This window comes from Camelina sativa, chromosome 12, assembly GCF_030686135.1.
Source record: "Camelina sativa cultivar CO46 ecotype springtype chromosome 12, ASM3068613v1".
NCBI classification, from domain to species: Eukaryota; Viridiplantae; Streptophyta; class Magnoliopsida; order Brassicales; family Brassicaceae; genus Camelina; species Camelina sativa.
Genome location: NC_141891.1, coordinates 18,880,375 through 18,952,463, shown reverse-complemented (window position 1 = coordinate 18,952,463; position 72,089 = coordinate 18,880,375). Strand labels below are relative to the sequence as shown.

At 39.8% G+C, this 72,089-nt stretch overlaps 2 protein-coding genes, 3 long non-coding RNA genes, 2 other non-coding genes and 3 pseudogenes across 11 annotated transcripts; 5 read left to right on the top strand and 5 right to left on the bottom strand.

Annotated features, from left to right (window-relative positions):
- Window positions 1-7,545: 7,545 nt before the first annotated feature.
- On the bottom strand, window positions 7,546-8,672 carry LOC147930732 (uncharacterized). Its single transcript, XM_087477005.1, has 5 exons — window positions 8,538-8,672; window positions 8,178-8,448; window positions 7,992-8,103; window positions 7,786-7,910; window positions 7,546-7,676 (listed from the first exon to the last, which is right to left on the bottom strand). The coding sequence occupies exons 1-5, from the start codon at window positions 8,670-8,672 to the stop codon at window positions 7,546-7,548; spliced, it is 774 nt and encodes a 257-aa protein (XP_087333131.1).
- A 10,116-nt stretch (window positions 8,673-18,788) lies between these two features.
- On the top strand, window positions 18,789-20,094 carry LOC147930731 (F-box protein At2g21930 pseudogene; annotated as a pseudogene).
- Window positions 20,095-21,199: 1,105 nt separating this feature from the next.
- On the top strand, window positions 21,200-21,850 carry LOC147930730 (uncharacterized protein At4g04775 pseudogene; annotated as a pseudogene).
- A 10,202-nt stretch (window positions 21,851-32,052) lies between these two features.
- Window positions 32,053-36,808, top strand: LOC104723665 (putative F-box/LRR-repeat protein At4g15060). The gene is made up of 5 exons (XM_087477004.1): window positions 32,053-32,349; window positions 32,392-32,992; window positions 36,081-36,197; window positions 36,285-36,425; window positions 36,509-36,808. The coding sequence occupies exons 1-5, from the start codon at window positions 32,117-32,119 to the stop codon at window positions 36,806-36,808; spliced, it is 1,392 nt and encodes a 463-aa protein (XP_087333130.1). The 5' UTR covers window positions 32,053-32,116.
- A 6,724-nt stretch (window positions 36,809-43,532) lies between these two features.
- LOC147930728 (uncharacterized) lies at window positions 43,533-49,245 on the bottom strand (annotated as a pseudogene).
- On the top strand, window positions 48,551-48,657 carry LOC147930729 (small nucleolar RNA R71). The gene has a single exon (XR_015576881.1). It is a non-coding gene; the product is annotated as a small nucleolar RNA R71 (small nucleolar RNA).
- A 1,954-nt stretch (window positions 49,246-51,199) lies between the features above and the next one.
- LOC104723662 (uncharacterized) lies at window positions 51,200-52,459 on the top strand. The gene is made up of 3 exons (XR_002034280.2): window positions 51,200-51,609; window positions 51,770-51,934; window positions 52,170-52,459. It is a non-coding gene; the product is annotated as an uncharacterized LOC104723662 (long non-coding RNA).
- On the bottom strand, window positions 52,375-54,976 carry LOC104723663 (uncharacterized). Of its 4 annotated transcripts, none has more exons than XR_757401.3 (5): window positions 54,722-54,976; window positions 54,570-54,636; window positions 54,307-54,399; window positions 54,114-54,171; window positions 52,375-52,857 (listed from the first exon to the last, which is right to left on the bottom strand). It is a non-coding gene; the product is annotated as an uncharacterized LOC104723663 (long non-coding RNA). The 4 variants fall into 4 exon arrangements; XR_757400.3 differs by having other exon boundaries at window positions 54,570-54,601; window positions 54,722-54,972; XR_015573805.1 differs by having other exon boundaries at window positions 54,815-54,941.
- A 702-nt stretch (window positions 54,977-55,678) lies between these two features.
- Window positions 55,679-57,098, bottom strand: LOC109127715 (uncharacterized). 2 transcript variants are annotated; one of them, XR_015575416.1, is made up of 3 exons: window positions 56,702-57,098; window positions 56,000-56,167; window positions 55,679-55,905 (listed from the first exon to the last, which is right to left on the bottom strand). It is a non-coding gene; the product is annotated as an uncharacterized LOC109127715 (long non-coding RNA). The 2 variants fall into 2 exon arrangements; XR_015575417.1 differs by having other exon boundaries at window positions 55,679-55,896; window positions 56,702-57,089.
- Window positions 57,099-63,713: 6,615 nt separating this feature from the next.
- LOC147930727 (small nucleolar RNA R71) lies at window positions 63,714-63,820 on the bottom strand. Its single transcript, XR_015576794.1, has one exon. It is a non-coding gene; the product is annotated as a small nucleolar RNA R71 (small nucleolar RNA).
- Window positions 63,821-72,089: the final 8,269 nt, after the last annotated feature.

Below are 72,089 nucleotides of genomic sequence, written 5' to 3'. Positions count from 1 at the left end.
CACTATGGAGTCTAAGTTCAGGCCCTACTTTGAGCTTCTCCTCTACAGGGGCCACATCGTAGCGAACTATCTTGAGGGCGTCAGGCTAGCTTCAAACTCCCCCACCTTTGCTGAAGGTATGGCAAAGCTACGCTATTTTGCACCAACGGATCTGTATGCGAATTTTGCTTATGTGCTGTTCGCAACGTTTACCGGCCAAGTGATGGAGGCCGAGGCGTTTGGCAATATTTTCTGGTTCATGGTCCCTCACATGAACACCGCCGTTGAAGTCGCTGGCCTGGTTATGTTCCATGTTGCGAACCTCCATCTCCGTGGTCCCCTTTTTGAAGTGAGATCGTCGCCTTCTCTCCTCCACCACCGTAGGTGTACTTGCAGTAGCTACCTCACCGGGTGTAAGTCCTGTTTTTTCTACTGGTATGCACAGGAGTTGCGCTCGTTCTTTTAAGATCCTCTTTTCATGTTTTTATTTTTTTTGCGGCTTAACCTTAGTGACGACGTTTTCAACTAGGTTAATGTAGAAATATTATGTACTTGATGGTTGTTTTTTTCTTTTTGGAACCTCGAACCGTTATCCGGTGTATGCCGGAGTTTATTTTATAATCAACGTATGTATTCTATTTAGTGTTATCCCGCCATCGTACACGGTGCCACACCTATGTATTTGTGTACGTACAACGTAACAGGGCATCGTACATAAATACATAGTTGTACACGGTTCCAAACTAGTTCTATTGTGTGTGATGTGTACGTACACATGGACTAGTCCCGTTCATATCATTCTGTTTTATTTAATAACATACCCTACAAAATAATCGATGTACGTACCACCGCTCAGATAAGTTCACATGTACGTACCAGACGTATACAACAGCACATTAAAACAAAAAACTAAAAACTTTAAAGAGCAGCCATTGAAGATTATAGAACTAAAGGATTTCACATATAGATTTTGCCAACCACCAAAGTCCGCAATTTGTACACAAGATGTCGTAATCTCGAAAGTTTATAGAGAAGAAACCGGATTGGATACAACAGATGGCGGCACAGTCCGGGTTAGGGATCAGGTGAGTAGATGGATAGACTAGTTTATCTATGAACGTGTTTTGAAGGGCCACCTGGTATGTAAACAACAGGCGAAACACAGACTTGCCTACAAATCTGACCCCATGCGATTTGAGAGGAAAGTGATAAGTGAAGAAAATGAACCGCCATCTGTTCGCTTCCATATAACATAGAAAAGATACCACATGCCAGTGTTGCCTCAGCGTCTGCGGGAACGTTACGAGATAGAACAGAAATGCCTCGCTTGATGTCTCTCTCCTCCGCAACAATCCGGAGACCCTCGTAGTAGATTGCAACTTCGTTTCCAACTTTGAAGCATTTTTTGAATATACACCTATGAATCCCTTTTTCTTGAGGGCCACCATTTGGGTCGTTCGATGTTTGGATCAATAACGGATGCCAATAGATGTTGTAGATGTTTGCATCCTTTAGAACATAGGGGTCGAGCACCGTCTTCAGTCCTCGCCGACCCGACTTTAAAATTGGAGCAAGGTGCGACAGCCCATCTACTGCGAGAAGCCTAAAGATTTCGAGTAAAATATCATCAGGGAGATATGGGAGCTTATTGTGTGCTTTCGCCATTTTTTCTTTTTTGGAGATTTCGTTATCGGAGCTATTATATATGCTTCAACAACAGAGGAGGTAGGTTGTGAAATTTGTATATATACTGTACAATATAATTACTCTGCGTGTCCTTTTAGCACAATGCATAATGAAGAATAAGTTACACTGTATTAGTTGGGAAAAAGTGTACGTAATGCTTACGCAACATCATACTGGTTCACACGATAAAGGTTGTTCTCTCGTCGTCTCGGTAACCAAAAATATATTTCGTTCAGATAAAAAGTATATTGTACACGTTCGGCAAAGTTTATAATTATTACTTGCTTAAAAAGTGTTCAGTAAACACTATGATGAGATAATAGTCATTTCTAAATTTAAGTAAGAACGACTTTCCACAAAAGAAGATGTCAAATCCCTGCATGTACTTGTCGCATTTAATGCTATAGCTATTGGCTGTTCTGGACGTGAAATTGGAAAGTTGTGTAGTTCGTATATAATTCGACTCAAATCCGGTTTGTAGAAAAAGACACGTTTCCGTACTAGCATATTTTACAATGAGGGTGTTGAATAAATTTTTCAACTGTTTAATTCATGCAATGGACCTGTTGAATTTTAAAAAAATCATACGTGTATTAAACTGAGTTGAATAAATTCAACTAGTTGAATCTGGAAAAGCATGAAGTTCTCTTATCACTTTATAAATCAAATATGTGGCTGTTCAAGTGCAGATCAAGGGTGAAAAGCATCAAGTCCTCTTATCACTTTAAGGTGTCGGCTTAGCGATATCCTCTTTCCTTTTGGTCGGGATCTCGTTATTAATTAATGATTCCCCGTTAATTCTTAGTGTTGTAAATATACAAACTATACATATGTACGTATACTACATTGGGAACGTACATACATTTGGGGTCTTATTAAACGGAAACCATGGAAAGTCGAAAGGCCGCGTCGTTTCGAGGTGTCGTTCTCCGTAAATATTTAAATTGGTCCCAACCTTCGTCTTTCCTAACACGGTTTAAAGTAAGAGAGATCCAAAATCTGAGATCACCATGAGCTTCAGAACTGATCGTATTGTTGAACTGGACCGCGACAGAAGGAATTGGTGTTGGTGTATCCACGCCAAGGTGTTGAACGCTTGGTCGATTCGCGAATGCTTTGTCAACGGGTTCTCCTACTTGTGGATGAAGAGGTTAGTTAAACAAGTCTTTCTTATTTCGCTAAATCCAACAGTTTTTGATGTATAACAATTTATCTGTTATGAAGGGTTCCACAATCGAAGTGGCGTTTCTACAGGGTCAAAACTCAAATATCCCGCCAAACCCTGAAATCGGTACCTGGTACGATATTCGGAAGTTTAAATTAATCAATCCAACTCTCAAGGAGAGGAATACTCATCACCCATACCAAATCAAGTTTACGGATGAGTCAACCATGGATGTGATCCAACCTTTGAATCACAAAAATTACTTCCGCTTCGAGGATATCGATGATATAACTAGTGGCAGAGTTACTCATCTCGTATCTTCCGGTATGTTTTATCTATAATTTCTTTAATATGTATATATTAATGTCCGTTAAATTATGAACTTGCGATGGTTGCTGAGATTCATTTAGTGGTCGTTTGGTCAGTTTAGAACGTCGGTTTTAAGTGTATCATTTGCAAAAGTACAAAATAAACGTGACATCTAGAAATTTTGATTTTCCCGCGCTAGATGTTTGTGGGTGCATCGTAAATGTGGACGTCATAAGAAGACGCCTCGATGGCAGGTGTATTGAAGTTGTCTTCACTCTCCTCAATGGCAGGTTAAGGACCTATTATGCTATAAACATAGTAATATACAAATATATATTTGAACTGCATAGATTTAACTTTGATAGCAACTGTGCGTTAATGCAGGAATGAAAGTGTCAAATGTCGTCTCACAGACTTCTATGCCCATCAATTCATCTCTGATTGGGAATCACAGGGATGTCATGTTCTTTACAAAACCGAACCAGTGTTTTGTGTCTTCCGGTTCTTTAAGGTTGGGAGTTATGAAGGTACGTTAGAGTAAATTGATATTATGATAGAAGCAAGTACATGTAATTTGTCTAGCAACTCAATTACGTAAATGGGTGTAGGCGTACCATGTCTTGTACACACCAAAGCGTCTTCTAGAATCTTCATTCGAGCAGATTTCGATTGACTTGGACACCACAAGGATATGTAAGTTGATATTATATTAATATTTGGTTTGAAAGCGTATGTGTTCATATCTGTTCACAGTCTCACATGTACATTTTTTTTTTCTTATAGAAGTGAGTTTGCAGGACGTTACCACATTCAAAATGTGAGGGGACACGATGGGACAACAATTGAAACAATTGTCCAGGAAGGAGAAAGCTCCGGAACCCATACAGAAACAAGGCAGACGTTCGTCAGACTGTCCGGGGAATGAGGAATGAAAAAATGACGAGAAATAGAAATCAAATGTTGTTTTCTATTTCAAATATTGGTTTAATTTCCTTAGACTATGTACAATGGTTTATTTTTTAAAAACTTACTCTATCCTTTTTATTTTATATTCTAATATTTATTGAAATTGAGATAGAAAATAATATGTAGAATTTTGAATATTAAAGTAGTTTGGTTAGAATCTATTTCACAAAATTTTTTTATTTAAAGATATAAAATGACATTCTTTTTCTTCTTTTTATAATGTCCAAATAAAATGTACTAAGTTCCTATTTATAAAGTAAAATAAATGACGGAATGCTTGTACTATCTCCTAATAATAAGTAGAATCTTTAATGTTGTATTGTTTTATCAGAAGGATAATTTATTCCCCACACCATAGTTGACGTACGTTAGGAGTCATAATATATTGTGGTACTCGTCTACGTACAGAAGCTTAAATAATCGTACAATCAAAACAAGTGAATAGCAACCCTTTGGATTGATCTCGTTGAGAGGAAGTGATGATAATTACGTAACTGGATACACATCAAATAAACATAATGGTGAGAAAACTATCATATCTAAGCAACAATAAATACGACTCTCTTCGAAGTTATCACATCAGAGAACCTACAAATGTCATAGTCTAGGCTTAGGGTTAGCTGATGGTTGAGTTACAGCCGATATTTAACGAATTCGAATATAATGAATTTGAAATCCGATAACACGAAACTGACACGTGGTTCGCACTACTTATTTGTTTTAGTAATTCTAATCGAGTAGGCGTGCATGAGAGCTCATAAACCTAAAATGGGTTCCTTCGTAATTAAGTAGTTTACAATAGGCTAATTTAAAACGACGTCATATAGAAACTAGTATAAATTTCCAGGATTTTCGCCAAACTCCCCAACCACCTCTCACATTGTAGGTTTTATTAGTGGGCAGGCGGCAGTTTCCGTCTATTTGGTTCTGCACATATTGCTATTAGTTTACTTAACTCCCAAAAAATGGCGACCTTTAGCCGTAAGAAGACTGATCTGCCAGACGAGATCTTGATAAAAATAGCCAAGCATCTCGTAATTGATGGGTTCTGGCGCCTTGGCCCATTATTAAAGGCTGGTCGGCGAGGAGTGGATACGGTGCTTGCCCCAGAAGTTCTGAAGGTTGCCAGCATCTACCAAATCTGTGAACATCCTTCTTCATTCCAAACGACAAGGAAGCCAAATGGTGAACTCCAGGAAGAAGGGATTCACAGGCGTATTTTTGAAAAATGCTTGGACGCAGGGAACAGAATAGCAATCTACAACGAGGGGCTACGGATCGTTGCCGAGGAGCGAGACATTCAGTGCGGTATCGCACTACTAAAAACCAATGTTCCCGAAGATGCCGAATCCACTCTTGCATGTGGAAATTTCTCTATGTTATATGGGGACGAGCATATGGCGGTTCGTTTTCTTCACCAATTTGATGCACATCACTATCCACTCCAATCAGAGGGACTACGGCTTATCGGGAAGATCTGTTCCAACGGTTGAGTATGTTTAAGACGGCGCGTAAAAACACGTACAAAGATTCTTTTGTATATCCCTCCAGTTCGTTGATCCCTTTCCCGGACTGTGCCATGAGTAGTTGTTTGAGATGGGGCAGGTTATCGACCGACACACATTATTATGATATTATCTGTGTAAATTGTGGAGTGTGGTGGTGGCCAAATCTATATGTGAAATCCTCTAGGTTCCCTTCTGTGTTGCGTTTCACCTCGCCACGTATGTTTCATTAGATAATTAAATTACTAGGTAATGAAGATGTTAATAAACGTGTATGCCAATATCTGTCGTTTTGGTCGTTTTGCTCCTTTTGTTCCGAAAATGTGTACTAGATGTCGTATTGCTCCTTATATTCCGAAAAAGGTCTAAAATGGCAATTCCCTAGCTTCGAACCCACCGTATAGACGACGTGTACTTAGTTTCACCGGGCAAACACACAAAACTATCAACAGTGCCGACCCAACCAATTTTGCCCATTAACAAACATTAGAAAAAAAAAGTTCCTACTACAACTTTACAAGGGCTCGAACTCGTGACACTGAAGGACAGTCAAGGCCAATCCTACCACTGTACCACCGCACCTTTTTTGATATTGATTCCCCTAAAATCGCTAATATAATATGTAGCATAAAGCCCTTGATTTACAGGCTTTCTTAAGGACCGGCACTGTATCAAACTTACGACGCCGTTCGTATCTAGTGGAAAACGACACAACTTGGAAAAGTTCATGTTGTTTTAGAATACAAAAAACGGCACAAAACAGAATGTTCTATACAAGCTAACCGAATATAATCGATATCTTATAAAATTCAGGGAAATTAGGGTTCATTGAACTGATTTGGGGGAAACAGAGAGAGCCGATGCCATAGATGTTGGATTAGATTTAGAGAGTTGGATATTCGGTTAATAGTTTAACGTTCCTCTTTTCTATATTTTCCCTCCTTCAATTACGTTATCAGTTTCGTTCTTAATGTCTGTTTTGGCAAACACGAGTCCAGTCGAGTATGATGATGCGGAGTATGGGATCCCGGCTGTTTGTTACTGTGGTGAAAGGCCAAACCTACAACCTTCTTTTACAAGGACAAACCCAGGGAGGCTCCACTACACTTGTAGAAATAGAGAGGTAAGTAACGTACAGTTTTCCCGAGGTTGATTAAAGATCAGATTTATTTGCATAACTTGAGGTTTTCGTTTTAACAAACATTAGAAAAAAAAATGCAGGATGGGGACTATCACATTTTTAAATCGTGGGATGAAGCTATGATGGAGGAACTGAAAACAATGAAGGAAGATCTTCTAAAGTTAACTAGTTTGAATCAAATGCGTGCAGCGCTTCAGGGACAAAAAGAGGAGATTGCTAACATCTTAAATATGCACAAGGAAAATCAGATGGAGTTGGAAAGGATGACGGCGTTGATTGCGTACAAGAGTGATGGATTAACTATGGAATTAAAACTGACCAATGTGTTTGTTGCGACTTTGGTTATACTAGCAACAATGACCTATTTTTTAAAGTAGTTTTGTCGTTTTATTAGTAGTACTTTGGGTTGTGGTTTAATTGTTTAACATCAAGTTATAAACGTTATATTTGGTTTACTCACATTTTTTTATCGTCTAAAAAAAAGACTGTTTGAAACCTTGTCGTGTTATTATTATCAACCAAACCCTTGAAATTAAACATAAACATAAACATTTGTACACGTTTGTACACATACGTCTAACATTAAAGGTTGGCAGTATTAGGAAGATGCTTACCAAATAAAAATAAAAATATATAATTAACCATGCGTAATACACACAAACATTTTACATCAAATTATTCCTATCCACGTAAGATAGATTGTTGGGATGTAGGTAATGAAGATAATATAAAGAGTCCAGCAACGTGGTTTAGAAGTTTGGAATGTAAGCAACATTGACAAATGGAAACATAGGCTACGAATCGTCGTCACTCCGCTCGCGCTGGTCGAAGTATTCCAACCGGAGTTTGAAATCTCTAACCTCAGGGAAGGGTGGTTCAAATATCACTTTAGAGACACCCGGTTGACTAACCACTTCCATCCCTCCTGCGGTGTGGAAAAATAAGGAAAAAGGGTAACCAAAATTAGTTTTATGCAGTAATATTATATTTAAAAGGTGATTGAATTGTTTTAAATACGTTTGCCTAATCAGTACCTCCATCCTTAAACTTGGGCCTCCAGAATCGCAAGACTACAACTGGTTTGCCTCCGCATAGCCAAAAATTGCGGACGAAATCATCGACCATCTCATCATAAGCCACACATTGCAAGTGATGACCCCTACCCACAGAGACACCTTACGTTAATAGCCCGGTATATCTTTAAAGTGTGTGAAAGCTAATAATCGCGAAAACGACTCACTCAAGATTCATCAATGAAAACCGTATCAACCGGGTTCTCTCGGCAAAACGTGGAGCAGTTGGATGGTCCACCAATATTCTTCGTTCGACGTGAGTAACTTGCCCCATCGTGTCTATGGTGTCATGTCATTAGAATTATGGTACTGGATATGATATTAAAAACCGGAACAACACAATGCAACGTTACCTAAGCAGCAGTTCTGGGTCCAACGAGGCCATCGTTCGTAAATTTGGTCGAAGGGGACGTAATCGATGTAGTGATTGGTCAACAAGCAACGAATGTTGTCCACAACCGTGTCAGCAGTGAATTTGATCCGGTAGTTGGAAGCCACGACCTTCACAGCGGATGTGTCTTCAGTGACGACGAAATTAGAGAAGGTTTTCCGCAAACCCTCCTCAATCCCCGCACAGAATTGGGGCAACAGGTCCTCGCTGATTGTTGCCTGCATCTTATCTCCCTACGGTGGGGGAAAAAAGTTCAACCATGATGTACATGTATCATTTAATATTAAGTGCATATAATATGATGATGAGACGAGTCACTTACGAAAACATCTGAAACAACAATTTCAAAGGTGACGATGTTCGCTTCTCTCTTTCTCCACTTGCGGATGATCTTAACAGAAACCTTCCAATCAGAACGCCACGTCTGGAGATCGGATAGCCTGTCGAAATGCACCATGACTTTGTTGCACTTATGTTTACTTTGTGATGTGATATTTTGGTTTTTGAGAGACGAATACATACTTCACCGGGTGTGTATTTGTCTTCTTATATAAGCAGCGAACAAACACAAATGGATTATCCATATTGTGGCTTTTCAAACGTCGTGACTGCATTCCATACAGATTCATCGCATTTAGATATTTAACACGTGTAACTGCCGGTTAAGCGAAGACGATACATCTCATGCACTACTTAATTATGACCCTATAGTCGACGTTATATATTGGCGGAAAATATATTGGTTCATTTAACAAACCAATTCAATGTAAAACTTTATAAAACATCAAGGAATAGTGAATGATGGTTTAACCAGACGAATAAAGGCTGATATATAGTGTAAATGAACCAATAACGTTGTAGAACTGTATAATTTGAATAAAAATATTTAATGAAAAGCTCGGCCATTGCACTGTTTATAAATAAAAAATTATTTTAAAATAGTTTAGTAGTAGAGGCAAAATCTTTGTTCTTAGTAATAGACGGAAAACTGAGGCCTCAGCTGCGACGGCGCATTCGGATGTCCGATAGGGTTGTTTTACATCCCGATTTTTTGAATTAAGGTGTTTAGATCTGGGATAAGTACTACAAAACAACACTCCATAGAAGTCGGCGACGGAACATTCAAGGAAGAAGAGATTACAGAGGTCGGGTGAAATCAGAAAAGGCGACTAGTTTCGATCCCTCTTTCATCACCGGTGTTGAATCAGAAGGTAAGTGTTTCTCTTGGCTTCTTACTTTAAATTGGAAGAGAGATTGTACCCCTAAATTCTATATTAGGTTGGAAGAGTATATAGCAAATACATTTAAGAATCGCTTTGAGTAGCCCAGGATGTGAAATCGATGAATAGTAGTGTATCTGTGGCGGGCAGAGGATAAATAACCGTAATCGTCAACAGAATTAAACTTTGGTAGACATTGGTATTAGGGTTAATTGGTTTAGTGTACGTACATATTAATATGTACGTTACTTCATGGTGATAGGATGGATCCCGAGGCTGTAGAGATCGTTCCTCAATTGAGCTTGGATCTACCGAGGAGGTTATTTGCTCTTGACCATTACCCTCTCAAAACCAAGATAAATGCGTTTTCAAAACCGGAATATCTTTCTACAATATCGAGGGTGCTGAGTGGAACAAAAGAAATGGAAAACTTGTTAGAGTCTCCATTTGGGCAGCTTTTTCGTATCCCTGCTAACAAGATCTCGTTCTCCGGTAAACTAGTTCATGGATTTGTTTGCCGTCAATTGGTGACCAAAATGCGGCATGAGATGTGGATTGTGTTTGGTGGCAATCCAATCAAGTTTGGATTACAGGAATTTGCAGAGTTGACAGGTCTCGAATGTGGAAATTATCCAAAAAAGAGAGATGTGGAAAGAGCTACAAAAACGGATAAAGGATGTAAGACTGTTTGGGAAGTTTTATTCGGGGAAAACATAGAACCAACGATCTCCGAGTTGGCAAAAAGGTTGGAGACTGAGGAAATGGAAACGTGGCAGAAACTAGCTTTAGCGATGATAATAATAGTTGATGGAGTTCTAACATGCGCCACGAAACTAGTAAAACCAGATCCGAAGACAGTGGAGATGACCAAGAATATTGATTTTTTTTTCAAATATCCATGGGGAAGGTTGTCATTTTAACGGACGCTGGAGACTATTACAGGATTTAAATGTCCAGCAGACGTAGACAGCTTAGTAAAAACTTTCAAGCAACAATCAGTTGCTGTTCCTGGATTTCCTCTAGCACTCCAGCTGCTGGCTTTCCAATCTGTCCCAGCAATTGCAAGATTAGTACCATCTGACGTTCAAGATCAGGCGTTTAATCAAAGATCGATCCACAATCTGGCTAAACTGCGGCCAATCAAGACAGCAGACATCTTCGCATGCGAGGCTGCTAAAGAGGTATGTACTTGGTTGATATAATACGTTAACGACCTGAATCTATAAGTTTCGTAAAATGTATATATTTTTGTAATCATATTTTAGGTGGTTATTAGACGAATGGTTGGTAGTGGGGAGCATTGTGATAGTGGAGAATTGGCGTGGCGTGACGAAGAGGAAGACCATCAAGTTGACAAAATTGAAAATCTTATTAATGCTGGCCACAAATGGGATGAGGCAATATGGATGGGAGGTGATGATAGGTGTCCAAAACAGACACGTCCCGAAGAGAAAGGTATTAAAAACATTTATACATTACAAAGGGCTTCACTATAAATTTAATTTTTTTTTAAATTAATGGTTAATTGGTGATATATTTACAGTTGACTGTCGGAAGAGGAAAAGAGCAGACACCGCAACAATTGACAATAAGAAAGAGAAGAGCACGAGAACTGATGTGCGACCGGGGGGTACGCCCATTGTTGATGAACGTTTGGACGATGACCAATTTGAAAGGTATGCGGCAGAACTAAGCCGGTTCTACAAGAAACAAGAAGCACTGATGAAGGAAAATCAGGCAAACGTGGAGATTTTCGTACGTACAGAGATCCGCAAGGAGATAAGAGCTGCACTATTGGAGGTTAAAAGAAACGAACATGGGGAACCTTCTTACGCTTCGCATACAGTTTCAGAGAAGAAGTATTCGAAAAAAAGAAGAGGGAAAACTATAAAGTTTCGAAGAATGAGTTCAGTAATGGTTATGAAAAAAAAAAGGAGAGAAGGTCAGAAACAGGGGATGCGCTGACACTGCTAAGGTTGATATGACAAATAGCTTAAGGGTTGTAATTTTTTCACTACTTACATATATTAAATTATGTTGCTATCGTGGTGTGCACAGGGTGATCGGAATACTGATGGTTCGAAGGATGCCATAGATGGTCAATACTCTGTCAGTGGTGATTCTTTAGTTGGAAGCCAGGTAATGGACAACAAGATCCTCTTTAGAATGCGACTCAATCAACATAATGGGGGTGTTTTTGCTTATGCACCTATCATATACGCTTTATATATTTGACCGTAGGATACAACCCGTACTCATATTAATGAGTGGGTAACCGATAATAACGACTGTGGCATGAACGAACCATCCCCGGACAATGGAGTTAATGAGTGTCGCCAAGATTATGACGCGGGGGACATTGCTGTCGAGCTATCACCAACTAAAACCGTATCCGATGTAAGTATTTGACACGGAATGGAGATTACAACACTATATTCGTAATAAAGCATTGTCCACCTTTAATTGAACAGATATTGCTGCAGCTGAATACTAAAATGGAACCTGATCTGCATTGTAACAAAATGGTAGGTCAGGAAGTAACCATAAAAGGGATAACCATCTGTGGGTTTCATATATATTCGGTTATTTGTTTATCTCCTCTAATCTACACGTGTGAAAAATTGAGCTTGTACCAAGTTCCTACTACGAACACGCGTCTTAAAAGTTTCATTATTTTGAATAGTAGGATGGGGAAGAAATGCATCAAGAAGGCGGGAAAGTCGAGTGGTTTAACAGTAACGGAGGGGACATAAGATGTCAGGAAGGCGAGTCAGATGAGGGTTGTAACAAAACCGAAATACCTGTAGAAAATGAAACTGCAGTTGACGGGCAACAAGAGGCAAGAGTCTAACTTTGATGATTTCGAGTATTTGTGACATTAGTGTACGTAAGTATGAATCTATGTACGTACATCTTATTAGGCCGAAGTCCAAGCACTACAAAAGGAAAACGATGGCGAGGAGGGCTGTAACAAAACTGATGGACATGTACAAATAGAAACAACAGTTAACCTCCAATAGTGCAAACTTATTTTTTATTTCGAATATTTGCCATATTTATAGTGTCTACTTAGATGGTCCAGTGTACGTCACAACTAATCTATGTACGTGCATCTTGTTAGGCCGGAGACCAAGCAATACCCAATGAAAGCGATGTCGAAGAGGGCTGTAAAGACACTAGAGGTCAACCAGATCAAAGTCCCGGGGAGGAATGTATTCCCGGTGACTCAGACAATTTAGTGCCGCAGTCGGTTATTATTGTGGATGAAACAGGACGCGCAGAAGAAGTGATAATGGAGATACGTGCGAGTCAACCATCCGAAGCCATAGTGATAAAAGCAGGGTCGGTTTCATACGACCCTATGGAAGATGTTGCTGATGGGAAATTCGCCAACCGAGATGATAAAACAAGATAATGTGTAAGTGTAGTATATATTACTCCGATGACATATTGATATGCTCAATCATTGATATAGGAAATTCATAATTACAAAATTTCGCAGGGTACACACCTTTTTCGGATTCCGCAAGGCAGATATCCTATTCTTCTCTACTCTTATATCGTCCCAAAAATGGGTCCATAGTCAGGTACATATTTTAAACTTTAACTACACGATTTTGGTGTGTTCATGGTTTCTTGTTGGATTTAAATCCGACCGGTTTGCGTTTAACTGCATCTGCAGCACATGGAGATGATTGCCCTAACACTGTGGCACAAAAACGGAGAAGAAATGATAAAACAAAGGACCGTAATTTTGGACTCCGTTCTCTTTTACGAGTTGACAAGAAGGTTCCAAGCATTCAACATGAGCACGGCGAAACAGATTTTCAGATGGGACAAAGTACTCATTGACATCGTCAATGGGGAAAGGATGCACCACGAACCAAGGTTGAAGTGGGTTACAGATGTCGACGTTATATATGCTCCAATGAACTGGAAATCTAAGCATTGGTTAGGAGTGGGCATAAATCTTATAAAGAGACATGTTTCCATTTATGATCCTTTGATGACCTCCTCCAGAGAAACTCTTGCAATGTCCCGGATCAAGCCGGTGTGTGAGATGATACCGTACCTACTTCAGAGGGTTATCGATGTCAATTACCCTCTCGATCCATTTACCGCTGAAAGGGTTAGCCAAGTAGGACAAAACTTGAGGACGGGAGATTGTGGACCTTTTACTATGAAGTTTTTAGAACTATTGAGCATGGGCAAACCGATGACTGATTGCTTGAAGATCACCGACAACAATATTGACAATTTCCGAAAGAAGTTCGCGATGGACGTCTTTGAAGCTGCTATTGGTCCGATAAATTAAGTAGCGAATAAAAATTCTTCCTGGTTGTACTTATTACTTTCACGCAGGTGGTCCATATGATCCGTAACAGTCTGTTAGGATGATTATGGTTCGCTGAATTTGAATACAATTTAATTGCCTCGCTCATCATATCATAGGATTGCCAGTAGGGACAAGTTAGTGTGCTCAAAATGGATAGAAACTAAGCACCAACCATGCACCTAAAAATCAAGTCTATAACGTTAGAAAATCGATTGTACGTACACTGATGAATATACGTACGTGTGTACACAGACCATAAATATACGTACGTGTGTACACAGACCATAATAAGGCCGTTACTTAGTTGATGGTACGTACACATATGAATATATGTACGTGTGTACACAGACCATAATAAGGCCGTTACTTAGTTGATGGTACGTACACATCTGATAAAGGCCTAACATATACTAATACTGGTTAGAAAGACGTCATAATGATACATATCTAGACCCTCCAATATACAAAAAACACTACACCTGAAGAGGGTTTACAAAACAACCGATAGGAGCTATGTGAGTGACCAGACCTCGGAAAATCTAAGAACGACATCCTCAAATCCCACATGTTACCAAAAAAATGACCAAACACACATCTTCTATTAGCAACACGCGTAAAACCAATCTTCAATTTTGCAAAATCATACTGCTCCGGTAATGTACATGGAACCTCTTCAACTTTTTGATCCCGAGTTGAACTCAGCTTCCGGATAATCTACTGTCTCCGACGTACCATCTAGTTGGAGAAAGCAGTCTCGGTCTGGGACCTCATCAAACACGTCTGCAGCAAGTTTCATCCTAATAGAAGGCATGGCTGCATCACATAGGCCTGTGTAATTTACTCCAAGAGCTATACACTCTAAGCACTTCAACGTGTACACACCACAGTCACCTTGTTGATAGTTCTGTGGGAGTGTTTTCACCCGGTAGTAACTAAATGCCGCCGCCCCGATGTGCTCATCTTTGTACCTCCGGTTATATGCTTGTATCAAGCGTGGGATCATTTTTGTGAACGGTTTGCACTTCTTTTGTAGACTCTCGTCGGTTCTACCGCTTTTTATGCTATCGTAAACTCTTAGCCTCCGCTGGACTAAGTCAGCTTCAATGGCTACCCAATGGTTGTTATCGAGGTTGTATGGGAAGAGCAGGGTGTCTACATCGTCAACCCACACCTTGTTTGTCATTCCGTATTTTGGCAGCCTTCCCACGTACGTCTCAAAATAACCTTCTCCAAAAACCCATTGATTAGAGGCTTCCATTTTAGTGAATTCGAATGCCCACATACTAACAAACAAAGGATCGAGAAAAGCAATACGATCTGTTTTATATGGGGATGGCGTTTGCGTCCCCCTAATACGGAACATATGCATATATGTAACCATGTGCTGCAACACGAATGACATCTATCAGGCATTAGTATACCATAGTTAACTGCGTCAAATGTTATGCTACGAAGCTTACCGCATCCCATAACCAGCCGAATGTTGTAGTTGGCCACAATTGTTTAGGGGTCAGGAGGCGAAAATAAAATTCGGCATTTCCAGTGTAAGGTACTTTAGCCCTGAATACCAAAATTAACAAATCAGTTATAGATCGTAGTCCTCAAATACGAATATAGACACTAATTATATACAACTCTAAATGAAGACTTACAAATCATCAGTTAGGAAGGACATCAGCTTTGCAATTTTCTCAGGACTTGCCTCACTAAAAGGATCGTACACTGCGGGAGATAGGACTACAATGTGGCTTTCACGTCGGGACATTAATGCAGCTCGCATTGATTCGTCATTAGGGTTTATCCCTATGTTGGTGCCCACTGGATCTACTAATAGAAGATCAAGCTCTCTTGATGGAGGAAACACCTTTTGTAACAAATATGCAAAATACCTGGCTTTCTCCTTATCTTTCACTGTATGAGACGATGCAGGACTGCTGGTCCCCTTAGTTAAATCCACAACAGATTTGCACTTTCGATCCGACGAGCCAGGGTTACCACCACTTACCGGATGGATAACATTAATAGGAATGGGTTGAGCACCTGCTCCATCAACTTTGTCATTATACTTTGCTCTTTTATCACCTTCCTCTGTCTCCCAACTCTGTACTCTTTTGACACGCTGTACACTGTCTACCATCTGCTTTGGAATTCGCTCTACACTGTCCTCTGGTTCGATTTTAATACTCCCAGACCACATGACCTTATCCTTAATGGCTAACGGATTCCTAACACAACTAGCAACTTTATAACCATCCTTGTCCGAATGCTTTATCTGATATAGCCATGACTTGAAACAAAAGACATGTATTTGACGTTATATACAAGACATTTGAAATATAATATGACGCTGTTAAACTAGAGACAAAGTATACAAATTGCTAAATTGTGTGTACGAAAAAAATCACATATCAAAATAATTACAAAATTATACAACTTCACAAAACCGAAATTGATATTGTTTCCTCGAATAGATAAATACAAAGACTTCATACTGAACAATAGATATATAATAACAATTTTTTCAATACGGTACGCAGATCATACCTCCTCTATTTTTTGTTCGTCATTTCTTAATGTAAGAGGTCCTTGCGTATGCGCTCCTCCATCCGTTGTGTTGATAACAACTTTCTTCAATAGTTGAACGTCACTATCAAAGTTACCCATCCTACTCTCCATACCTTGAAGTTTGAACACAACTTCCACTATTGCTCTAGAAAACGATATCTGAATATTATCCATTTTCGCCCCTAGTGTTTCAACCATAGTAAATAACCTTCCACTACCATCTTTACCCTGCACACCTGAATGCTTATCTCCAGACGCCTTCTCTGCTGAACATTTGTCCCCAACACTTTCTTTCTGCTCCTTCGCATTATTGGGGACATTACGGATGCTGGTTGGGGCTGTTTCAAGGAAATAATCGTCACTTACCCCTGCAACATGTTGCCTCCTCTCCCTCTTCTTCGTATGTTCCCCCTTCCTTTTTTTTACACAATCTCATTCTCTTTCATCCACTTCGCCATTGATCACGTCTAACAGCAGATTATCCAGTTTCTTCTTCAAACCTTCTCCTACACCATACACACAATACTGTCCTGGCCAATCTGGATATATGAACTCCAAAGGTTTAGGTACTAAATGCTTCACCTGAAGCTGCATTTCAGATACCATAACTTTTAATAATCTATCACAAAGAAAAAATGCAGACAAATAATGTATACGTAAATTGAAGGCATACCTCCCCATTATTAAGGAGTTTGCTCCCGGATATGAAGGCTTCGATATCCTTCCTTGGCCTCCCTCCTCTCCACCTTAACAGAGGCAAATCTACACCTTCTCTTACATTCCCGTAGCTAGCCCCCAGCACCTTCACGCTCTCAAATGCCCATATCAGCAATACATGGACACATCCATGGAGGGTATAAGCATTGTTAGGTAACCCAAGGACTTTGATGGAATCAACTAAACTCTTGAATCCAACCCTACCCCATTGAAAACTCTCAAATGCTTCTTCATTCAACGCCCTTTTAGCGTATTCCAGCAGAATCCGACTGTTCCTTGATAAACCAAGCACTCCAACATGAACAAGATACAACCGAGCAATCTGCGTCTTCATTTCATCAGACCACCCACGGCAGCTTCTCAAACCCTCAACTAGCTCCTCCCAGTTGGGTCCATTAAAAGCTTTCACCTTTAAAGCCGCCCATAAAGGTGTATGATCGACTTCAAACTCTGTTTCATCAATCTTCTCACAATTCAAACCACTAATTTCTTCATATTCATATAGAGAGAATCTCAGCGGCTTTCCTCCAACCAAAAACCGTACCTCCGAAGGAATGTTTATTGCCAATTGATTGGACAATAGATAATGGATGGTCTTCCCACAAAACAGGTAGTCAGATTCGGCTAGATCCAATAGAACTCCCAGCTGCGAATTCTTTCTTATTTTGTCATACACCTCATCACCAACAAAGCCTTTCAAACCACCAAGATTGGACAAACTACAATCGTGGTGCATGCTTCTCATCGGCAGTGGAAAATTACCAACCCCATACAACCTACTTGGATACCTCTTGCTTGACCTCATATCTACGACAGAAGCTTTAGTTTAGTTATTAATTCAATATCACAAAACATTTGTTGCTTAGATTAGCAACGAAGCAACATGAAGTCACACAAATAACTTCCAAAAAACAGAGCTCAACAACATACAGAAAACTAACATACAATATACAAGGCCTACTATGTAATACTCAGGTATAAGAAAACAGTAAGCAATAGAGACTAAACCACGATATAGAAATTTACCTCTGAGCAAATCGCTATATTTCCCTCCTCCTCTACTTCAAACCACCTCGCCGTCAACTCGTCGTTAGTGGTCCTCCAGCCAAACGTCCTCCACACAGATTCTTTTCACGCCGCAAGCTATCTAAAAATAGCTGATCTCAACCCAAAAATCGTAAGACAAACAACACAAAGATTCAAGGGATCGACTTAGGTTTATGATCTTTTTATTTTCCTCTTTTAAGATCTTCGTTTTAAAAGAGAATGGCATAAATCGTAATAAAACACACAACTCAGATATAGAACTAATTTGCAAACTTTTATGTGTTATTCTAGTAAGACAGAAATCTCAACGTGTTAGTCTAGTAATAAACCTACTTTTATGTAATATTCTAGGTAATTTTCCATTATTAATTGATAAATGATTGTTATTTTCCTAAATTACATGAACAAAAATATTCATTTAAATTATAACCTGATAAGCCACTATAAACGAAGCGGATATTTTACACCCGAATCCACCGACTTCTTAATTTCAGGTTATTTTCTGATTTTGAACAGATCCGAAAAAAGATTTTGTACTACTCTTTAACTAATATAGAGATACCAATTAAAAAAAAAAGGCAAAACACGAACCATCTCATCACCTTATATACTTCGTTTCTGCTTCGTTACTGGTCCACAAGATATAGGATTTTGCGGCCAATCGACACTGTTGGTTGGTATCTCCGCCATGGAAAGTCATGTAACGAAGACAAAAATCTCCGATGATTTGAGAAAAAGCGGAGGAAACTTCGATCAGATTCCGTTTGATCTCATTCCTGAAATATTCAAAGGGTCACCCGTAAAAACCCTAGCGAGTTTCCTTTGCGTATCGAAAGAATGTGCATCCATCATCCGCAACCAAAATTTCATGAAATCGTACTTGATCAAGTCTTCTTCGAATCGTCCCCAAAGTCTCATCTTCACATTCAAAGATAACAAGTTAGGTACCTGGAAGCATTCCTTCTTCGCAGCGAGTCAACCCCATAATCGAGGTGAATCATCATCATCTTCTTCTTCCCTAGCAACTTACCATATGAACTGCCCTTCTCAACCGTACACAACTTTTTCTGCCTCTGTTCATGGTTTGATTTGTCACGGACATCCTTCTAAACTGTGTATAACCCTAGCACTAGACAATCCTTTACTTTGCCTCAGATTGATTCTAAGAGGTTGGATATGCAACACTTCTTGGGTTACGATCCCATCAGTGGTGATTACAAAGTGTTGTGTATGGTGAGAGGAGCGTCTAGTTTTATGGTGGACGCTTTGGCTTTGGCTCAGGAGCTTTGGGTTTTGACATTGGGAAAGGAGAATTCTTGGAGGACTATTGAAGATTTTCCTCTTCACAATCTTGAATCTCCTTATTCAACCGATATTTGTATCGATGGTGTTTTGTATTATGGTTTTTTTTCTCGACATTGGCAAGGTTCATCATGCAATTATGAGATTTGATGTTAGGTCGAAAAATTTGATCTCATCAAAGTACCAGATTTAACAAGCAGAATTTTGCATCTAAGGCTGACAAGCTACGAGGGAAAGCTTGCAGTTTTGTTCAAGGGAAATTCTCACTGTAGACTTAATTTATTGGTTCTAGAGGATGTTGTGAAACATAAATGTTCTAAAAACTCGTGTGAGTTGCCTCCATTAGAAGGCGAAACTTACGATCGTTGTCGTCCATTTTGTGTTGCTGATGGAGGTAAGTTTTTTGTTGGCCCGTGAACACTTTTATGTTTTTGCCTACGATATGCCATGACTAAACTTTTACCCCATCTCTATTTTCTCTCAATGATGCAGGCGAAGTTGTCTTGGCACCCTTATTTTTCGATAAAGAATAATTTTATCTTCTCTACTATAATATCAAGAAAAATGTTGTGAGAAAAGTCTACATAGAAGAAATATTCACAGAACAGAATGATCCACTTTGGGATTCAGATTCATATCATTACACATTCTCCGTCTTCCCTGGTCAGATTGATAATCTCATGTTTCTCTAAGAGTTCTCCCTCTTATCTCCATTGAAATGTTTGTTCTTATGTTGTAATTACTTGGGAGATTAAGTAATCTTTGGTCTTTTTTATTTAGTTGCAGAATTTGTTTATGTTCATAATATCGGTATTGTCTCTGATTTTGCTTAGTGTTGCATCTTGTTCATGATTATATGTAACCTCTCTGTACTAAACCTGTTTATTGCTGTCTCAACTTCTTTAATTTTGAGGCCTCCAGTAGTTTTTCTTTTTCATAATTTGCAATCTCCTAAATTTCCCATTTGATAGAAACAAGATGCTCCAATCTGCAATCTACTTGTTTTTCTTTTCATAATTTGTAATCTCCAGAGATTACATTTAAAAAATTGTGAGCCACAGACAAAATTCTCTAAAATAAAATTTGATACATTATTGTCAAAACAAAGTGTTACAATAAAAAGACACAATTTTCCGAAACAAAGAACATACTAAACATTTATGAATTCTTCAACAGTTGCAAAGGTAATAAAAATCAGTATCTTAATCCAAATTTCCTCCGTAAGATAACATCAAAAATTTTGGGTAGATGAACCCCTCGTTTGAGTGATCCTCGTCATGAAACCTTTGGGAAGATGTAATTCCGTTTTGGATCATTCTATATTCCGAAACAGGGTTTTGCAAAAGATTATGATGTGGTTTTTGTTCAGATTCTTTTGAGTAGTCTGATAAAATAATTCACTAGTTATTTCTTAGTAAAAAAAGAAAAGCCCAAATGTTAAGGCTTTAAATATTTAAGAGACGGCCCTCTTTATTTAGAAAGATCATACGAATTTTTCTTTAGTTTAGGTTTTCTTTCGTTCCACTGTTTTTATTTTCCACGCCTCAACCAAAAGTCTCGTATTCTACAAGTTGATGTTTGTGTCAACGAGAGGAGAGCCTTTGTTCCATACTTCAAATTCATCTCCTTCTTCGCCTGCATTGTACTTCCAACATAATGTTTTTGACTTGAACCTGATAATATATTGAACTTTATTTAAAAGGGTTATCAGGGCTAAACGAATCCTTGGAGGAGACAATTGATTGGGGATTTAGGGTTTTTTCTTCATATGCTCGAGCATCAAATTTCTAGAAAACCATGAGCTACTCTTCATCTTCAAAGCATTCTCGTCGAGAGGCTTCTCCAGTTGTTCCGGCTTCATGCTGGTGTGGTGAAGATGTTATCACATTCACGTCGAAGACAAAAAGGAATCCATACAGGAGATGCTACCGATGCCCAATTTCTATGCAGGTACATTTGTTTTGTTTAGTTGAATTGTTGAGGTCCAATTGTTGATCATATTTTTTTCAATTCTTGATGAAACTATTGATGTGTCATAGAGAAAGAAAGAACACCATTTGTTTAAATGGGTCGATGAAACGTTGTTAGATGAAATTAGGATGGTCAAAGAAGATCACAATGATTTGAAGAAGCTAGTGATAGATAATGGGCTTGTTCGTTTGGCTGCCGCAGGTACCTGCGTCATGACGCTGCGGCGACCTACGTCTAATATTTTTAAACGTTGTTTCAATTTAGCGGTTAAAAATATAAATGCAGCCGCCAGCGTCGAACAAGCCCAATATGGAACTCCAAAAGACATTATGGAAGAAGATGGAGGAAGATATGATTAAGAAGATGAATGAGAAGATTGACAAGTCATGTTTGAAGACAGTAGGTATTGCGATTGTAGACAGAAATTCGAGTTTGTCAACTCCAAGTGTTAATAAAGAAAAGAACGACGTTTTTTAGTTGCTGGGTTATAATAATTTAACCTAAACACTGATACATTTAACGCGAGTTCACGGTTAACATGGTTTAGGAACAGTATGCTATGGTTCCATTGGAGGCGTGTTTATATGCTTTAGAAATAAAGTTTGTATACTATTATGAAGGCTTTTGATGGTGGTTTTTTTATACTACAAAGTTTTTGCAAAAAAGCTGAGAATGCGACAAGTACATGGAAAAATTAGCATGTTTTTAAGAGTCCAGAAAAGTTTTTTCCACTTGTACTGCCATTATACTAATCACTCTTAATAGAAATTTCCCAAATACTAGCTTTTTTTCCGATAGAAAATGCCCAAATATATTTATTGTAAACATTTAAGCCAAAGTAACTCTCATGTTTCATTGTCAGGAACATTCCTATAGCTGTATGGAATGATTGGTTTGCTTTGAGGAAAAACTGAATTGTGTTCATGAATGTTTGTTGTCGAATCTGGAAACTCTCAAGTGCACCTTATCCAGAGTGGGAGGTCAAATCTATCTTGAAAAATGCTCGTTGCTTACAGAGTGCGACAATATCATGTTAGCCGCCTTATCCAGAGTGGGAGGGTAAATGTGTGATGATGTTCGAGACTTCGAGGAGTTGTGTTTTGCTTCTCGAGTTTCAACAACATGTGAACTCGTTCGTATTGATCCAGGAATTGAATCGCTAAAGGTCTTTTCATTTTATATATATAAGATTCAGACTTGCATTTGTATGAACCTTGATGATCTTGACAATGGGTTGTTGATAGCTTTTTATTATCTTATACTTAATTAATTCTTTAGATCTCAGACTTTAAAAATAATTCTTGGCTTCGAAAGAATGATTGTTTTGACTTTTTTTTGGTCAACGTAAAATTTTCATTAAGATGAACTTAAATAGTATGAGCTCCATTAGAAGACGAATTAGAATGAATCATTTTTAGCTAAGTCATCAGCCAACGAATTAGTAGTTCGAGGAATGAAGAGAAAGGAGGTTACGTCCAGCACCAAACATTGGGATCAGATGTTGTGGTCGTGGAGCAGACTAATTAGCTCACTGCCTTTCTTTAACAGTTGCAAAGGTAATATACAAATAACTATCTTAATCCGATTTTCATCCATAATATGTAAAAAAAATTCAATACTGCTCAGTTTTGTACACCACTGATCTCATCATCGACTTGGCCAGTGCTTTCTCTATCCATTTGTGCTTTGAACCTGGATATTCAGCGAATCAAGTCAAATATTCCTCTACTTTCTTGGCAATGTCAAGCGGCAACTTTTTCGTCTCTCCGCTCCGAGTATGAATAGAGGCTGTAGCGCTAGTAGAAATAGATAGCCCAGCCGTAGCCTATACTTATCAGACCACTCTCTGCACTGCACCAACCCAGTTATTTTCTTCAATTCCTCCAGGGATGGACCCATGTTTTCATGGGGGGATTTCAGCATATTATAAAAGCCTTTGTCACCCGGCCTGTAGTTATGTCACTACAAGAAAACCATGTATTTATAGCATAAGAAGATATGCTTTATGCTATGTTAAATAAACGTGAAATTATAGATAGTGTTCATTTATAAGTAGACGCTGTAAATGCATTGGTCAAACTTAAAAATTTTGACGCGGAAAGTTTTTGGATTTCGCGGGTATCAATTAATAGCATATCTCATAAAAAATGCTATTGAAATGAAAAGCGGGAATTTTTTTTTTAATGCCCGCCATTTGGAAAGAACAAAAAAAAAGGAATATACGATTTTGGGTTCTCTCGACTCCTCACTTCCAAACGCCTCACCCTCTCACTCGTCTCACTCGTCTCACCTTCTCCATTTTTTTCAGTCTCTAATTTCTCAGTTTTCAATCTCTAATCTCACTTGTCGATTTCTAAGGGATTCGTTTGGCCTCACTCGTCGGATTTCTCATTCGTTTGGTTTCACTCGGAGCCTCACTCGAAGCCTCACTCGTCGGATTTCTCAGTTTTCCATCTCTAATCTGTCAAGCCTCACTCGAAGCCTCACTCGTCGATTTCTGAAAACCGAAGGTGATTCGTTTCTTTTGTTTAATCGAATCGTTTATCAAATCGTTATCACTGTTTGGTATTCTTATCAAACCGAAGGTGATTCGTTTCTTTTGTTCTTTTGCATGCAGATTTCAAGATTCGTTTGAGTTTAAGGTATTGTAAATTTGCGTTTTTGTTCTAAATTTTTGTTATGTGTGGGAATATAGATCTAATTAGATCTTCTCGTCTAATTAGACCTTTTCGTCTAATTAAATCTTTTCATCTAATTAGATCTTTTCGTCTAATTAGATCTTTTCGTCTAATTAGATCTTTTCGTCTAATTAGATATTTTTGTCTAATTAGATCTTTTCGTCTAGCTTAGATAAGCCATGGTCTTGCACTTACCTTTGCCAAGAAGATTATGAACCTCAATCAAGCAAGAAAACACTTCTAGAAGCCTCCTACAACGTCCTATGCCTTAGATCTCACCAGAAAACGCCACCAATCCACATAAGTCACCAAGAACACCAAGAACACTCTTTCTCTCTTTTGTTTCTCTCAAAAGTGGCCAAAGTCGACTAATGAGACAAAAGAATCGATTTCAGGGTTTTCCTTTTCCCTTTGCCCAAAACGCAGCATTTAACTTAAACTCGTCCGCACAAAACTGAACTTGCATCGACCAATGCAGCTATTGCATCGACCGATGCAACCCCTAAACCAAGATTTCGGTTCACGGATGTTACAATTCTTCCCCACCAATCTAGATTCGTCCTCGAATCTCAAACAACCATCAGCCAAGGACTCCCGTGCAACCGTCTTCACTGCCCGCACTCCTCCGCCCAATCTACGGAAGGTCACCTCTAGGCGATAGACTCACGCTCCAGGCATTATTTGCTCTCGACTTTTGGACTTTCCTTTACTCATAGGCATAAACCTTGAGTTTTTATTGTCTCCTCATCAGACCTAAGTCTGCATGCCATAATATATAAGGAAAATCCAATACTCGTCTCTCGGGTTGCCACCCTACAGCGCGCCCCCGGATCATCATCCGAAGTCGATATACTAACCATACTCCCAAGCCACAAAGTCTCAGAATATGACAATACTAGGAGAACTAAAGTCCCCCAAGAGTCGCGAGCAACCAATTCTGAACACGTCCGAGTCCTATCCCTATCCATGTTTGCTTCCCGTGGCTCGCGTAAAACATCTCAATGTCCTACCAACCACATATCACCTCACTGGAATACCTCATGACCACACAAGAATCATATACCTGCCACATGGCCAAACAAATATTCTAAACAGGACCGTCACAAAGACCAAACAATTTGTCCTAAACAGGACCATCACAAAGACCAAACAATTTGTCCTAAACAGGACCGTCACAAAGACCAAACAATTTGTCCTAAACAGAACCGTCACAAAGACCATCTGTCCTAAACAGTCACAAAGACCATATGTCATAAACAGGACCGTCACAAAGACCATCTGTCCTAAACAGGACCATCACAAAGACCATCTGTCCTAAACAGGACCGTCACAAAGACCACACAATGTCTAAAAAGACTGCCACACACGGCACAATGACTCAAAAGTCCGTCACTAAGGCCAAACAAGCCCCTCCACCACTAAAAATGGACAAATTCTAACTCACAAAAACTTTCCATTTTTAGCACTTTCCACTTTTGGAAACTTCTATTTCAGAAAACTTTCCTCCAAAACCCCACCTCACGGAAAATTTGTACCCCGAGCACCACCTCATCCTGTTACTGAGTCACACAACCAACCACCCCAAGCGACCGAGTAAACAAGAGAGATGGGCTGGAATACTCCATTCCCGCTCCAGCCACGGATTACAGATGGGACCAGGCTAGACAAGCTCAAGTCGCGGCTTGCTTCTCATACCACTTCTTAAACCTTGCCTTCATCCTTGCCTCAGGCTCCCAAGTCTGCTCCTCCACACCATCACAGTCCCAAAGGACTCTTATCAAAGGAATCTTCTTCTTCCGAAGTTTCTTGATCTTCCTCCCGAGAACCCTCACTGGTCTCGCCTCCAAAGTCATGTAAGGTTGAAGATCCTCAGGAATCTTAACCAACACCAGCTCTCCCTCACGGAGACACTTCCGCAACATATACACATGGAAAACCTTATGGAACGCACGCATAACCTCAGGTAACTCCAGTCTATATGCCACTGGTCCAGCTTGCTCAATCACTCTAAACGGACACATATACCTCGGACGTAACTTAGTCTCAGTCAATGACCTGTTCGGACCCCGCAACATGGCCATCTTGAGGTACACTCTGTCTCCTACCTAAAAATCAAGATCTCTCCTCCTCTTATCAGCATAACTCTTCTGCCTATCCTGAGCCTCCTTCATGTTCATCTTGAGAATCTGAATCTTCTCTGAGGTCTCCTGAACAAAATCTGCCCCGAATATGCTCCTCTCCCCCACCTGAGTCCAGCATAACGGTGTACGACACGGTCTCCCATACAAAGCCTCATAAGGAGCCATCCCAATACTCGCCTGATAACTGTTGTTGTAAGAAAACTCTAACAGGTTCAGCTGATCTGCCCAATGGCCACCCCAATCCAAAACACACATCCTCAGCAAATCCTCCAGCGTCTGGATCGTCCTCTCTGACTGCCCATCTGTCTGGGGATGATAAGCTATACTCATATGCACCTTAGTGCCCATCTCTGCCTGAAATGCCTTCCAGAACACCGAAGTGAACTTAGAATCCCTATCAGACACAATACTCGATGGCACCCCATGCAACCTGACTATCTCTCTCACATAATTCTTATCCAAGACCGCTGCTCCATCAGTCTTCTTAATGGCCAGAAAATGTGCTGACTTAGTCAACCGGTCCACAATGACCCAAATAGCATCAAACGTCCTGGACACTGGCAAACCCACCACGAAGTCCATAGTAATCATATCTCACTTCCACTCGCGACCCAACTAGCTACATCCTTCTTCGTCCCAACCCAGTGATAGTATCTCTTGAGATCACGGTACATCTTAGTCGCTCATGGATGAATAGAAAACCTGCTCGCATGAGCCTCCCTCAAGATCTCCTGTCTCAACTCCTCATCCTTTGGAACACAAACCCGACCGTGCACCAAGATTGTTCCATTATCAGAGACCTGATACTCTGAATCAACATCCTTTGAGGCGTTCACCAGCCCCAAATCCTTCTCCTGAGCCAACCGTACCCTACTCAGAAGATCTGCTCTATCAACTGCTTCCAAACCCAACGGTTCCTGTGAAACAGCACACAAACTTAAAGCACTGATCTCTCCTACCAGAGACTCCATCTCCTGCTCCTGAGCCGAAGCTACCCTCTTCCGACTCAGAGCATCTGAAACCGTGTTAGCCTTACCAGGGTGATAGGCTATCTCCACATCATATTCTGCCACCAGCTCCATCCACCACCTTTACCTCAAGTTCAGCTCGGGCTGACTGAATATATACTTCAGACTCTTATGATCTGTAAACACCTGCACCTTTGCACCATAAAGATAAGATCTCCAAATCTTCAGGGCAAAAATTACAACAACCATCTCCAAATCATGAGTAGGATAGTTGCTTTCATGCTTCCGCAACTGCCGTGAAGCATAGACAATCACCTTCCCCTGCTGCATCAGCACTCACCCCAAACCGACTCTAGATGCATCTGTATAAACCACATAGGATTCTCCCTGCTCAGGCAAAGCCAACACTGGCGTAGTAGTCAACAGCTCCTTAAGGCTCTCAACGCCCTCCTCACACTCCTGTGACCACACAAAAGGGACATCCTTCCCTATCAACTTAGTCATAGGGCGTGCCCTACTTGCAAAACCCTGCACAAACCTCCTGTAGTAACCTACCAAACCAAGGAAACTCCTGATCTCTATGGCATTCTGCAGTCTAGGCCAATCCCTGATAGCCTGAATCTTCTCCGGATCTACAAAAACCCCCTCTGCAGAAACAATGTGACCCAGAAAACCCATCTCACGCTGCCAAAAACTGCACTTGCTCAACTTAACAAACAACTTCTGCTCCCGCAGCTTCTCCAGAACTGCCCTTAAATGCACTGCATGCTCCTTAGGACTCTTAGAATATACCAGGATATCGTCGATGAAAATGATGACAGATACGTCCAGAAACTCCTGAAACACGCTGTTCATCAATCTCATAAACGCTGCTGGCGCGTTAGTCAACCCAAAAGGCATCACCACAAACTCATAATGTCCATACCTCGTCCTGAAAGCCGTCTTCCTCACATCTGCCTCATCTATCGGTATCTGATGATAACCCGACGCCATATCTACCTTGGAGAACCAAGTAGCACCCCTCAACTGATCCAACAACTCATCAATCCTAGGAAGAGGGTACTTGTTCTTCACAGTGACCCGGTTCAAATCTCGATAATCAATACACAACCGGAAACTCCCATCCTTCTTCTTCACAAACAACACCGGCGCTCCCCACGGTGATACACTAAGACGGATGAATCCCTTACTCAACAAATCCTCTAGCTGCTTCTTCAGCTCTGCCATCTCTGCTGGAGCCATTCTGTAAGGAGCATTGGATAATGGCGTCGTCCCTGGTTCCAGTTCAATAGTAAAAGGATCCAACCGAGATGGTGGTAATCCCTGCAATGACTGAAACACATCCTCAAACTCCTCCACTACCGGAATACCGCTAACCAGAAACTCCCATCCTTCTTCTTCACAAACAACACCGGCGCTCCCCATGGTGATACACTAGGACGGATGAATCCCTTACTCAACAAATCCTCTAGCTGCTTCTTCAGCTCTGCCATCTCTGCTGGAGCCATTCTGTAAGGAGCATTGCATAATGGCGTCGTCCCCGGTTCCAGTTCAATAGTAAAAGGATCCGACCGAGATGGTGGTAATCCCTGCAATGACTGAAACACATCCTCAAACTCCTCCACTACCGGAATACCGCTAACCATAGACTTCCCCGCTGACTCTGGCATAGATATAGTAACCAAATAAGCCTCACGGCCCTTTTCGATCATCTTCCCAGCCTGGACGTCCAAGATCACGAGACTCCCAGAAGTCGGTCTAATCCCCTGAAAAACCAACTTCCCTCCTGGACGCTCAAACTCCACTCTACCCCGATGGCAATCCAAATGCACCATATGCCGATGCAACCAATCCATCCCGAGAATAACATCATACAACTCCACTGGACTGATAAACAAATCCGCTGGCCACGACTCTCCTGCGATCTGAATATCAACTCCTCTAACTCGTCCACCAACTCTCAGGAACTTGCCTCCCGCAACTCTGACAACTCCTATACGCTCCCCGGGATCCCCTCTGATTCCCGCACTCTCTGCACACTCTGGAGTAATGAAGCTATGAGAAGCTCCAGAATCAAACATAACATGGGACTTAAACTCGCCCACCAACAAGGTCCCTACACAAACCTCATGTGTTGAGAACCTAACACTTTATCACAGGAAAACATAAAATCTGAATCTACTTAAATTCACAAAGTTTAAGTACCAGAAATTATACTTGTGATCGCCCCAGCACTGGTTCCACCAGTCTCTACAGTCGTATAAACCCATGGCATCTGCTCAATCCGTGCCACCTGCTGACCTCCAGGCTGCACCTGCTGCAATGCTTCCACTATTGCCGGCTGCAACTTGGAACACAAGGGCCTGATGTGTCCTGGCTCCCTGCAATGATAGCATACACGAACCCCTGCCGTCGGAGCACTCCTCCCTGCACAGGCTTGCCGCCCCTGCTAGAACCACCATGATGCTGAGCCTTACTAGGCTGAACTGCTGGACTAACCGCCACTGACTGTGCCCGGATATCCTCCTCAATCTCAGCTGCAGTCTCAACCAGCTCTGCATGCGTAGCATAACTACGTCCTCTACAATGGACCCTCAATTCATCACGGAGAGTCCTCATAAACCTCCTGATATGGGCCTCCTTAGGCTCCATAGCCCGACCCCCATAACATAGAAGTCGACTAAACTCCAATTCCAGCTTCCGCACTGACCGCGTCCCCAGAGATAACTGCAAAAACTACACCTCCAACCGGTCCAATGCCTCTCTAGGAAAATACTTGCGATTGACCTCCAAGACGAAGTCAGCCCAAGTCATCTCCCTGTGCACTCTCCTAGCAGCCACTGATCTCCACCACAACTGAGCATCACCAACCAGATGATGGACCCCTATGTCCACCCAAAACTCCTCAGGACATCTCAGAGTATGGAAGTTACGTTCCACACTCGTCCTCCACGCATCCGCAGCAGTAGGATCTGTACCACCCGAAAACCGCTCATTCACGAGACCTTTCATCTCCTTGAGCATGGACAAATAACGTCCATGTGCTCCTGCATCCGCAACCACTGGCTGCTCCTACTCCGCCACCACTGGTGGCACTACCTGAGGCTGAGCCGGTACCACTGTGGGTAACCGCTCCAACAACTGTGCTAGAATAGCCGCAAAGTCTGCACGAGGGACTCCACCCGCTGGGACTCCCACACCCGAGACCCTATCATCTCCGGCCACTGGAGCATCAACACCGCCCCCTCCGGCCACACTCAAGGAATCCTCCTGGACACCCTGCGACTCGCCAACACCCTCAGCTGTCACACTCTGGTCCGCAGTCTCACTCACTGCTAGGCCTCTGCCCCTACCACGACCACGTCCGCGTCCACGACCACGTTAGTGTCCACGACCAGCAAAAACATCCTCTCTAACCATCTGCACTACCATGAACAGAAGGCTAAGCACGCAATTTAAACATACGCAGAAACATAAACTCACCGTGGAATCACAAAGTAGGCTCGAAGAGGATGTTCTAGGATTCCATGCCACACACAATTGACTAACTCACATAATCAATCAAAGCATGCAAATCCCAAACATCTACAGCACAAAGCATAGTGAATCCAAACCTAGAACCGTAAAGGCTCTGATACCAAACTGAAACGACCCGATCCATTTTTTTTAATAATAAATAATAACTATATAAATATAATAATAATAAATAAACTACAGCTAGTGATCCCATACCCACTAGCCACCTAACCATAATCACATCAACAGTGGAATAACAATACTATCATCCAATAAATATCCAATAAATATAAATAACCAATATTCAAATAACCAATCATCAGAAAACATGGAACCAGCAACCTAGCAATGTTTCTAGTGACCCAACTCTAGCAACCTAGCAATGCCAGACAACATCCAATCGAGTCCCTAGAACATCATCCTCTTTATTGCCTTGATTCAACGATCACACTTTGCCTTTACCTGCACCACAAACACAAATTGCAATGCATGAGTATTTTATAAACACTCACTAAGGCAATCCTCCCATCTACTGGGCTATACACACAAGCAATAGAGACATCTCTAACCATCAAACAACATTCAACAATCAACAATAACAAACCAGGACTCTGCATCGACCGACACCAACATGCATCGACCGACACCAGTTGGAGGTTGCACCTGTTTAACCATCGACCGACAACATGCAAGATCTGCATCGATCGATGCAAGGTTAACCTGCATCGACCGATGCTCCCATTGCATCGACCAACGCATGCTCGACATAGCATGAAAACCCTATAGTTTACGCGCCGTCCTCGCATCTGCATCGACCGACGCACAAAGTCCATCGACCGATGCAATGCCGAGCATCATTTTCCCCCGAAACTTCTCGCCGGATCTTCGTTCCTACAACCACAAAACTCGATCCCAAGCCACAAGAAAGCTTCCTAACGTCCCAAAGATCATTCTAACAAGCCTAACAATACACAACAAGCAAATTAGAGAGATTTCTAGCTTAGATAAGCCATGGTCATGCACTTAACTTTGCCAAGAAGATTCTGAACCTCAATCAAGCAAGAAAACACTTCTAGAAGCCTCCTACTGCTGGTGATCCCATACCCACTAGCCACCTAACCATAATCACATCAACAGTGGCAAAGATAATTTCCTAAACTAAAATATAATTAAATAATTACATATCTGTATTATAAATATTACAATATCTTTATATAATTACATGATCTTCTAGATCCTTCTACATATCTGCCTATTTTTATTAGTTATCTTTTAAGAAAAAAAAGCCCAACTGTTTAGGCTTAATATTTAAGAGCCGGCCCTCTTTTTTCTTTATTTAGTAGAAAATATCATAAGTATATTTATTTAGGGTTTCTTCTCCTCCTCTATTTTAATTTTCCTCGCCTCAACCAAAGTTTCGTATTCCACAAATTGGTTTTTATGTCAACGATCGGAGAATCTTCGTTAAACCCAAATAAAAGTCTTGGAGATTGTGAAGACGTGGATAATATAAGTCAATTGCCTGATGAATTGCTATTGAAGGTACTATTGTTTCTCCCAACAAAAGTTGCTGTAAGCACAAGTATATTATCCAAGCGATGGGAGTTTCTTTGGATGTGGCTGCCTAAGCTTGAGTACAGTTCTAGGGATTACTCAGAGGATGAATGCGCGAGGTTACAGATACAGTACGATTACTCATTCTATGACGTAGCAAGGTTACGGGACTTTATTGATTGTAATCTGCCATTACATAGAGCTCCCGTCATAGAAAGCTTTCGTCTCAAATTGCTCAATCGACCGTATCAAGTTAATAATGTAATAATCTCTATGTGGGTTTTAATTGTTGTCTCCCGCTGCGTCCGCGAGTTAAACCTCAACATTTCTTGTACGCGCTATCCTACTGGCTTGCCGACCAGTTTGTATACATGTAAATCGCTTGTGATCTTGAAACTGAAAGACATGGTTCACATGGGTTATGTTCCTCGTACAGCTTCACTCCCGTCCTTAAAAACTTTGTCCCTTCGACGTGTGTCTTACTCAGATGACATGTCCCTTCCCAAACTTCTTTCCATTTGCCCAGTTCTCGAGAATCTATATCTGGAACGAGGTGATAATTTTGAGGATGTTAGCACATTTAGAGTAATTGTCCCGTCCTTGCTGAGACGAACCCTAAAGATAACAAGACGTTCTGGTTTTGAGGAGCTTGTGATAGACACTCCTTCTTTGAAGTATTTCAAAGTTACGGATTATAAAGGAATTTATGTAATTGATATTGAAAAAGATAGCCACTCCTCCGACTTTAAAAATACTAGGAAAGCGACCCATGCGTTGCCGCACGGGGAGGGGAGGTGAAATCCTAAATTGAAATTTAACATTTGTAATTCATCCTAAATTCTTTATTTTCTCAATCAATTTGATCATTTTCACTTCTTGCTATTGCTTTCAACTGATTAAAAAGCCAAAAGTTTATTTCAATGTTATTATATTTTAGGTTGTCACACACAAAAGTGAACCTTTTTTAGAGCTTGATTTACTATGAACATTACTTTTAACCATATATAAAATTTCATTTATGTTTGTCTCCGACCATATGGTGCTATATATTGGTATCCTTTCTTAATTCGCTATTAGAAATTGTCCTTGTTGTTGATCATTATCAATCGAAATACATACGAGACTGCTTCTCTCTTTGTTTATTTACTGTATAGAGAAAATACTAAATGCCACTTGTCGAAGGAAGGTCGAAGATTGGGATCGGAGTAGATGGCTGGATTGAGTTTTGTTTCCCCTTCACTTTGATACGCGATTTCTCTTTCCATAGATTACTAATTCACAAATCACAATCAATATTCCGATGATGTAAGCAAGTGGAGTTTGTATACAAATGATTTACTATGAACATTACTTTTAACCATGTATAAAATTTCACTTATGCTTGTGGATGTTTTTTTCTCTCACTTTTAAATATGTACAAAACTAAGTTTTATATGACCGACCAATCAAACCTAATGGGTTAATATAGAGTAACTCACATTCTTCGGCTACAACTTTTAGAGATATATATTTGGCTATAATGCTTTCCACAGTTACATGCATGTTGGTGTCATGTTTTCCCTCAAAAGACCCCCTTCTTTCCTCCCTTTTAATGGGTTAATCTTGATTGCCTTATTTCCTACTAACACATTTGATACATGGATTTGTAATATTTGCTTCAAATCACATATTCCTCTTTGGAAAAGAAAAAAAAGCAAGACGTAACAGACTAAGAATGCATATAGACAAAAACTTGTACACTCATCAGCTATTCAATCAAAGCAATTCAATTAAACTACAAAAGTTCAGAAAATTAATAAAATATAGAACAGAGGATTTTATGTTGGTCTCTCCCAATCCATCCCATTCCACCGTGTCGGCTGCTCCCCTTCCAGGCTGCATCCCCCTCTATTTGATTTCCCACTTATGTCTATGAATCGGTATCATCATGTTTTTCAATAAACGACAGCGAAAACGAAGTTGATATGGTGACACAGGTGATAATAATATCTCACATTTTGATGTTCTCTTCTTTAGGTTAAACACTAATTTTATAAATTTCTTGCATTTTCTTTTTTTTGGCAGATTCCAGATCACTCTAAAAGTGACTGTTATACATTATGTTTTTAAAAAGTTGTATATACATATTAGAAAGTCATCAAAGACTAAATAAGTTACCTTTAGTAGATCTTTTCTTTCTAACTTGACTTGTCATTTGGTCGTGCTTACGCTTTCTAGAATTTGATTTTGTGTTGTCACAAGTATGTCTGGCTTTTTCTTCGGCACTCTCTATTTCCATGCTCATTTGTAATATTTCTATATATTATTAAAATGTTTGATACCCAGAAAGTATAAGAAATTATAATTCAACTAAAATTTTTAAAAACTTTATTTACAAAAAATGTAAACTAACCTGGATCATGAACATCTAATGGACATCCTACAAAAAAAAAATAATAACATTTATACCATGTTTGTTAGAAAAAAATAAATAGGTTAAAATAAGAACATATATAAAATTATAATTATACCATGTTTGTTAAAAAAATTTGGCTTATCCGTAGCTCTAGCATCACTGCATATTATCATGCCTCTCGTATCTTGGTTTTGGTTTTTCCAGAAAGTCAAAAAATAATATTTGCACATTGAGAATCAAAAACATTAGCCATGCAAAAAATATGGAACACGTACTTAATAACATTAGTCATGCAAAAACATGAAAACCGGAAAGGCTAAAAATTTTGAAGAGACTAAAAGTTAACAAAACTAAGATTAATGTATGAACTTAATAGTGTCGACTAACAGTAATAATAATCTAACCGAAAAACACTACAGGTCATTCGCAGTAAAAATATTAATTACCTTAAATTAGAGATTGATGCTTGAAAGTTAAAAAACACTTCAATAATACAATTCTTTAGTACTCAGAAAACAATTGTTCGAAACTTGTTTATGTAGTCAAGAAAAGTATATATATAATAAACAAAGAGGTGTAAGACATAGAGGTGTGAAATGTAAATGTGTTGAAATTAATATATGTGAAACATGGAGGTACAACAAAGAGATGTAACACATAGAGGTGTGAAATTAAAAGGTGTAAAAATTAATGGATGTGATTTTTGAAACCAGGAGGTACAACAAAGAGATGCAAAGACTAAGGAGGTGTGATTTAAAAGGTATAAAAATTAATGGATGTGATTTTTGAAACCAGGAGGTACAACAAAGAGATGCAAAGACTAAGAGGTGTGATTTAAAAGGTGTAAAAATTAATGGATGTGATTTTTGAAACTAGGAGGTACAACAAAGAGATGCAAAGACTAAGAGGTGTGATTTTTGAAAGATGGGGGTGCGATGAAAAGACACGATTAATAATTTTAAACCGTTGGATTAAAACTGGAACTAATCTCATCCATTGGATTAAAAGTTGACACAAAAAAGTGGGTTTGCTATTATATATAGGAGGTACAACAAAGAGATGTAACACATAGAGGTGTGAAATTAAAATGTGTAAAAATTAATAGATGTGATTTTTGAAACCAGAAGGTACAACAAAGAGATGCAAAGACTAAAGAGGTGTGATTTAAAAGGTGTAAAAATTAATGGATGTGATTTTTGAAACCAGGAGGTACAACAAAGAGATGCAAAGACTAAGAGGTGTGATTTAAAAGGTGTAAAAATTAATGGATGTGATTTTTGAAACCAGGAGGTACAACAAAGAGATGCAAAGACTAAGAGGTGTGATTTTTGAAAGATGGGGGTACGACGAAAAGACACGATTAATAATTTTAAACCGCTGGATTAAAACTGGAACTAATCTCATCTGTTGGATTAAAAGTTGACACAGAAAAAGTGGGTTTGCTATTATATATAGATGCCTAACTTGGAGGAGGCGTATATTGATTCGACATACCCCGATATCGAAAAGTTTGTTAGATCAATCACATTCGTCAAGCGGCTTTCATTATGCATACCAGTCAATGCTGAAGAGGTAATCTGTTTCCATCTATCTACCAATCTCCTTTTAGAACACTCAACCAGGTTATCTTGAGGTTGAATCCTTTTTCATCATGTGCAGGCGTTGTATCGTGAAGGTATTGTCTTTAACCAGCTAAAACATCTGAAGATATGTCCATGCGATCCAAATTGGTCAAAACTACTTGTTCGGTTACTTACAGATTCTCCTAATTTACAAGAGCTAGAGGTCTATATGAATGATGTAAGTTTCTTCCATATAGTCTTTTTTTTTTGTTTAATTTACCGTAACTTATGTTTAAGCCATGCTCTAATGTTTGATCTCAGGACCATAAAGAGAGTAATTTGGATCCACTGCTTCGCTGGGATAATGAACAGAATTGTGTTCCTGAATGCTTGTTATCGAGTCTTGAAACTTTCAAGTGGACAGGGATACAAGGATCACGAAAAGTGATAGATTTGGCAAAATATATCTTGAGAACTGCTCGTTGCTTAAAGGCTGCGACAATCAGGTTCCGGTCTGCTCTAGAGACTGAAGATGAACGTGAGATGGTGATCCAGGAGTTGTTACTTTGTTTTCGAGGTTTGACAACAACTCATACTACTTTGATGTTTTCATTTATATGAACCGTACGTGATGATCACCTCAATGCCGCCAGTGTTGATAGTTTGGAAGTTGCTTCCCAATTTTTAGATCTTGGCTTCGACAAAGCTATTGTTATGACTAATAATTATGTGATCAAATATGTAACTCTTGAAGAACAATCATTATCTTTCAACAGTGCCTAAACTATTATCATTTTTTTCTACTGTTTCATTGTGGTTCCCAACGTATGATACTAACAAAACAAGATTAGCTATAAATAAATTGTGATAACTTCAAAGTGCTTAGCTAAAATTCTGGCTTCCTAATGTGCACTTAAACTTTTTTTGTAGATTAAACAAAATATATTAGCAATTTGAAAACCAAAACTTGGTTTAAAACAAAAAAAAAAAAATATGAGAAATACCCTATAATAGCACTACTTTAAGTTTTTCTTCCAACATTAGCACACATACTCAAATTTTCCAGATGTAGCATTTATAAAATACTAGGAGTTGTTCCGTGCTACGCACGGATTTGTCTTCATATTTTTCCGTAAATTTAGTTTTTAAAACAGCTAATTATTACGACATTATTTTATACAACCCAAATATTTATATATATATTTTTAAGTACATTTTGGATTCTACCCTTTTATTTATATATATTTACAAAGTTAATCCCTAAAAAATTTCCAAAAATAGTATTACATTAGATTTTGTTTTCTAAATATTTCACATACCATTCCAACTTAAGAAAATACAGCAAAATCAATATGAAAACAGAAATTATAATATATTTAACTACACATTCTATTTTGTATTGAAGATATTCTTTCTATGAATCTATTGCAAAGAAAGAAAACAACAATTTGATTACTATTTTGTTTTCCAAAACCTGTGAGGTTTGATTCTTAACGTAAGAAAAACTTCGATTCACATCTATTTAAATATTATAATTAATAAATATAAACTTAATAAAATTTTAAAATATTATTGTCAAATTATAAATTTTAAAATACTATATAATATGGTTATATAGTAGATAGGTTATAAAAATGACATGTTGAAATTAATAAAATATCATTAAATTTGTGCTAATACGGGTTAAATCCTTATTTTATTATTTATCAATACTATTAATATTAGAATATTTGACATACAAAAATTAAGTTGATTTAACTGTTTAAAATAATTAAATCATTAGGTAAAATATGACTTAATCATAGTATATAAATGACTTACTATGTATATAGATCCACTATTTTTTGTTATATTAATTAAAATCAAAATAGAATCTTAAACACTAAACAAAAAAATAAATATAACAAAAAAATGTTCATAAAGTATATTGCGGGTTAAAAAAATTAATATAAACATTTAGCTGCACAAACAATCCGAAAATTTAGTTATTCTTATATTTGGAAAACGTCCGATATTTAATAAACAAATACAATATAAAATATAAATAATTATTATTATTATATGCACGCGGTGTACCGCAGGTTAAAATCTAGTATATATTATAATCTTATATCCTTAAATTATATAATCATCAAATTATTTGTTAAGAGAAAAAATTTATTATGTAAATTCAATTGAACTACACTAAAAATTTAAAGAAACAAAATAACACTTGTGAAAGAAGAGATCATTAATTGACAATCTTTTGGAGCTTGCCAAAAGAAAAATTTACTTTAGTATTAAATTATATAATATAGTAAGGTTTCTTTCAACTCTTACTCTAAGAATCATCATTATATATTAAAATTCTTTTAAAATCAAATACACATACAATTATTTATTTTCTTTTATGAATATTTTAAAATGATTGCATAAATCATCAAAAGATGAACAATAGTAAAAATAATTTACATTTTTGGAAAAATTATTCAAGACTTAGTAAGATAATATTTCTTCTAAAGTTAGGAACTTCACAAACACGGATTATCCGAACAACGATATTATTGTTACCAGTGTTTAGTTGTTTGTTGGAAATTGAATCGAGGATAGAATAGAAAGTAAATGTTTTAGTTTTCACATTAATTTGAAAGAGGATGTGTTTGTATAGTAACAGGTTGTTTTTAGGAAACCAAACTTTATAGAATGTTTTGTTTTTAGGAAACCAAACTTTATAGAATGTTTGAACCTTTAAAAGAGAGAAGGGATTGAGATCAAATATTAGTTATCATAAATTTGCAAGTGTTTTAAAATAATAAGTTAAAAATGAGAAGTAATCTAAATAAAAATGAAAATTGAGGAAAAATAGTGGGTAGATATGATCTTGAGTAAAATCAATAACCCAAAGCACACTCAACCACGATCTAGTGGTGTCGTCGTAGCACTTCAGGGTCGAATCCACAGAGACCAAACGATACACTATGAAATTATATAGACCGAGTATAGCTAAAGCAAAGAGGAAGTTTGATTTGCAAGTAACAGAATTAAAACAGAAAATAAATAAGAGCTTGTAAATTTAAGAGAAAGTATTGGGCGCAGGGAATCAATCAAGGGTTATGATCACGAAATTGGGTGATGGATTGGGATAGCTTTAGGAACCGCTCTTGAACTCAAATCTCAAATATAAAACTAACCTACTGTCGCAGCATTAGTTTTCTATGCAAGGAATTGAATGAATCCTAAACCGTCGTTTGAATCTAAACAATCCTAGCAAGCAATAAGTTCAAGTTTGATTTGTTCACAAGGTGCCCCAACTTCAACTGTCGTTGGCTGAGGATCTCCTTGCTCACCTATGTTCTTTCAAGTAATTCAACAACACTTTTGATGCCTAGATGAATTAAACCTAAGATCATAAACTAGGTAGCTAATCTAGTTTAAGCAATAAGAACAACAATAGATGAAGAACACAAGAGATCAATCCCAAATCTAACAACCTAAATCAATGAATCATAAAGCCCCCTTTGAAACCCGAAACCCAACAGTAAGACTACTCAAACATCGAACAGAGACAATCACAAATCAAATATGAAGGAAACATGTTTGAATTGCAAAAGAGATAATAGGGTTCAGAATTCTTCTCCAAAGGGTTAAAAGGATAAGAGATCTTCTCCCAAGCTTACAAGTGCTCAAAAACGGCGTAGTGTAAAAAGTATGTCTCTAGGGGTCGAGCCCCGTGGTTAAATAGTAAAATAAATTCCTAAAAAGTCGGTTTAAAACAAATAAGGAAAAGTTGCGTCGGGGACTGGATTGGTCGATCTCGAAAGGATCAGTCATTCCCTGCTCTCATTCCATCTGCCTTCTAGCCCGAATCAGTCTTCAACCAATTAGCTCCAGGTGCATGTTTTCATTCCCAAAACGCTCAGATTCCTTCCAAAGTCACCTAGAACTTGTAAAGACTCACAAAGGACTAAAAGGACTCTAAAAGCACACTTGGACCTAGGAAAAGACTCAAAACAAACCTAAAAACTATAGTTAAAACCCTATAAAATGCAGACACATCAATTCCCCCGGACTTGAATCTTTGCTTGTCCTCAAGCAAGAACAGACAAAAACTCAGGAACAGAGAAAAGGTTTGAAAGTGGAAACTCACATATTCTTGGGAACTTCTTCTTTGCACTCTTCATCACATCAAACTGAGAACTACTTTTTGTACTCTGCCCATGATTAGGATCAACACTCCCTACTCTGAACTCCACAGCCTTAGAGAACATTCAGTCTCCCCATCGTTGTCTCTCTACATCAGATTAGTAAAAAGGTGTGGTCTTACCATGGGAGTATCAATCATTGAACTGTTGACTCCTTCAACCTCTTATCACCCAAGACCTCCTCTTATGCTCCCTTTCCTCTCTCTTTTCTCACTTCCAAAGGATTGATTTCTCCCTAATTTTCTAGGGTATCATTTTATTTTTTTTTATCAATCCTTTGCTCTTTTCTTGTGGATAGGTTTCCATGAGTTCCGAAAGATGCACGGGTTTACGCACAACCCTCGGTTCACTTCTTTTATTACCTATATCCTCTTCTTCTTATATTTTTCTTTTCTCTTTTTTTTTTACTGAGTACTGAAGGGAAGAGAGAGGGGAAGCATACTTTGTGAGGAAATGCACGTCTTGTAAGGTTTGAAGGGAGGAGTCTTGTCCGATGTATACCAAGCCCCAAGGTAAGAAATTAAATCCGGTTAAGTCCTGTTAAAGCTAGAGACAACTTCTGGTTCAACTTAGTGTTCTCCTTGGCGAGTGTCTTTTGGGGCGTGTTGAGACTGCTCATGTTCATTCCAAGCTTCATTCCAAATCAGAGGTACAAAAGCAATCATAAGAGTGTTAGTTCAAAGCAAAAGTTTCCTAGAAATGATCATAGTTTCCCAATTTTTTTTCGTTTTTTTTTTTAGACACGACAAACTGACTCAAATAAAAGAAAAATCAAAAGAAACAACCAAAGAAAACGTCATTAGTAACTAGGAGATATCCCTCCCCCGGACTTACTTCACACCGTCCCGGTGTGAAAGCAAATCTAAGAGAAAGAAACCTCCGACAAGAAAATCAAAAGATATAAATAAAAAAAACCTAGAAAAGAAAACAGAGTAACCCGGAAAGAGGTAGCTACTGGTCACACTACTGAGATGGTGAGGACGTCGCGGAATGGTCAGACCCAAGAGGTTCAGTAGCTGCATCCTCCTCATCTTCGGTATCATTGTGAGCTGCGGGGGGTGGTGCGAAACAGGATGGTGCGAGGCTTTGGAGCCAAGTAGCCAATCGAGTGAGCAACATGTTGTTCTTCCGCTGAGTGTCGTAGACCCATCTCTCAAACTCGGTGCGAGCTGGCTCCTTAGGTGATGCAGCAGTAAACTGGCTCACATCAAACGGAGGAAACGGTGGAAGCGGATGAGACGGCTGCGAAGAGGTAGATGCGCTGGCGGGTTGTGGGCGGCTACGGGAACGGAGGGCTGCAGGCTCACGCTCCTCTCCCAAAAGAACATCGTCAATATCAGCAAGGATTTCAACAGGAGGGTCAAAATCGATGTTCTGAGCCTTGCGGAGTGAAGTATGAAAGGGCATAGGGATCAGCATGTAACGAAGTTGACCGGTCTTGGTCTGGTAGCGGTAACAGAAGTTATGACGCACCAAAATCTCACTAGTAAACATGTACTTGAGGTCAAGCAACTTCCGCTGGGACACCTTAGCGTGCGGTGGTAAAACAACACCGCAATACTCAATGATAGGGGTCACCAAACTGCCGATAAGAACTCTCTTGTTCTTAGCATGAGCCATGCTCCGCCGAACCTGCTCAAACTCCTTAGAAAGCAGGAATCCAAAGTTGACATCATGAGTTTGCTGATAAAGGGGTGAATCCGGAGCGTGAAGGAACCTGCAAAGACCATGGAAAAACATCCACAACTCAGGCAGCTGCAATGTGCTAGTCTCAGCCCTAGCATAAATTGTGTTACTCAGGAACTTCGCCGTGATTCGGAGGACGGGGTTGCGGATGCGAGACTGTCTTGCGCTTCGAGAAGCATATTGCCCAGCAGCAATAAGCTTCCAAATTTCTGTCCTACTGTCAAGCTTCTCCATCGTGCATAATGTGTTTCTGGGGAAACCGAAGATGTCACATAGATCAAACATGGAGATGACATAGTGTTGCCTGAGGAGGAAGAAGCTGATCGAACACTGCTCGGCCATCATATCAGAACCACCCGGCGAATCGACTTGCACAGTGGCGAGGAATTCTCGTGCGAGCCGATCATGCAAGTCCCATGCTTGCTCAGCGAAAGTACCAAAGCCCATATTTTTCACCAACTCGTCAAAATCAGACAGCATACCCATCTTCTCAAAGAGCTCCCGATCGACAAAACGAGTTGGTTCCATCTTGCATTGTCCAAGTAGCTTCAGACCCTTAGTATCCTCATCGCTCCAAACTCTCGTCGGCGGTTCTGCGGAAGGAGTGGCAGTCTCCTTACCGCTACGGCTTCGTTTAGGCATTGTCTACAATAAATAGCCAATATTTAGAAAAAATCGAAGCAATCGAAATTCCCTAAGCTAAATCAAACCATGTTACAAGCCTATGCTAAATTCAAGCTTTTGCAACCTAAATCTAGCTCCAAGATTTATCTAGGACAATCAATCTCACTAATGCACTCATCAACGGTAAAGAAGAGGAGAGAATAGCATAAATTTCAAAAATTGAGAAGTGAAAACCTTGGAATCGCCGAAATCGAATATAAATTTGGAGAGGAAGCACTTACCGTGTGTGAATGATTGAGACAAAAAGTGGGTTGGATAAATGATGAAAAATCAAGTTGAAGAAACCCAAAATTCGAATCAAACAAGAGAGGATTTGAGAGGAGAGGGAAATCGAGTTTGTGGACGGCGAGGGAAGAAGGAAGAAGAAAAGAAATTAGGTTTTATGGGGTGTGAACACGAAGCCGGTTTAACCCGGTTCAATTTAAGTTTATAAACCCGAAAATCAATTTTCTTCCTTCCTTCTTTTGCAAACCCCCCCTTTTTTTATCGTCCCTCGATTTTACTTACCTGGAACGGGGATCGGTCAGTCCAGAAGTGGATTAGCCGATCCTGACCACCACAGAACTTTCTTTGAAAAGGGTTTCGCATATTCTGCGTTTAGAACCTGTTCCTGAAAACCAAACTCACTACCAAACGTGATTCTCGAATGACTCTGTAAAGAATACAAAAAAAATAGCAAATTTCCTAAGAAAAGAAAAACAAAACCAAAAAGAGAAGGGTAAGCAAATGCAAACCCTTTGGGTTGCCTCCCATTAGCGCTTGTTTATAGTCTCGAGCCTGACTTTTCTTGCTGCTTAAGCAGCTTGTGGTTCCGCCAGAGGGAGGGAAGTCTCAATTGGGTCATACTCCGCTAGGTACGGTTTAAGACGCTGGCCATTGACAGTGAATTCTTTGCCCTCTTGGTCCCAAAGTACAACAGCACCATAAGGCATGACCTCCTTGATTCGAAAAGGTCCGGACCAACGGGAACGCAGCTTCCCAGGAAATATCTTCAGCCTTGAGTTGAAAAGAAGGACCAAATCGTTCGCAGCAAAATCCCTGGGGATAATCTTCTTGTCGTGTAAGGCCTTGGTCCTTTCCTTGTATATCTTGGTGTTCTCATAAGCATCCATGCGGATCTCATCAAGCTCATTCAGCTGAATAAGGCGTCTTTCTGCGGCGGTCTTGACGTTGAAGTTCATCTGCTTGGTCGCCCATAAGGAATGATACTCAAACTCGACAGGCAAGTGACATGATTTCCCATAAACCAGCCGAAAAGGGGTAGTGCCGATGGGTGTTTTGTAAGCAGTCCGATATGCCCATAATGCTTCATCGAGTTTCAAGGACCAATCCTTTCTTGTTGAGTTGACTGTTTTCTCCAAGATGCTCCTGATTTCTCGATTAGAAATCTCGACTTGTCCACTGGTCTGTGGGTGGTAAGGGGTAGAGACCTTGTGTGTCACGCCATGTTTTCGCAAAAGGTTTGCAAAAAGCTTGTTGATAAAGTGAGTGCCCCCATCGCTTATTACCACTCTAGGAACACCAAATCATGGAAATATTATGTGCTTGAACATCTTGAGAACCACCTTCGAATCATTAGTAGGGCTTGCGACAGCTTCAACCCATTTGGAAACGTAATCCACTGCAACAAGTATGTAGAGATTGCCATAAGAGGGTGGAAAAGGCCCCATAAAGTCGATTCCCCAACAATCGAACACCTCGAACTCCAAGATAAAGTTTTGTGGCATCTCGTTCCGTTTGCTGATGTTCCCACGTCGTTGGCAAGAGTCGCAGCGGGAGACAAAGTCGTGTGCATCACGGAATAAAGTAGGCCACCAGAGGCCTGCTTGAAGCACTTTTGTCGCGGTTTTGAAGGTTGCAAAGTGTCCCGCGTAGGTTGAACCGTGGCAGTGAAAAAGAATTCCTTGTACCTCTGATTCTGGAACACATCTCCTGTAGAGGCCATCAGCACAATGTTTGTAGAGAAAGGGCTCATCCCAGAAGTAGCGTTGCACATCTCTAAGGAACTTTTTCTTAGCATACCCATTGAAGTTTGGAGGTTCTTCTGCAGCACACAAATAGTTTGCGATATCGGCATACCATGGCGAATCATTAACTGTTTGTTGAAGTACCTTAACATCAGCTTTCTCCTTGTAGCAGTCGAGGAAGGCCGCAACCACATACACATTCTCCTCAGGGAGTCGGTCATCTATGGGGATTTCTTCATCGATTCTCAACCTAGAAAGATGGTCTGCAACCCCATTCTCAATCCCCTTCTTGTCTCTTATCTCAAGATCGAACTCCTGCAGTAGTAGTATCCATCGCAGCAGTCTCGGTTTAGCATCTTTCTTAGTTAACAAGTAGCGCAATGCGGCGTGATCTGTGTGCACAATAACCTTGGATCCAACCAGATAGGATCTGAATTTCTCAAAAGCAAAGACTATGGCGAGTAATTCCTTTTCTGTTGTGGCGTACTTGGTTTGTGTTCCATCAAGTGTCCTGCTAGCGTAATAAACAACATGCAACTTACCATCCTTACGTTGTCCCAGGACTGCTCCCACAGAAAAATCACTTGCATCGCACATAACTTGGAATGGCAGATCCCAATCGGGTGGTTGTACTATTGGAGCCGAGATCAGTGCTTGTTTGATTGTTAGGAAAGCCTCCAAACAATCTGCAGTAAACTCAAAAGGGATGTCCTTGCACAGCAGCTGGGTGAGTGGTCTGGCAATCTTGGAGAAATCTTTTATGAACCTTCGATAAAACCCCGCGTGGCCAAGGAAACTGCGTATGTCTTTAACGGTTTTCGGAGGTTGTATACTGGACATGACCTCTATCTTGGCTTTGTCGACTTCTATCCCTCTCTTAGAAATTCGATGGCCAAGAACAATCCCATTGGTGACCATGAAATGGCATTTTTCCCAATTCAGCACAAGGTGTTTATCCACACAGCGTTCAAGCACTTTGCACAAATTGGATAAACAGGAGGAGAAGGATGAGCCATACACCGAAAAATCATCCATAAAGACTTCCATAATTTCCTCAATCAAGTCGGAGAAGATTGACATCATGCGGTGCTGGAAGGTGGCGGGGGCATTGCACAACCCAAAAGGCATTCGTCGGTAAGCGAATGTGCCATATGGACAAGTGAAAGTGGTCTTCTCCTGATCATCCGGGTGAATCGGAATTTGGAAGAAACCAGAGTAACCGTCCAAGAAGCAGTAGTAAGGGTGGTTCGCTAGACGCTCAAGCATTTGGTCAATGAATGGAAGAGGGAAGTGGTCCTTCCTTGTGGCTGCATTGAGTTTGCGGTAGTCGATACACATGCGAGGCCCTGTTACTGTCCTCGTGGGAATCAACTCGTTTTTCTCGTTTGCAACTACTGTCACCCCTCCTTTCTTTGGCACTACATGGACTGGGCTCACCCAAGTGCTGTCAGAGATTGGGAAAATAACTCCGGCTCCCAACAGTTAGAGGATCTCTTTCTTCACCACTTCCTTGAGGTTCGGATTCAGCCTCCTTTGGTGTTCAATGGAAGATTTAGATGGATCTTCGAGGTGAATCCGATGTGAGCACAACTCCGGTGATATACCTGAAATTTCATCTAAGGAATAGCCCAAAGCCTTCCTATATTTTCTTAACTCGCAGAGCAAGAGTGCGTTTTCAACATTGTTTAGGTTAGAGTTAATGATAACTGGATTTGTGGAATTAGGTCCGAGATACGCGTACCTTAGCCCTTCTGGGAGTGGCTTTAAGTCCAACTTTGGAGCTTTGAGTTCACTCCAATCCTCCTGATTTGATTTTGTCCCAGGGCAAAGTTCGAGATCAGCTGATCTGTAGCTCGGAATGGTCAATCCGTCGTCTTTATCGGATGCTTCCACAGGAGAAGTCGGATCGGTCAGTCCAATTTCCGGATCAGTCAGTCCAGGTTGCAGATTGATGAATAGAACCTCATGTTTTAGGATTGCTGCAGCATCGAGTGTTCTGGCCAAGTTCTCAGTCTCCTCAGAGAGATATCCCAGCTCTGGTGCCGTCTTGGTGAGTGCTACAGCCAGATGATCACTTTGTACACACTTCATCATAGATCTCATCAGCTATTTCGCCTATTGTGTCAACCCAGAAGGTTTGACCGTCAATCGTAGGTTTCTTAGCTGCTTTCTCCAAGTTGAATCTCAAAATCAGATCATCCATGTGTAGATCAATCTTCCCTTCCTTGACGTTTATCATCGCATCAGCCGTGGCCAAGAAAGGTCTTCCAAGTAGGATCGGTTCTTGGGATTCCTCGTCAAGCTTAAGAACTATGAAATCAGTAGGAATGTAGCAGTTCCCAATTTGCACTGGTAGGTTTTCCAGCACTCCTTCTGGGCGTCGAGTGGAACGATCAGCTAGTACAAGAGTGACTTGGGTCGGTTTGAAGGTGTAGAGGCCAAGTCGCGTCGCAACGCTGAGTGGCATCAGGCTCACACTTGCTCCTAGATCGCAGAGGCATTTGCTGAACTTGAGGTCTCCTATCGTGCAAGGCAAGGTAAATGGTCCAGGATCCCCACACTTTTCAGGCATTCGATTTTGGAGCATAGAACTACACTCTTGTGTGAGGTACATCACTCCTTTCTCCAGACTGAGCTTGTCGGTTAGAATTTCTTTCATATACTTCTTAAGAGATGGAACCATCCTTACTGCTTCGATGAAAGGGAGTCTAACCTGAAGCTCTCCTACCACTGATTTCAGCTTCTCATATTCTCGCTCCTGAATTTTTGACTTGCGGCGAGTAGGGAAAGGTAGCCTGGGTGCATAGGGTTGTTGGGATCTGCTGGGTTGCTCTTCTCCGGTAGTCGTTGAATCATGTATCGCAGCATCTTCGGGGGTGTTGTTGAGAACGGTGTCAGGGTTGTTTTCTTGATTTCGAATTTCGGATCGGCTGGTCCCGACATTGGATCGGTCATTCCCTGCTCTCCGTTGCGGTTCAGGAAGCTCTTTTCCGCTTCGAAGGGTGATGACATTTACATATTCCTTCGGATTAGCCTCGTTCTTCCCTGGAAGTGTCCCTGGAGGCGCCTTGACCCTTGCTGCGAACTGTGCCACCTGATTCTCCAACACTCTCATGTGAGAATTCAACGACTCGATCCTCCCATTTAGCTCAAAGTACATACTGTCCATCTTGCCAGTCATGTCAGTAGCGTTTTTCTTCTGGTTCTCCATCAGAGCATGCATCATTTGTTCCAGTTTGCTCTCCTGCGAGACTGCTGCCTGCGGTGCGACTGGTTGATACCCTTGCGCGAAGTTGTTGACTTGAGGTTTTTGTTGGAAATTCGACCCTCCAAATCCTGTCCCCTTGTTCTGGAAGCCCTGTGCAACGTTGCTCTGCTGAGGACGCGGTGGGTAGACCTGATCCTGAGGATTCTCGACATTATTGCTCCTGTAGGACAGATTAGGGTGGTTCCTAAAATTTTGGTTAAAACCTCGATTTTCGAAGTTTCCTTGTCCTCCTATATAGTTCACCTCCTCCGCACATTCTTGGTATGTCTCAGCTCCGAAGTCTGCATACCCCTCAGTTTGTTCCTCACACGAGTTAACACCTTGGTGATCCCTTTTCAGTAGGAGATTTACCTTCGCTGTGAGGTCTTTAATGGCATCAGTATCGACAGAATTTACCCTAACCGTACGGTCATAGTCTGTGCCGTGATTGTTGTTGCTGGCTGCGAGGTTTTCTATCAGTGCATTGGCTTCGTTTGCAGTGTTGGTAGAGAAATCTCCCTTGCTGGCCGTATCTAAAGCCATCTGGTACTTCTGTTCAATTCCCCCATAGAAGATGTTCATTAGATTTTCTTGGGTGTATCCATGATGGGGACAGTGTCGGAGATACTCCTTGAACCTTTCCCATGCTTCACAGAACGACTCCATGCCTCCTTGCGAGAATGTAGTGATCTTGCTTCGCAGTTTGGCTGATCGTGACTTGGTGTAGAAGTGATTCAGGAAGGCTGCTCTACATTGCGCCCAAGTGGTGAGTGATCCAGCATCTAAAAGGTTCAGCCACCTAAGTGCTTTATCCGCCAAGGAAAACTGGAACAGAGTCAGCATCAGATAGTCGTATGGTACACCATTGGACCTCGTCGTACTGGTCAGTCTTTCGAAAGCTTCAATGTGATCAAGAGGGCTCTCCGATGGCAACCCATGGAAAACGCGGTTCTGAACCAGATTGATTAGACTATGCTTAATCTCATAGTCTTGCCTAGCAGGAGCGGGAGGTTGAATCGCTGATCGATTCGCAAACAGCCTGTTCTGGGCATCTTCATCCCTCAAGGTGGCTGGTCTCGCTGGTGGGTTTGGCACAACATGCTCTTGCTGGTTCTGCCTCTGCTGTTGTTGGACGATACCAAGCTGAGGGTTGGGTGGATTAACCCTTGTGTTCTCTCCGTCAGCCATAGAATTGGTCTGGGATTTCGCTTTCCGGTTCTCGCGTTCGAGCTGTGCTAATTCCTTGTTCCCTAGTATGCGTAGATCAGTTTTCTTGCTGCTCCTTGTATGCATACACCTGAAACCAAGAAATAAAATTGCAAGAACTCGTTAGTAACTAAAAATAAAGAAACCTTAGACTAAACGTGAATCTAAAATTTCAAAGGCAACGTTTTGGTCCCCGGCAACGGCGCCAAATTGATCTTGAGTAAAATCAATAACCCAAAGCACACTCAACCACGATCTAGTGGTGTCGTCATAGCACTCCAAGGTCGAATCCACAGAGACCAAACGATACACTATGAAATTATATAGACCGAGTATAGCTAAAGCAAAGAGGAAGTTTGATTTGCAAGTAACAGAATTAAAACAGAAAATAAATAAGAGCTTGTAAATTTAAGAGAAAGTATTGGGCGCAGGGAATCAATCAAGGGTTATGATCACGAAATTGGGTGATGGATTGGGATAGCTTTAGGAACCGCTCTTGAACTCAAATCTCAAATATAAAACTAACCTACTATCGCAGCATTAGTTTTCTATGCAAGGAATTGAATGAATCCTAAACCGTCGTTTGAATCTAAACAATCATAGCAAGCAATAAGTTCAAGTTTGATTTGTTCACAAGGTGCCCCAACTTCAACTGTCGTTGGCTGAGGATCACCTTGCTCACCTATGTTCTTTCAAGTAATTCAACAACACTTTTGATGCCTAGATGAATTAAACCTAAGATCATAAACTAGGTAGCTAATCTAGTTTAAGCAATAAGAACAACAATAGATGAAGAACACAAGAGATCAATCCCAAATCTAACAACCTAAATCAATGAATCATAAAGCCCCCTTTGAAACCCGAAACCCAACAGTAAGACTACTCAAACATCGAACAGAGACAATCACAAATCAAATATGAAGGAAACATGTTTGAACTGCAAAAGAGATAATAGGGTTCAGAATTCTTCTCCAAAGGGTTAAAAGGATAAGAGATCTTCTCCCAAGCTTACAAGTGCTCAAAAACGGCGTAGTGTAAAAAGTATGTCTCTAGGGGTCGAGCCCCGTGGTTAAATAGTAAAATAAATCCCTAAAAAGTCGGTTTAAAACAAATAAGGAAAAGTTGCGTCGGGGACTGGATTGGTCGATCTCGAAAGGATCAGTCATTCCCTGCTCTCATTCCATCTGCCTTCTAGCCCGAATCAGTCTTCAACCAATTAGCTCCAGATGCATGTTTTCATTCCCAAAACGCTCAGATTCCTTCCAAAGTCACCTAGAACCTGTAAAGACTCACAAGTGACTAAAAGGACTCTAAAAGCACACTTGGACCTAGGAAAAGACTCAAAACAAACCTAAAAACTATAGTTAAAACCCTATAAAATGCAGACACATCAAGATATAAGGCAATGCATAAAATGATGGTATTATTTCAAATTAAAACATAACTGATTATGTTCATAATTTATTCTGAAATTCCTAATATGAATACTTAGAAATTTTATGTAATTCAAAAATACCATGATGTTTGAAATAATAAGTGTGAACCTAAGAAAATAATTATAGAATTAGATTAAAACATCTCACAATCTTACGTAATTATCCATAAAATAAGCTCAAAATTTTAATTTTATATAAACAATTTTTAAAAAAGTTAAACTAATTTACTTAAATAATACCATCCTACCATCTTATTTAAATTTGATTCTGCTTGTGCCTATGAAAATTATATAAGATTCAAACTCAGAAATTAAACCTAAAAATTCAAAACCTATAAATTTAATTTAATATTGGTTTAGTTCTAAGATGAAACCAACCACACACTAATATAAGGTGGCTCTAGATTTTTGAAGGCTGCATATGTTTCTTATTAAAAAATAGAGGAAAAAAATGTTGATGGTTTTTTTTTTTTTGGTTTTATGGGCCTGTAGTTAATTAGGTCCAAATTATAGTTAATTAGATCCAAAAGAAAAAAGTACAGGTGTCAGAAAAATATTTAGCCAAATATCATCTTCTTAGCAAAAGTTGAGAAAAACCTGGTCATATTATATAAGATTGATTATTTAATTAGATACCAAAATTCATTACTCTAAAAATCAAACTCCAGAATTTATATTTTTTCCGGCGAAGTTTGAGGTGAATCTTTCGATCTGAGATCTTCATCAACTTCTGGGAGAACCGCCGAAACGATTAGCTTTTTGACTCACCGTACTCCACCGCTTTAGCCGGTATAACCTCCGCCTTTGCAAGAAAAACCAAACCTGTATCGACGAGACTCTCCTCCTAATCGAATCATTTAAAGAGAAATGGTAAGCAATTGGTTGTGGTCCTCTCAAATCAACCCATGGGGAAGGGATCGTTTATGATCGGTTGATTTGTTATGTCATCGTTGCTTCGTCTCCGGTTCTCGACTCGTTGAGTTAGAACTATCATCAACAATGGTGATTTACGTAAGGTAATTAATCTTCTAACGGTGATTTGAAATGGATTTTGAGTGTGTTCGATTTAGATAGTGATGAAATTGTGATTTAACTTCCTTCTATATATGGCTATCAATTTTGGTGTTGGGATTGGTCTTTCATTGTTTCGATTCAAATGGGAAAATTTGGTGATAGAATTGATGTGGCGAATCAGCTTGGTTCCTTCCACCGGAATAAAGGAAGGATCATCCGTCAATGAATAAAAATTCAGGAACAATTATCGAGTTCAAGCAACGATTTTGCAAGAAGATGAAGAGAAAGTGGTGGTGGAGGAGTCATTTAAAGCCGAGACATTTACTGGTAAAGAACCACTTGAGTAGTCAAATACGAGTTCTTCTTCAACTACTTTGTTTGACTCATGAATCATTAAGCATGAGCAAGGAGTGAATGTCTCCTTACTGTAAGGGTTTTATATTGTTGCGTCTTACTAGAAATTTAGAAAGTTTGATAATTGATTGTATGTTCATGTTATTAACAAGAGTTATTTCATTTCTTCTGATGTTGTCTTTTTTTTTTCTTTTATGTTTCCCCTCAGGACTTGGTGATTAAGATACTTCACAGATTGTATTGTTATCGAATCTATGCAACGTTTTTTGTTCTTGAGACGATTGCTAGAGTGCCTTATTTTTGCCAGTACATCTATCTCTAGTTTCAGTTCCTTATAAGTTTGTGGAAGTAACATTTAAGAGAGTATAAAGAGCTAGTCATCAGGATTTTGTATTCTTTGTAAGACAGTAAGATTGTGAATGTCACTTGAGATATGTGAAAAAAAACATTGACATACTACTGATCAAGGAATATATATAGGCCATCTTCCTTATCTCATTACAAGTATAGTTTAACTTTTAACAACCAAAGGCGATCCAACCATCATCCTCTTTGTGGAATATATAGGATTGGTGGAGAATCAAATCTTGTTTTATCGTCTTTATCAACAATTATGGATCTGGACGACAAATGTAATTTGTTTATAGATTATTGGGGTGTTTGTCCATATGGGCTTTTGTGCAGCCAAAAGTTTCAAATTGGGCATTTTTGCCCATGCTTATAGGATTAGGCTTTTCTGATGGGCAAAATGACGAGTATATCCTCCTTGTCGATGCGCGGGAGGTTGTACCTTCAAATGTGTTAATCATATAGTCTACCTCCATAAATGATGCGGGTGTAGCAGCGACATCAGCACTCACGCTCTTGGCAAGTCATTTCCTGACTTCATCGTGTACCTGTTCATCGGGAACCCAAGGGATAAGAAATACTCCCTCCGTTTCAAAATATAGGATGCTTAAGGTAAGGCACACATATTAAGATAGTTTACTTTTCTTTTAAAAAGTATCATATATATTTAAATTAAAAAAGATTCAACCAATAATAAAGAAGACTGCATAAGTAATGATTGTAGATTATTAAATATATATTAAAATTTGCATGGAAAGTTATAAGACATCTTATATTTTGAAACAAAGAAAAGAGGCCAAAACATCTTATATATTGAAACGGAGGGAGTATAATAGAAGACCAGTAAGAGGAGAAGATTAAAAATAAACCCTAAGTATTGTAAAAAAGGGAACCCAAAGGAGAAGAAATCTAATAGAGGACCAGTAAGAGGAGAAGATTAAAAATAAACCCTAAAGATTGTAAAAAAGGGAACCCAAGGGAGAAGAAATCTAATAGAGGACCAGTAAGAGGAGAAGATTAAAAATAAACCCTAAGGATTGTAAGAAAGGGAACCCAAGGGAGAAGAAATCTAATAGAGGACCAGTAAGACCATATGCAATACGAGGAAGAAGGGATAAACTAAACCCTAAGGCCAAAAGGTATCTAGAACCCAAACATAATCACATAGCAACCGTTCATATCAGATATATATACCACAAACAGAGCATAGAGATCCACCAATCAAGTAAACTCTAATAGGTAGAGGAAAATGTCAACCCACGTAGAATCAAACAAACAGAGAATATAATATAGACATGAGATATCATGGAGGCACAAGGGGTTTAGTAAAACCTAAGGGACAAAGGCAATGGGAACCCAAACTTAATGAGATAAGACAGGATAGTGCAGAGAGACCACATTAAGCATAGAAACACCAAACTGTTTAAGCAGATTATCTACCATAAATAGACAAATCGCAAAAAAAAAAAGCAAGAGAGACAACACAATGATAACACCTAGCCAACGAAGAGGCACAAAGGGTTTACTAAGCCCTAAGGGAGAAAGGCAATGGGAACCAAAACAAAATGAGATAAGACAGGATAGTGTAAAGAGACCACATTAAGTATAGAAACACCAAACTGTTTAAGAATTTTTAAGCAGTTTATCTACCATAAATGGACAAATCGCAGAACAAGCAAGAGAGACAACACACTGATAACACCTAGCCAGTGAGGAGGGGAAACTGAAGACAGTGTGAAATAAAGCCTTAGGACCAAAGAAACATTAAACAGAAAGAGAATGAGGTATAGTTGAAAGCTTATACCTGATGACACAGAAATACTATGTAGGCTACGAGAGGAAGACATAGGTTCGAACTGAACCTACTCAAGAAGGAGAAAACAACAACATATAAAATTGTAAGACAGAGTAATCTTGGAGACGCCTCCGAAGGAAGAAAAACATAAAGAAACTAAAGAAAACAATTAAAATTGTACAAATATGGAATACAAACTTACCTACAAGCGACACTGGGCGGAAATCGTCGACTTGCAGGCGAAGTTTGCGATCTGAAAACTTGGAATAGGAGATCAGACTGAAGATCTGGAAAGCTGAAAAGGTAGATTGTGGGGAGCAAAAGCTCAGATTGTGAACTTCAATTCCACTCACACATATTGTAAAGAACATGACTAACAATGCCTAAACCCATTAGATTCGTTTATTTAGTACGGAAAAAAATCACAACCCAGGCAAAGATGACATAAAAATAGAGCTCACATACCTCTCAAATTCTGGCGATTCTCAGATGGCTTCCTGCGATACAGAGAAGCGACGAAGATGGTGAAGCGCTATTGAAAAATGAAAAAAAATTGGGATTTTTTAACCTTTGAATTAGAGAGACATGAAGTGTAAGTTTGCTAACCGATAACGAACCTGACAGTTTGAAACTCTCCGTCTCTTCTACCCAATTAAAAAGGGGAAATTACATTTGAGAAAACTTAAAAACCCTAGAAAATTGAAACTTACTTCTCCAAAAAATTCTCTTTATTGACGTTTTTGAAGAGCTAATTCGTTTGGGGGGATCATGGTTGTGTGTAGTTGGAGGGAGAAGATTAGATCATATTCTCTTTTCTATGGCTAAGTCGACGAAGTTAGAAACCAGAGTTGTGTCGAGAGAAAGAGACGATCAATTGTGTGATGTGAGAAGGGGCAATATTGTCTTTTCGTCATCCAAAAAAGCCTAAATCTGTAATCACGGACAGAAAGTCCGTATTGAACAATACCCATGAGAATAAATGCCGATCTCGTAATTAACTCTAGATTATTTAGAACCTAAGTTTGTTTATGTGTTCTGTTATGCTACACATGTATGAGACCTTTGGTTGGTGGAGGAACGCAAAGATACAGGAAGGGATCCGTCAGTGTTAGGAAGACCTTCACCTTCCTAAGCATAACATTATATATATAAAACCACATAATATTATCTTTTTTCATTAAGATTTTGTATTATAGATATTTTCTTATTTTGGATGGTGTGTTTTCTGAAATAATTTAGATTTAATGCTATGTTTTTATCTATTTTTTGTTATTATGAGATTAGTAGTCTAATTATCATTTAGGGAAAATTCCTTAAAATTTAGGAAGGTCTTCTCAAAGTATAAGAAGGCTTTCCTAAAAGTTTGATTTTTTTTTTAAAAAACACTTGTTAAAAAAATTTAGGAAGGACACTATAATGTTTAGGAAGGATTACTTGAAATTTAGGAATATTTTTCTAAAGTCTTGGGTTAAAAAATTGGTTTTTAGGAAAGCCTTCATAAAGTGTTAGGAAGGCATCCTCTGAATTTAAGAAAGCCTTCATAAAGTGTTATTTTAGGATGTGAAACCGAGAACTGGTGTTTAACCAATAATCTAAGCCTTTACTTCGAGTACACATTGAGGCAAAGTGAAAATAAAAACAGTGATTTAGGAACACATATTCAACATAGAGCTTTAAAGGAAATGAGTCAAAATAAGGGTTAGCATCCTTGTAACTCTAAACAAGAGCAGTCTCCTTGTCTTTTTGATTGTTGATCCATTAGTCATCTTGGTGTAAAGTTCCATCACATGCTCTGCAATTACTTTCAAGAAAAAAATTGATGTTGTCACACCAGATAGATCCTGAGTTATAAGATAAAGGGAAATGCATGGGAATAAGAAGTTTTGGTTGCTTACCTTAGAATATAGCCAGACTCAGCAGCAATTTCAAGACCTCAAGGAAATCAATGGTACCATTACCATCCACATCCACTTCATTAATCATGTCTTGAAGCTCTGCTTCGGTTGGGTTTTGTCCAAGGGAACAACACATCACAATCCCCAGCTCCTTAGTGGTAATGCAACCTACAAGTTAAATCAAGAATTGAAAAAATGAATCAAATTATTGTCGCTCTAGAAATCTTGAATAGAACAATTCAACTGAATTTATCTCTAATTACGGAACTCAAAGCAAACAACAAACATGTATCATCTAAAGCTAGATATCTATAATTCCTCTATTGACAGTTTATTGTCATGAGCAATGAACAAATGGACAAATCTAATATGAGATAATCCTAACAAAATTTAAAGAATAAGAAATCTCCAAGGACCAAATCGTTAAGTTCCTTGTAGACTTAAACGTCATCATCATCACCATCTAAATTTCAATTCACTAACAAAATTTTATCAAATCCAGAAACCAAATAAACAAAAACAAGGACAAGAATAGAGTTCATGATTGAGATACCCAAATCACAAATCAGTCAATCTATTGAAAATCTAAAACGTTTGAAAATAAGAAAGGGAAGTCGATCACACCATAAGACTCAAGCGGACAAATAAAGCAATGAGACCTAAGAATCAAATCCAGAATTCAGAATCGAGAATCGAGCTTACCTTGAGTTTAAATCAGAAGCTGCTTGGCAAATATCCTCACTACTCTCTTCCATCCCACTTTATCGGGCTTAGGAGTCGCAACCTTTCGTATCCGGCGCTGCGTGGCGGTGGTATTAGTCCCTATCGCTACAAGCTAGACCTCCTAGCCACATAGCCTCACCACGGCTCGAATCTCTACTATTGCCACCAGCTTCCCCAACACCATCGTTCGCAAGTGATTCGCTTTGAGGGTAATCAAAGTTGGGTTTCTCTCTCCGGCAAGAATCAGCGTCCATCTAGTTGGCGCCGTCGTGTTAACCGTGATAGACACCGTCAATGCTTTAATTCTCTCTCTCCATGGTCTCTCTCGCTGGTGAAACACGGATTCTCTAATTCTCACAATTTCAACATTTTGTTTAATCGTTGTTTTAATTTAATTTTATTAATGATATATTAGTTTGTGCTAAATTTGGAAAATTTGAGAATATGTGCTAATTTTGGACTAAAAACTTAAAATTGTGCTATTTGTGAGAATTCCCCAAAAAATATTTGGTTTGGGTTTTTATAAATTCAAACGTACGTACGAAATGGATAATCTTTTAAATGAAGTAAAAGAGTTTATTTTGGGACAGTTAAAACCAAAAGGAATGAAATTATTTATAAGAGTATACGGATAATTTGAGAAATGGCTTCATGTATGAGGCCCCCTGTAAAATAGCGTTTCAACTAGTTTACCCCTGTACTTTTATGCTCTACCTATTTCCCTCTAGACAACATCTATTCTTTCCAATTCCACCTATATTAATTGATTTCTATCTAACTAACCAAAATAAATTAAGCTTTTAAAAATCTTAGTTTTGCGTTTTAAAATCAATAATTCGCGATTACTTTACCATGATTGGCTTAACCCGACTCAAAATATCATACCCGAAATCATTTTGTTTACCCATTTCCTCAAAATGATTTGGGGAAAAGAAATTAGGTACAATGAGGGTACTTTGCTACCACACCAGCACCTACTCGGAACTCCTCTGTGAGTAGTTCTCGAAGTCAGATGAGACTAATTAGAAGAAGAAAACTGGCTCATACTTCCAATTAAAGAGAAACAAACAAACGGAGAAAAAGAATAAGAAATTGAATTGAGAAAGAAGAACTCAATTTTCTTGGTTTCGAGGAAGAAGAAGAAGATCTAATTTCTATTTTTTCCCAATTTGATTTGGGGAAAATGGGTAAACAAAATGATTTCAGGTCTGATATTTTGAGTCGGGTTAAGCCAATCGCGGTACAGTAATCGCAAATTATAAATTTTAAAAACGCAAAACTTAGATTTTTAAAAGCTTAATTTATTTTGGTTGATTAGATAGAAATCAATTAATATAAGTGGAAATGGGAAGAATAGATGTTGTCTAGGGAGAAATAGGTAGAGCGTAAAAGTACAGGGGTAAACTAGTTGAAACGCTATTTTACAGGGGGTCTCATACAGGCAGCCCTTTGAGAAAAGATGAAAGTTTTTTATTGGTCAATGTTCAAACAGAAAATTTATGTACGATTTTTTTTTTTTAATGACTAGCAGAAGTATCAAGATTACTTGTGCAGTTGTGCGCCAATATATTTCTTATAGCGAAATCCATATTTTCTTTTGTTAACTCTTTTCTGAAGAGCAGATTCCTCTCCATTATCTCTCTGTTTTCTGTAACCAGGAGCTTAACTGTTAGTAACTGCTGATGATAATAATAATTGCTTAGACAAAGCCAAACTTTAATTATTGTTTTTTTTCAGTTTCTTTCACATGCTCAGCAACAAATGATTCTATTGTAAAACCTCTGTAAATTAACACAATTAAGAATATAAGATTAAGTTTATAAAGCTATTAATTAATTGATTCATCTAATAAACAAATTCAAATTCAAAGTATCGTAATTTATCGATGTATTAATTTACCATAAAAAAATTTATACAAATTTTGACTGATTTTTTTTTTGGGTTAAAACTTTGACTTTATTTAATGTTAGTCAAACTTTTATCATATGTTGAAACAGAAACTATCTTATAAAATAGGACGATGTTGTTTATGTTTGTTATTAAAAGGGTAACTAGGTAATCTTACGGTTAGAAGATAACAACAGGATACATTGATTTCGTGAGAGAGAAAATTATGAAAAAAAGATGTGGCATTTATGCAAATTATAAGTGATATATGTGAGTTGGGCCACAAAACAGTCCAACAAGGAGGAAGCCCAACAAAGAAGGTTGGTCAACATTCTCAAGTCATGACAAAGACTGTACCTGCTCCATAACCGATTTGGTGCTCTACAAGATAAGGATGATGACTAGCTCATCACAGCTGTCATGAGAGCTGTCACAATGACTCACCTATTTCTAGATTGTTCTCTTTGTTTCTATATAAGACATAGTTCTCTAAGAGTGTAAACCTATCTTGACATTATAAGAAAGAATCAAGTTCTTCTCAAAGGTTTATCTTTATTTTCATGGTATCAGAGCCTTGTAAACCTTAACAGGTTCTACAATGGCGATCTCATATCCTTTCCCTGACAACATTCATGTCACGAGTACAGTTACTATCAAATTCAACAACACAAACTATCTCCTTTGGAAGACTCAGTTTGAATCTCTCTTATCATGTCAAAAACTCATCGTGTTCGTCAATAGTGCCGTGACAGCTCCTTCTCGTACCACCTCGACAACAAAACTAATCCACAGTATGAGGCCTGGTTCTGCACAGATCAACTCGTCAGATCGTGGCTCTTTGGTACTCTGTCTGAAGAAGTCCTCGGGTATGTTCATAACATTACTACCTCTAGAGATGTCTGAATTTCTTTAGCTGAGAACTTCAATAAGAGTAGCATTGCTAGGGAATTTGCTCTTCGCCGTAGTCTATGGGTTCTAGAAAAGAAAGGCATGTCCTTTGCTGCTTATTGTTGAGAGTTTATAGCCATTTGTGATTCCTTGAGTTCTATTGGTAAGCCAATAGATGAGTCTCTGAAGATATTTGGGTTCTTAAATGGTTTGGGTCGTGATTATGACCCAATCGCCACTGTCGTCCAAAGCTCCTTGAGCAAGATCTCCCCACCAAGCTTTGGTGATGTGGTTTCTGAAGTTGAAAGCTTTGACAACAAGCTTCAGTCGTACAATGTCCCAGATGCTGTTACTCCACATCTTGCGTTTCATGTTCAACAAAGTGGCTATGGCAACCAGTCGAGAGGAAGCTATCGTGGCGGAGGTCGATCTTCAGGACAAAACAGAGGACGTGGAGGCTACTCCTCTCGTGGTAGAGGTTTCTCTCAACACCAAACAACTCAGCAGTCTTCTGGTGAACGTCCCATTTGTTAGATTTGTGGTCAAACAGGACACCTTGCGTCTGATTGCTGGAATTGTTTTGATCACAACTATCAGAGACCTGACGTAGCTCAAGTGTTTTCCTCCCTGAAAATCTCTGATGGTAATGATTGGGTCACTGATTCTGGAGCTACCGCTTATGTCACTTCCTCGGCCATTAATCTGCAGTCTGCTACAACATACAATGGGAATGACACAGTTCAGGTTGGAGATGGCACTTACCTACCTATCACTCATGTTGGATCAGCTACCATTGCTTCCTCTACAGGTAAAATCTCGTTAAATGACATGTTGGTCTGCCCAGATATGCAAAAATCTCTCATTTATATATCTAAATTGTGTGATGATCTGCCTTGTGGAGTTTGGTTTGATTCTAATAAAGTATGTATTGTTGACATACCAACTCAGAAGGTGGTAGCAAAGGGTCCACGAAATAGAGGGTTATACACTTAGGAGAATCAAGAATTTGTGGCACTGTTCTCTAATCGACAATGTACAGCCTCTGAAGATACTTGGCATCATCGGCTTGGACATACAAATTCTCAAGTTCTCCAACACCTCAAGAACAGCAAGGAAGTTAACATTAATAAGAGCAGAACAACCTCCATTTGTGAGCCTTGCCAGATGGGGAAGAATAGTAGATTACAGTTTTTTGAATCGGATTCAAGATTTTTTTGTCCCCTAGATCGAGTTCATTGTGATCTTTGGGGACCTTCTCCAGTTGTATCTCAACAAAGGTTTAAATATTATGCAGTTTTTGTGGATGAATTCTCAAGATTTACTTGGTTCTACCCTATAAGAGCAAAGTCTGAATTTTTCTCTATATTCAAGGTCTTTAAATCAATGGTTGAGAATCAATTCAAGACAAAGATGAAAGTTTTTCAGGGTGATGGAGAGGAGAGTTCACAAGCAATGTTCTTAAACAATTCCTCTCAGAAAATGGCATAATTCACAGAATTTCATGTCCCTACACTCCTCAACAGAATGGAATTGCTGAAAGAAAACACAGACATATAGTTGAGTTGGGCTTAACTATGATGTTTCACAGTCACACTCCTCTACATCACTAGGTTGAAGCATTCTTCACATCAAGCTTCATCACCAATCTTCTACCTTCTCCAACACTGGACAACTGCAGTCCGTTTGATTTTTTTATTCAAAGAGAAGCCTAACTATTCTATGTTAAAAGTCTTCTATTCAGCATGTTATTGATATGTCTATATTTTGTCTCTCCTTAGCCTATTCTTATCATGCATTTAGCTAGGATAACTCATTGGTTTGCATCGTTTTCTAGTTCTTTCTATACACTTTGCACGACTAGGTAGCTCTTGCATCATCCTTGCATACATTGTGCATTTTGGAGTATTTCAGGTATTTAGGAAACGTTGGAAGCCATTCTCGTCCGAGCCATGGTCACCATCTTCGTTTCGTCCGAGCCATGGTCACCATTTTCGTTTCGTCCGAGCCATGGTCACCATCTTCGTTTCGTCCGAGCCATGGTCACCATCTTCATTTTGTCCGAGCCATGGTCACCATCTTCGTTTCGTCCGAGCCATGGTCACCATCTTCGTTTCGTCCGAGCCATGGTCACCATCTCCGTTTTGTCCGAGCCATGGTCACCATCTCCATTTCGTCCGAGCCATGGTCACCATCTCCGTTTCGTCCGAGCCATGGTCACCATCTCCGTTTCGTCCGAGCCATGGTCACCATCTCCGTTTCGTCCGAGCCATGGTCACCATCTCCGTTTCGTCCGAGCCATGGTCACCATCTCCATCTCGTCCGAGCCATTGTCACCATCTCCGTTCCATCCAAGCTATCCGTCCAAGCCATGCTCCTCAGCCTTCCATCCGAGCTATGATGACATTGGATTCCATTCGACGCACACGGACTCGATCGCACATGTCGGGAAGAAGGACGTTTGGTTTCACACGCTTCAGGAGATTACCGAACCGACGCTTTACCTTGTCGTTTTAAGTTTTAGGGCTTTCCATGTTGGACTATTATATATACATTTTGTTAAGTCTTTGCGGAGACATCTTATCTTTTTATCTCATTTTCGTTCCCAGAAGGTTTTAACCTAGCATCCAAAAAATACGTTCTCAGACTTGTATTCCGATATCTTTGAGATTATTGAGATTTTGCATTTGATTCCTTCTACAAAGTTGTTCATCTTATTTTTATCTACCTAATAATGCTTGTTTCAATGATTTCTGTTTTTACATCCTTGACTATGATTTTCGGATCTGAGTAGTGTGTTAGTTCTTGAGGATGGGATAGATTAGGTGGAGGATCTTAGGATGTAGAGTGTTTAAGCTTTGATTGTATGATTCCCTTCTGGACTAGAGTTAGAATTACTAGTTTCTCTCTGATCAATTGGAACTAGGTTCGAGACATTTCCGCACCCAAAAGGTGTTTGATGAAATGTCTGACCAACTAGTGCCAGAGACTTACGTTCCTAGCCTAAGAGATTAGTTGTCTAGGATGTTTGTTGACGTGAATGAACTTGTTTGTCATGCCTGCTCAACCACGTTTCTCTAGCGAGAGCTAGGTATGGAAGTGGTTGAGTCTGAGTAGCTTTTGCCAAGAGATTGGATTAGCTAAGTTGTGATGTTCATTGTTTAGGGATACTTTGCTTGTGGTATGTTAAACACTCCTTAGACTAGGATACTCCACCGACATCAATTACCCCATTCTCAGGAATTCTTCCTTTCTGATTTTTATTACATTCCTGGAACTGTTTTGTTTGTTCATGCTTAGAATCATTTGCGTTTTTATTCACTTTCGCTTCTTGTCATGCATTCTTGTTTCTAGTTCTGTGACTCACTTCTGTTTCGCATTTTGATCATTCTAGGACTGTTAGATAAAAACACTCTTTGAATTGGCTTAACTTGTGACATCTTGATTGCATTTTGAGTGATAGTAAACTTTCCCAACTGGATTGACACCTTAAGTATTACAACGCATAAGGTTAATTGAACCTACTAGGAGACATAAAAATCTTAGTATCAATTTGGCGCCGTTGCCATTTGGGAATTGTTTTGCTACATTTAAGATTTCAAGTTTTGCAAGATTAAGTTCTGTTACACTTATCATTCTGAGTACTGACTTGCTTTGGTTTTTTGCTTGTTTGTCTTGCACCTCAGGTACCTGTTGATTGCAACCTTGCATGCACACCAGATCAAGAGGGCATCAGAATCTCCTTCCTGTTATCGATGAAATCAATCGGTTGCAACGCCCACGACAAGCTCGTATTTCCACCGATCATCCCGTACCAGTCCCTATGGAACAGCATAATGAACCACATCCGGGACCGCGAAACATTGGTGCTGGGGATGCGCCGAACACTCATACTCAGCGTGCTGGAATCGTCCCTCCCGCCGTGCAGAACAACAACTTCGAGATCAAAAGTGGTCTGATCACCATGATCCAAGGAAACAAGTTTCACGGTTTGCCTATGGAGGATCCACTCGACCACTTGGACGAGTTCGACCGTCTTTGCAGTCTTACCAAGATCAACGGCGTGAGTGAGGACGGTTACAAGTTGCGCCTCTTCCCATTCTCCCTGGGAGACAAGGCTCATCAATGGGAGAAAACCCTTCCCAAGGGATCAATCACCACCTGGGATGGCTGCAAGAAGGCATTCTTGGCCAAGTTTTTCTCCAACTCCAGAACAGCACGTCTCAGGAATGAGATTTCCAGCTTCACTCAGAAGAGCTCAGAATCGTTCTGTGAAGCCTGGGAGCGTTTTAAGGGTTACCACAGCCAGTGTCCACACCATGGTTTCAGCAACGAGTCACTGCTGAGCACTCTGTACCGTGGTGTACTTCCAAAAATCCGCATGCTGCTTGACACTGCTTCTAACGGTAATTTCTTGAACAAAAACGTTGAGGAAGGATGGCAACTGGTTGAGAATCTCGCTCAGTCTGACGGCAACTACAATAAGGATTATGACCGCACAGTTCGCAGCGACGCTGGGTCTGAGGAGAAGTACAAGAGGGACCTTAAGAATGTCAATGACAAGCTTGACCGCCTCTTGCTAAGTCAGCAGCAGACTGTCCATTTCGTATCTGAGGATGACCCTTTTCAAGTTCAGGATGGGAAGGGTGAGCAGTCTGAAGAAATCAACTACGTCCTGAATCAAGGTGGATACAACAAGGGTTATAACCCCTACAAGACGAACCCCAATTTGTCTTACCGGAGCACCAATGTTGCAAATCCACAAGATCAGGTGTACCCTCCTCAGCAGCAACAACAAGGTATGCAAAAGCCTTTTGTTCCTTACAATCAAGGATTCATGCCTAAGCAACAATTCCAGCAAAGTTCTCACGCTCCTTCCGGACCACCACCTGGATTTTCACCTCAACAAGTTCAACCTACTCAAGGTCCAGATCAAGAAATGAAGCACATGCTACAACAACTTCTTCAAGGTCAAGCTAGTGGTTCTCTGGATACTGCTAAGAAGTTTGCTGAACTCAGTCAGCGGATGGAATGCTCTTACAATGATCTGAATGTCAAGTTTGAAGCTCTTAACTCCAAGATGAAGTATATGGAAGGCAAGACTATTTCTACTTCTACCCCAACAACTGGCCAACTACCTGGAAAAGCAGTTCAAAACCCCAAGGACTATGCTACTATCCATGCAATCACCACCCAAGCTGTAGATGTACGGCTCACTGAGGACACTGAGAGTTTAGATGGGGAGGATTTTCTTCAATATGAAATTGAGATAAAGGATCCTGTCGAGGATCCAATTGAGTCAGCAAAACAATCTGATCCTGAAGCTACTAAAGAACCCACTGCTCCCAAGGATAAACCTGTGAGATTCATTCCTCCACCATACAAGCCACCTCTACCATTTCCAGTGAGGTTTAAGAAGCAGCTTACTGAGAAGTACAAAGCTCTGTTCGAAAACCAAGTCAAGGAGATTGAACTTAGGATGCCTTTGCTTGATGCATTTGCACTTGTGCCTCAATATCAAAAGTTTTTAACTGACTTGGTAACCGAAAAGACCAAAGAGAAGGAGGAGATAGCTAAAGGAGCTCAAGCTAAGGCTCTGGAAGATGAGAGGGTATGGCATGACATAGGTGGGGTTATTCATGAATGCAAGGCTGTCATTCAGAAGATGATTATCCCAAAGAAGCTAGAGGACCCTGGTTCTTTCACCTTGCCTTGTTCTCTAGGTCCATTGGCCTTCAAAAAGTGCCTATGTGATCTTGGTGCTTCAGTAAGCCTCATGCCACTGTCTGTAGCTCAGAGGCTAGGATTCAACGAATACAAGTCATGCAACCTCCGCTTAATATTGGCTGATAGGACTACTAGATTGCCTCATGGTCTATTAGAGAATTTTCCCATCAAAATTGGACAAGCTGAGATTCCTACTGACTTTGTAGTGCTGGGAATGGATGAAGAGCCTAAAGATCCACTAATCCTAGGAAGACCTTTCTTAGCTACAGTTGGCGCAGTCATTGATGTCAAGAATGGGATGATTGATCTCAATCTGGGTAAAAACTTCAAGATGAAGTTTGATATCAGGGATTCTAGGAAGAAACCAACTATTGATGGACATACCTTTGTGATTGAAGAGAAAGATCAGAAATCTGGGTTTGACATCTTTGAGGATGTGAATGAGGCAGAAACTGAGGTTTTGGTAACCAAAGAGAAAACTCAAAGTGTCACTCGATCATTCTCCAAATCGAGTGCAGTCGTTACCCTCCCTAAGCGTCAAGATCTGCTTCCTAAACCTCACCAACCGCAAGAGTCACGTCCTCCCGCGCTTAACAGTTTGTATGAACTACAAAATACTCAGATTCTAAGGGATTCAGTGAAAGAGTTAACAGCTATGGTGAAGAAGATGAGTGGGAAAATCAAGAAGCTCCAAGGTACAATGAGAAGTTCTCCTCTCAGGATAATGAAGAAGAGGTGTTGCAGAGTTCAACCACCACTGTGCGTTCTCAACCATCATCGACTCGAACAAGGTTCAACCGACAGCGTGGAATCAGACTCGACCCATCCTGAGAGGTTCATCACTCTGCACTCATTCGAGCCATGCCTCTGCTGTCACGCTCGAGCCAATTTCACTCCGCACATGCTCCACCTACCACACTCGATCCACTCAAGTCAACACCCGATCGAGCCCCTCTCTCGAGCCACACACAAAGTCTCCAGCGAGCCAACTCGTCAGAGAACACTCTCTCCGGTTCCCTCCCTAGCACGTCAATCTTCATATGTGTCACGGGAGCGTCCGCCTTCACCCGCTCCTTCACGCCACTCGTCACATGAGTCCAGGGAGAGAAGGAGACGCGGTTCGCGAGATTCCAGAGCCTCTTCTAGTCACCGATCAGCGCGTTGTTCTGCAACTCGAGATGAGCATGAGGTTGAGGTTGAGCGGTGAGTTGAAGCTCAAGGTGATCATCAGGGCACACAAGCGGTTGAGTAGCAAGTCGACCTACCAGCTGATGTCACACCCGCGGATCCCGAACAAGGCAAAGGACAAAGTCAGTTTCACGTTCCTCTTTGGACGAGCACAGACTCCTTCTTCTACTACTGAGGTACTCCAACCTTTCCTTTGTACATACCATTTCATTCCTGCATTGTTTCTGTTGTGATTCTTAAATCCTCCTGCAAATTTTTCTTACACAGGAGACTGTGTAATTTAAGTTTGGGGGAGGGTTTGAGATGATGTATCTAATGTCGTGTTTTGTGATTCTTATTTCAAAATTTTGCATCATATCATGTTTGAGTCTGCATCCATCTATTTGCATAGAAAAACCACAAAAATTTGAAAAAATTTCGAAAATTTCCACAAAAACAGAGTGTTCATGTAGTTTGCAATTGCATATTAGGATTGAGTCTAGGTTTATTCATATAGGGTTGTTGCATTTAGCATAGGGGTTGATGATGATTGTAACCTTGTTATCATGTTGGATTCAATAGGATAGGATCAAGGCCCTTGTTCTTAGTTCTTTGATGCTTGTTGATTGAACTTGAAAATTTCAGATTGAAGCATGTTTTGGATTGATATCATTCCCTATCTACCTGAACCTATTCCTGACTTGCAATTATCCTGTTATGCATTGAAGTTGAACTCATGGATACCATATACATACTTGGATTGTCTTTCACATTTTTACCACTCTTGTCAATCCAAGTAGCTGATTCCCATCTTTGGAACAGTTCCCCGCACCCTTAACCAACCGTTCTTTCATTCCAATTGTATTCTTGAGTGTCAGACCTTTTTCCGAGTTGAGCTTGTTAGAAAGTGTTAGGTTCTAACCGACAAGAGTAGGATCCTGTGTAGTTCTAGTTCGCGTTATCCGGACTAGTAGGACTAGGTGAGAACTCGAATTTTGGGTATTGGGTATGGATTTGTGCAGAAGAGTGAAGTGTAAAAAGAAAGTAAAGGGTAGAAAATCTTTAGGAGGGGGATGTGTTTTCAAGGTTTACAAGTCTAGTAAAGGATTTGGGTTGAGCAAAATAATGAGTTATTGGTTCTGGGCATAAAACGAAAAGATTAGACAAAGAAAAGAAGTAAAATGTTTAAGATGTCTAGATTCCTTAGAAGAAAAGAAAAAGAACCTTACTGATAATAAAGATTTCCCAATCCGCTAGAATGATAAGAAGTGAACTCTTCCTAAGACCAAGTGTAAAGAATGAAAGATTGGGTTTGAGACAATGTTTATGATGAAGGGTAGAACCAACTTCGGTTTGGAACGTTCTTTGGGTAGACAGGGCGCTGCTCTTGTATGTATCAGTTGGTTTCAACCTTTAGCCTTCTCTTAAGCTCAACTCATTTTCGTGAGAGAACCTTGTTCTGTATTGATGAAACCACTCGAGAAGGAGACCATCTAAGTCTCTAACCTTTCACCCTAGCCAAATGAGTTCAACGACATTGCTTAGCTTGATTCACGGTTCTCTGTTAATGAATGTTAAAGGGAATGATTGATAGGATTGCATGTGTAGAAAACAAAATATAGAGTTCCTTCACCATGCATCATAGAACTAAAAACAAGGACCTTGATTCTAACTATTTTATTTAGCATGTTTTAGGTTCTGAGACCCCATCTTCACACCTCTTCTCCATACTCTATTCTTGATTGTTTGCTTGAGGGCAAGCAAAGAGTAAGTTTGGGGGAGTTGATATGTCTATATTTTGTCTCTCCTTAGCCTATTCTTATCATGCATTTAGCTAGGATAACTCATTGGTTTGCATCGTATTCTAGTTCTTTCTATACACTTTGCACGACTAGGTAGCTCTTGCATCATCCTTGCATACATTGTGCATTTTGGAGTATTTCAGGTATTTAGGAAACGTTGGAAGCCATTCTCGTCCGAGCCATGGTCACCATCTTCGTTTCGTCCGAGCCATGGTCACCATCTTCGTTTCGTCCGAGCCATGGTCACCATCTTCGTTTCATCCGAGCCATGGTCACCATCTTCATTTCGTCCGAGCCATGGTCACCATCTTCGTTTCGTCCGAGCCATGGTCACCATCTTCATTTCGTCCGAGCCATGGTCACCATCTCCGTTTCGTCCGAGCCATGGTCACCATCTCCATTTCGTCTGAGCCATGGTCACCATCTCCGTTTCGTCCGAGCCATGGTCACCATCTCCGTTTCGTCCGAGCCATGGTCACCATCTCCGTTTCGTCCGAGCCATGGTCGCCATCTCCATCTCGTCCGAGCCATTGTCACCATCTCCGTTCCATCCGAGCTATCCGTCCAAGCCATGCTCCTCAGCCTTCCATCCGAGCTATGATGACATTGGATTCCATTCGACGCACACGGACTCGATCGCACATGTCGGGAAGAAGGACGTTTGGTTTCACACGCTTCAGGAGATTACCGAACCGACGCTTTACCTTGTCGTTTTAAGTTTTAGGGCTTTCCATGTTGGACTACTATATATACATTTTGTTAAGTCTTTGCGGAGACATCTTATCTTTTTATCTCATTTTCGTTCCCAGAAGGTTTTAACCTAGCATCCAAAAAAAACGTTCTCAGACTTGTATTCCGATATCTTTGAGATTATTGAGATTTTTGCATTTGATTCCTTCTACAAAGTTGTTCATCTTATTTTTATCTACCTAATAATGCTTGTTTCAATGATTTCTGTTTTTACATCCTTGACTATGATTTTTGGATCTGAGTAGTGTGTTAGTTCTTGAGGATGGGATAGATTAGGTGGAGGATCTTAGGATGTAGAGTGTTTAAGCTTTGATTATATGATTCCCTTCTGGACTAGAGTTAGAATTACTAGTTTCTCTCTGATCAATTGGAACTAGGTTCGAGACATTTCCGCACCCAAAAGGTGTTTGATGAAATGTCTGACCAACTAGTGCCAGAGACTTACGTTCCTAGCCTAAGAGATTAGTTGTCTAGGATGTTTGTTGACGTGAATGAACTTGTTTGTCATGCCTGCTCAACCACGTTTCTCTAGCGAGAGCTAGGTATGGAAGTGGTTGAGTCTGAGTAGCTTTTGCCAAGAGATTGGATTAGCTAAGTTGTGATGTTCATTGTTTAAGGATACTTTGCTTGTGGTATGTTAAACACTCCTTAGACTAGGATACTCCACCGACATCAATTACCCCATTCTCAGGACTTCTTCCTTTCTGATTTTTATTACATTCCTGGAACTGTTTTGTTTGTTCATGCTTAGAATCGTTTGCGTTTTTATTCACTTTCGCTTCTTGTCATGCATTCTTGTTTCTAGTTCTGTGACTCACTTCTGTTTCGCATTTTGATCATTCTAGGACTGTTAGATAAAAACACTCTTTGAATTGGCTTAACTTGTGACATCTTGATTGCATTTTGAGTGATAGTAAACTTTCCCAACTGGATTGACACCTTAAGTATTACAACGCATAAGGTTAATTGAACCTACTAGGAGACATAAAAATCTTAGTATCAGTTATCCTTGTCTCAGACCTATGGCAAGTAACAAATTCGATCCAAGGTCTCTCCAATGTGTCTTTCTGGGTTATCATACTTAATATAAAGGATATTGATCCTTATATACTCCAACAGGAAGGGTTTACATCTCGAGACATGTTATTTTTGATGAAAGTTGCTTTCCTTTTCAACAACAATACAAGCATCTGCTTCCAACATATCAAACTCCCCTGCTCGAAGCTTGGCAAGCAGCATCGCCATCTCCACAATCAGTTCCTGTTCCTATTCAGTCTCCAGTCTATCCAACTCAAGGAACCACACCAACAACAGTTTCAGAATCTAAGAATATTACTACAAATATTGGTGAGAATGAAGATTTGACTGGGGAGGACACTGAGAGTTCAGTTGCTGAAGAAGAAGATCTTGAAAATCAACAAGAAGAGCTCCAAGAGATCAATGCTCATCCCATGACTACTCGAGCAAAAGCAGGGATACACAAACCGAACCCATGATATGTTCTTCTTACCTCACGTTTCGTTTCTCAAGAACCAAAAAACATAACTGAAGCTCTAGCACATCCAGGATGGAATGATGCAGCACATGATGAAATCACAACAATACACATGCTTCATACTTGGGACTTGACGGAGCCTACAGAGGATATGAACATTTTGGATTGTAAAAGGGTCTCCAAAACCAAACTTAGGCCTGATGGTTTTGTGGACAAGCTAAAGACTCGACTAGTTGCAAAGGGTTTTGATCAGGAGGAAGGTCTGGACTATCTGGAGACATTCAGTCCAGTCGTAAGAACAGCAACAATTCGCATGGTGCTTGATGTTGCGGTTGCAAAGGATTGGGACATCAAACAACTTGATGTTTATAATGCGTTTTTTCATGGAGAATTAAAAGAACCTTTATTCATGCTCCAACCTCCTGGTTTCATCGATAAGCAGAGACCTTCACATGTTTGTCGACTCACCAAAGCTCTATACGGCCTCAAACAGGCTCCGAGGGCCTGGTTTGATACCTTCAGCAAATATTTGATTGAATTTGGGTTCACCTGCTGAAAGTCTGATCCATCTCTCTTTACATATCACATAAATGGTAAATCTCCGGTTCTCCTCTTGTATGTTGATGACATGCTACTTACAGGAAGTGATAAGAGCCTAGTTGACACTCTGTTAGAGTCTCTGAATAAAAGGTTTTCTATGAAAGATCTTGGAGCTCCCAGCTACTTCCTTGGTGTTGAAATTCAAAAGTGTAAAGAAGGATTCTTTCTCCATCAAACAGCTTATGCCAAAGACATTCTTTATCAAGCTGTTATGTCCGACTACAATCCGATGCCAACACCACTGCCACAAAATCTGGACAATATGAATCCTGAACTCTTTTCTGAGCCTACCTACTTTCGAAGTCTTGCGGGAAAACTTCAATATTTTACAATCACTAGGGCTGACATTCAGTTTGCAGTCAACTTCGTATGTCAAAGAATGCATGAACCCACAACATCTGACTTTGGTCTGCTCAAACGATCCTATGATACATTAAAGGTACGTTACATATGGGTTTGTATATAAAGAAGAGTTCCAATCTGTCTCTTTCAGCATATTGTGATAGTGATCACTCTGGTTGCAAGAAGACTCGTCATTCCACAACAGGATTTTGCATTCTTCTCGGTCCGAACCTGATCAGTTGGTCTGCTAGAAGGCAAGAAACAGTGTCTCACTCGTCTACTGAAGCAGAGTACAGGGCACTTACAGATACAGCTCACGAAATAAGCTGGCTCTCATTCCTCCTATGTGATCTGAGGATCTCTCAACAGTTTCAAACCTTGCTCAAATGCGACAATCTCTCTGCAGTGTATATCAGTGCAAACCCAGCTCTTCAGAAACGCTCCAAGCACTTTGACACTGACTTCCATTACATCCGAGAGCAAGTAGCATTGGGACACATTGAGACACAGCATATACCAGCTAAATTTCAACTAGCAGATATCTTTACCAAATCCTTTCCCAAGCGTGAGTTCGAGCATCTGAGATACAAACTTGGTGTTGGTGTAAACACCCACCACAAGTTTGAGGGGGAATATAAGTGATATATGTGAGTTGGACCACAAAACAGTCCAACAAGGAGGAAACCCAATAAAGAAGGTTGGTCAACACTCT

What these genes read in the sequence shown, in the direction of transcription:
- LOC147930732 (XM_087477005.1), bottom strand. Translation starts at nt 8,672, where the DNA reads ATGGTGCATTTCGACAGGCTATCCGATCTCCAGACGTGGCGTTCTGAT. An exon ending in TTGTTGTTTCAGATGTTTTC is followed by an intron (nt 8,449 to 8,537) that starts GTAAGTGACTCG and finishes CCCCCACCGTAG; the next exon opens with GGAGATAAGATGCAGGCAAC. An exon ending in GCCCAAGTTTAAGGATGGAG is followed by an intron (nt 7,677 to 7,785) that starts GTACTGATTAGG and finishes TCCACACCGCAG; the next exon opens with GAGGGATGGAAGTGGTTAGT.
- LOC104723665 (XM_087477004.1), top strand. Translation starts at nt 32,117, where the DNA reads ATGTCAACGATCGGAGAATCTTCGTTAAACCCAAATAAAAGTCTTGGA. An exon ending in TCAGAGGATGAATGCGCGAG is followed by an intron (nt 32,350 to 32,391) that starts GTTACAGATACA and finishes TGACGTAGCAAG; the next exon opens with GTTACGGGACTTTATTGATT. An exon ending in TACCAGTCAATGCTGAAGAG is followed by an intron (nt 36,198 to 36,284) that starts GTAATCTGTTTC and finishes CATCATGTGCAG; the next exon opens with GCGTTGTATCGTGAAGGTAT.